Below are 72,089 nucleotides of genomic sequence, written 5' to 3'. Positions count from 1 at the left end.
ATAATTCTATAAATACATGTGGACCCCAACAATTAAAGGTACGCAATTCATTAATACTGAAAATACATGCTGACTTGATCGTTGGAGTCCTTTTTGTAGGTAATCTCCCAAATGTCCCATCCAACAGCTGGATATGAAGACATACCCTGCAAGACCGTAGAGTATCCGTTTGGAAGATTCGATGATTGGGTAAGGCAATATTTATATCTCATGATAATCTGTTATTGTTCTCCAAGAACAATTGGCACCAACCGTGGGGCACGAATAACACCTTACCAACCAAAGAATCTCTGAATATGGTTTCCACCTGCAACAAAGCTGGCGTCTCCAAACAGCTTGAAGTAAGACCCAAGGATATCACTATAAACCAGGTCGACTTAGCTGCCATCCTCGAAGGGCAGGCTAAAATGCAACAAAAGTTTATGGACTTCGAGATACGAAGTGTTGATGAGATGGAGGTGCTAAAACAGGAAAATTATAACCTCCGAAGGAAAATAGAGATGGATGCCACCCAAAAGGGCAAAGAGAAAGAGGTCCAAGTGGAGTTCAAAACTCTTGTGTGCCAACCAACTGAAGAGGAAAGTGAGTACAACCCTACTCCCCATACCTTCAGCACGACCTACCATACTCGTACCCTCCCGATCCACCATACACCTACCCTCCCAACTCGCCATACACATATCCCTCTGCACTGTCATACCACCACAATCCCAACCGTTATCCGACATTCCAAACTGGCACATCCATGCAAATGTCGTCATCCTTTCATCGACGGCGTTACTGAAACCTCTCTTTCCAGCAGTTAGTGGGAGGCCTTAACACTGGAACACTATTGTGGAAAGGCCTTAACCCGAACGAACATGTCAAAATATATGTCACCCATGTCGGCTTGTACGCAAGTGAAAATGCCGTCATGTGAAAGGCCTTCCCCACCACCCTCAAAGGACTAACCTTAGAATGGTTCACATCCCTACCCCCATATTCATCGATTGCTTCAATGTTTTATCCAACCTCTTCACAACCCAATTTGTCGAAAGTCATCCAAACTAAGCCACCCTTTTATCCCTTCTTAGCGTCAGACAAGAAAGAGACGAGATTCTAAGAACCTTCATCGACTGGTTCAGCAAGGTAACCCTCAGGGTGAAGAACCTAACACAAGATGTGATTCTTCAATGTATGGCCCTAGCACTGAAGCTCAACCCATTCGCAGCAAGGTTTGCCTCCGACCACCTGCCACTATACATGAACTTAAGACGCATGCAACAGACTACATATGAATGGAGAAAATGAAAACCTTGCGAACTAGATTTCGCACCGACCACCATCCTATGGATAGAAAAACTTTAAAAGTACCCTCAAAAGTGGATCCAAGGTCTAGGGAGCCTAGGCCACCTCGATATTCGTGATATGCCCCCCAAAGTGCTCCATGTTCATGTATCCTTGATGAAACCTTACAAACGGACCTCATTCCCCCCTCCCCCCCGCAAAAAACTCAACCCACCGAATGCCGACATGACTAAATATTGCAAGTATCATCGCAATAATGGGCACACAACGAATGAATGTAAAGCCTTACTAGACAAGATCAAGGAGTTAATACGGGTTAGCCACCTTAAGAGGTTCGTCAAAAGAGAAGCAGAAAGCAACTCTAATTTAGTAGGTAATCGCGACTCAGACTTGGACCTCCAACACGATCAACGTAACCGGGGACATGAATGGGGAAACCATCCCTTGACACAAACTGACATCAATATTTCTGATCGACCCCCATTGCATGACACCATAAACACTATATTCGGTAGCTTTGCAGAAGGAGGATGAACCTCATCTGCTTGAAAATGGCACCTCAGAAGTATTCAATATGTTAACACTATAACCCGCACACACAGGCGACGGAGAATACCACCTACAAACACCAATTTCCAAGGCGTAGACATAGAGCAGGATGACCCAATGGTTATAACCATAGATCCGAGGATAGGATGCGGATCATGAACTAAACTAGTTGAAGAAACCAAAGCGCTAGAGCTGTCATCAGGGAAAGCTTTCAAACTTGGCACAAACTTAAGCAACAACGATCAAGTCATGGTTGAAGCAACGCTGAAGGATAACGCAGACCTTTTCGCATGGTCCATGGTGGACCTACCAGGCTTTGACCCCCAAGTAGCCATCCACAAGTTATCAGTTTTCATGGAGGCAAGGTACATCTCCCAAAAAAGAGGAAATTAGGAGAGGAAAGAAGGTTGGCAACCAAAGTAGAAGCAGCAAAACTCTTTGAGGTCAGATTCATTGTTGAGGCTGAATACACAACTCGGTTGGCTAACGTCCTTGTGACGAAATCCAGCGGCAAATGGCAAATGTGCGTCAACTACACCAATCTCAATAAAGCCTGCCCCAAAGACTCCTACCCTTTGCCTAACATTAATGGTTTAGCAAACGGAGCAGCCAGAAACCAGGTACTAAGTTTCCTAGATTCCTACTCATAGTATAACCAGATACTCATGGCCCCATCAAACATGATCAAAACCGCTTTCATAACTGAATATGCAAATTACTTTTACAAAGTAATGCCCTTTGGGCTAAAAAATGTTGGTGCCACCTATCAGAGGTTAATGGATAAAGTCTTCATCCACCTAATGGGTAAATGTGTCAAAGTATATGTAGATGACACGGTCGTAAAATCACCCAACCATTTGCACACTCCAACGATTTAGCCGACATGTTTGTGACACTACGAAAGCACAACCTTAGGCTCTAGAGAAGTGCGTCTTTGAGGTAGATGGCGGAAAGTTCCTAGGCTTCATGCTCACACAACGAGGGATCGAAGCGAACCTTGAAAAATGTAGGGCCATAATAGAAATGCAAAGCCCAACAAATGCGAAAAAGGTACAACGACTGATAAGTCTCCTTATAGCCATATCCAAATTCCCGTGCAAATTAGCAAACAAAACACGACTCATCATCCATCTTCTAAAAAAGTCTGCCAAGTGCTTTTACAAGGAAGAATGTGAAGAAATATTCAAGACCTAAACAGAATCGTGGCGACCCCTCCAATTCTACAAAAACCAAATGCCGAACCCCATTGTTGGTATATATCATGGGCATAGATTGCACAATCAGTGCCGCTTTAGTATAAGAATCAACCGCCACTCAATATCTAGTATACTTTGTCAGTAGAGCGTTGCAAGATCCTAAAACCAGGTATCAGATGGTAGAAAAATTGGTCCTATCCCTGGTAAACTCAACAACGAGGCTTTGACCCTATTTTCAAAACCATCAAGTCATTGTAAAAACTGACTACGCTATCCAGAGAATCCTCCAAAAGCCTGACTTAGCAGGACAAATGTTGTCTCAGGCCATCAAACTATCTAAGTTCAACATCTGCTATGAACCACATAGACCAATTAAAGCCCAATTCCTATTCGACTTTGTCAACGACCTCCAACAAATGCTAGAAAAGGACCAATGGACCTTGTATATTGTTGGTTCCTCTAACCAGAAAGGTGCAAGAGCCGACATCGTCCTAGAGGGTCCAAACCAAATCCTCATCGAGAAATCCTTGCACTTCACATTCAAGACATCTAATAACCAAGCCGAATACGAAGCCATCTTAGTCGACCTTTCATTAGCAAGAGAAGTAGGGGTACGCAGGCTAACATGTAAAATCGACTCCAGATTAACAATACGACATATCAACGATGAGTATCAAATCAAGGACCCAATGCTCCTTTAGTACTATCACTTGGTCCGTAATATTATAAACTCCTGCTTCGATGATTAAAGATACAACACATACCAAGAGGAGAAAATAAGAGAGCATATGCTCTATTGAAATTCGCAAGCACCACCAAAAATGGGAGATACAAGTCCCTACTGCCACAAACACTAACAACACCCTCGACAGAAAAAACCTACAAGAGCATACATGACCAAAACGATAATTGGATGACGCCTTATAAACACTACCTTAAAATCGACAACCTCCCCAGTCCCATGGACAAAGGATGGCTGTCCAAAGCAGCGCGATAAATGCTAATTGGAGAAGAGTTATATAAGCACAAACATAGTCAACCTTAACTCAAATGCGTCACAAGAGATTAACGAAATACGTTATAAAAGAAATTCATGAAGGGATATGTGGGTATCACTCTGGATCACAAACAATGACAACAAGGATCTTAAGGGCATGATACTTTTGGCCAACCATGGAGACAATTAAAACTTTTTTTAAGAAATGCATACCATGTCAAAAACACGAAAATATTACCCATAAAAGACAGAAAGAATTACATGACATACTCTCTCCATTACCCTTTGCAAAATGGGGGATAGACATCTTGGGATTGTTTAGTCCAGGAAAAGGGTTGGTCAAGTTCCTTACAGTAGGAATCAATTACTTCACAAAATAGATTGAAGTTCCTCGCCAAATGTTTCACTCCTTTTTCTTCTTCTTTCCAACTCAAGCTTTGAGGTCCTAAGAGGTCTCCAATGTCTTCAAGGGCTTCCTCTAGTCTTGGCCAATTCTCAAAAGTTCCTACACCACATTACAATTCCAAAAATGAGAGTAGAATGTCAAGGATAAAGCAAATAAAGGCCAAAAATGAACAAAGCTCTTCAAAAGGGATTTTAGGATGACAAAACCGTGAGTTAGGAATGAGACAAGCAATAAAATAAAGGCTAAGAACAAAGGTTAGGCACACAAAAGAAATACCTAAAGAAAAGCTCTAAAATAGATCACAAAAACCAAATAATACAAGAGTAGAAATGATGTTTTTTGTCTTTACAAGCCTTAAGCCAAAGTTGTACTATTGACACTCTTTTGTTTGCATCAAATGCATGAAGCTTGGCTACTGTACAAAGCACATATATCAAGCAAATCAGCCCACCAAATCAATATTATAGTGTTTACACGACTTTTGGTGGTAGTGATCCCGTTTTCTACTTTTACTTTTCACTTTTCACTTTTTGCTTTTGCTTTTCTATTTTTTCTTGCTTTTGATGTACCCAATGTTGTGATTCTTTTTTCTCTTTCTTTTCACATTTTCCAGCACCAACACACAGCCCACTACCACACCAAATCTGATTTTGAAAACACTTTTGGTAGCTCAAAGATTAAAGAAGCCAAAATAGAAGAAAAACCTACTAGAATCAAAATAGGGCATGAAAATCAAACAAACATAAGAGAAAACTTAACTCTAGGAATTTGCCAATGGTCTAATGACAAATATGAACTCAAATATGTAAATAAAAAGCACTCAAAAGGTGTTATTTGGTGAAGTTTTGTAAACAAAGAAGAACATATATTTTTGTGATTTTCGAAAGCTCAAAACTAGGAGAAAATGACATTAAAAGAACTAAACATGAATCTAGACAACATGGATATATTTGAAAATAAAAATGACCCAAAAAACATGAGATGACCAAATGGAAACATGAAACAAGACTCAAAAAACATAAAAGCACCCAAACAACAAAAAATATGGAAGCTTAAGCATAAAAACGCATGTGAAACACTAATTCTTGCAACGTTGACCTTTGCTGACTATTTTGCTCAAACCTTTCTTCACATAACTACAAATGTGTTCATTATTTTTTTGTTTAAAATTAGACTCAAAGGGCTTTCTTTTGATATAAAGAAAGCAATTTTTGGACAATTTAGATAGCTGGAATATTTTTTTTTAAAATAGCCCACGTTGCTGCCAGCACAGTTTTTTGTGTGGAAAAGAAATTGATTTGAAAACAAGACAAGAAAGAAAAGAAGTATAGGTCAAAAATAGGTTTTCACCTTAGGATGCTAGAGGGACCTTTTAGGCAAACTCTAGAGAAAGGGGTGCTAAAGGGACCTCTTAGGATGCTCTAGCAAGTGACTAAGAGAAGAAGTATAGCTCAAAAATAATTTTGGCAGCATAACATTATCAATCTCAAAGTGAGAAATACATAGGGGAGACACCTCTATTTATAGAGTAAGGTGTTTCCAAAATGGTTAAAAATCCTAGAATGCTAAAATGCACCAAAATTCTAAAAATGCTATCTTGGTGAAGGATCGTTTGACATGTGGCAATCCTAACTCTTACAAAACAAACCACTCATGTGTTGCCATGTGAAAAGCTACTTTATGAAAAGCCTCTCCAATAGGATAATGACACATGACCATTACCTATGTAAGAGAACTCTTCATTAAAGAGCTTGCAATGTAGCACATGTGGGATGCTCTTCCTAAGTTAGCTTGATTAACATAATTAAGCACCAAAGAGTTGCTGAAGTAGACGCATATCATGCTCCCTACTTAAGCAAGATTATTTTTAAAACCCTACACTACTTGTCCCTTAATACAAGACCTAAATATTCATAATCTACTAAAGATACTCGATTGTGGCCTAAAAGAAAAGAGCTTTGCTTCACCTTGCAAAGATGACTATATCTCTTCATGAAAGTGCTTGGCCATGCTAGGGGTATGCCATCAGACCCGCTACCGACACGTGGAATGTATCACACCTTAAATTTTATTTCAATTAAAAGTTGAAATGTAAAGACTTGGTAAGGGAGTTTTTAACGAGGCACCCAAACAGTTAACGAAATCAGGGTTTCTTTTACAAAAATTCCATCATTTTAAGTTCCATATCGCATACTAATATAAGCGGTCCTGGTCGAACACTTCATTTAATATTCTTAGTTCCATGCTGCCTACTTCAATAAGTTGTCCTGGTCGAACATTCTCTTTAAATATTTTAGTTCCATGTCGCCTATTTCAATAAGTGGTCATAGTCGAACATAGTTAATTATTAATTCCTTATCGCCTATTTTGATAGTAGTTCAAGATGATCAACACCAACAACTTTTGGCTCCTCCGTAGATTGTTCCACACTAATCTCTTTCTCATCCACCAAGCGCCTATCAACGACATCTTTATTAACATCATATTTGGGATCAGACACATCCACTTCCTTAAAAAAGAAGGCTGCCTACCTCAAGCCTTTGTTAAACCATTATATGCTCTTGAATTATATATTTCTTCAAATCATCCAACTCGCTCTCAATGCTAACATATTTTTCCTTCAACTCCTCATTGTCATCCTCTAGATCCTTAATTTTTTTCTTTCATTTTCTTTTCCGAATCCAGACACATGACTTTCCACGAACCTAGTCATTTCCTTTCAATCGCCCACTCCTCCCTCTCCTTATCCTAATCCACCCTTTTCTCCTCATACTTAACATCCAAAGTCTTCAACTCTTTTCGCACTTTCTCTACCTTTGCTTTTCCCCCTTCCTTTATCTCCCTCTAAAGAAGGTTGCCCACTCTCTGGCCTACTCGCCAGCCTAAAATCAAGGCCTTACTGTTAAACTCCAACATTAGGCTCCATGTTATCTATGGAGGATATCACAGACTCCCCCAGATTGATATCAATATCAGAATGGACTAATGTCTCTAGTAACTCTATTAAGCAAGCTTTAGGATTTTTTATCCCCGATGTCTCTGGTAACTCTATTAAGCAAGCTTCAGGCTTACAAGGATCATGCGTGGGAGAGTGCACTAAAGGTAATTTATAGAAAAGATGTGGACTGACTTTTGTATTATTTGAGACTTGATTTTGTTTTAGGTAAATGAAGAATTGGCAAAAAGAGATGTTATGTTTAGAATTGGAAAATTGTGAAGGGAGAATAGATTCAAACTTTGGAATGAGTTTTATGTCTATTGGAAGTCCCATATCGATAAGAGATAAGGCTTATTCACAATATATAAGTGGGTGCAATCCTCACCTTACAAGCCATTTTTGTGGGGTTGAGTTAGGCTTAAAAAACTCACTTCTAACATGGTATCAGAGCTAAAGTTAGAGCCTATCCTAGCAAACTTTCTAAGACATTCGGTTCCACCCGATATCGGGCCACTAACGGACCACCCACTAATTTCTTGTCCCACACACGAGATGAATATACCTCGGCGTGAGGGGGTGTGTTGGAAGTCCTACATCAACTAGAGATAAGGCCTATTCATAATATATAAGTTGGTGCAATCCTCACCTTACAAGTCGAATTTGTGGGGTTGAGTTGGGCTTAAAACTCACTTTTAACAATGACCAATTGATAACGTTGTCATTGACGCGATCAAATTAATACTACTAAATTATAGCAACATCAGTATTAATAAGATAATAGTCAACAAAATAAAAAGGGTAAAGTAACCCTAAGTCATTTCCTAACGAACACAAAATGTATTTCTAACAAATTAGTTCTTATAAAAACTATACAAAAGAGTTAGTCAAATAAAATAATAAAAAAATGAAAGATAAAGATAAAAAGATAAAAATAATAATAAAGAAAAAATAGGCTTATTCCACCGCTTTTCCAAAATAGGATTCATCATTGGTTTCCTAAAGATTATTATTATTTATTTCTTGTTGAAGACTTCAAATTAATCAATGTAACTTCTCAATTAATTTCTTGACGTCCTTACTTTTAACCAAAGTAACTTCTTAGTCAAAAGAAAGAATTTTGTAGATTAATCATAGTAAATTTAACCGAAGTAACTTCTCAATTAAATATTACTAATCCTAATCATGTCCATTCTTTTACCTTTTGTATATAGTAAAAAGCTAATTAACCAAAATAACTTCTTGATTAATTCTAATAGAAGTTTTCACCTTTAATCAAAGTAACTTCTCAATTATTAGCAAAAACTCATGCAATCATATGAAAGTTTCTAAAATTAATCAAAGTAACTTCTCAATTAAAATTTAAAAACCCTTGGACTCATAGGATTGCTATGTTATGTAGATTTAACATTGTGCTAACTTGCTACAATGTAAAAATCATTACTTTTACTAGATTAAGAACCAAAAGACATAGATGAAAATAAATCACAACAAGAATCAAAAGAACAAACAAATTTATTCAAACCTCAGAATCCAATTAAGAAATTACAGTTGAACTAACCCTTAAAGCTTAGACCTCTATGCAATGCAAAATAAAATAAAATAAAAAATAGAAGAAGAATAGAGAGAGAAAGGAAATGAAATTAGGCCCCCTAAGGGTTCCTAAACTCTAAAGTCTCGAGCTTGTCTTTCTACTTCCCCCTTTATCTCTTTATATAGGGCTTGGACTGGGTTTTTCTATTGCTAAAATCTCTCAAATATATTTTAAGATAGAGATAAAGATAAATATTATTTATCTTTATAGTTATTTTGAATATTTAAAAATATTTGGAGAGTTAGTCAATTTTAAAAATATTTGGCAAATATAGTTGGTTAATAATTGATGATATAATTAAATTAATTAATTATTTAAAGATATTTGATAAATCATTACCAAACAATGTTTGCATTAATTTTCTAAATAAGTCATTTTCAATCCTATAGTCCAAATTTGTTGGGAAATCCAAAAAGATGAATATTTGCACTTAAACCACTCTTGTTTGACTATTATGACCAGACTTGACAAACTTTGACCAGCTTTGACCCGTTGACTGTGCAATGGCAGACTGACACATGGCATCCCCTTCTCTCTCACAAAATTAGGGTTTCTACTGCGTGGAGGATTCGTGTGGCTACATCTAGTGATGCAAAGGCTGCCATGGTGGGTTGAGGTGACTCCAAACTACACTTCCGACGAGACTAACGGCGGTTCAAGCACGCTATTGCATTTGCATCGCGATGTGTCTATTGACGTTGCTCACATGAAGGTATAGTGGAGGTTTCATTCTTCTCCTTCGTGGAAAGGGGCAAAAGGAGAAAGCCCTAAGGTTTCTAAGTTAGGAGAAGGTTAAAGTTGATGACGTGGCAACATTTAATTAGTCTGATTTTGTGAGTTATGATGTTGCCACGTGTCACCATGTGGGTGGATAGATGTGAAAGTGGTGGATTGCCACATTGCATGATTTGGTTATAAGCTGATTTAGTGAGTGTAGAAGGGGTGAAAATAGACATATTAGTAGGTGCAAAATAGGTTTTTGAGTGGCCCATAGTTGAAAAAGGGGAGTGTATAAGTAATGTAAGGGGTTGAGAAGTGATTTTTCTAGAACTTGCTGATTTATTCTTATTTGAAGGTGTTTTGTAACTTTAATCAATTTAATTTCATACCTTAAATGACCTTAATCTTAACTTCAACTGCATCAACAAACGTTAAAATATCCAAAAATAATTTATGCAACTAAAAATCACTTTTTAAGACATTTTTATCATAAGCTCAAATAGCCTAATTATCAAAATTGTTAATTAAATCACCCTTTAGGCACACAAATTCAATTAAATATCCAGAATTAAACATTAAATTAGCGTAGATATATGAACTCATCATCAAGCCTTCCACAATGGTACAAACTTTTTAATTAGTGTATCGTCCCATTTAATTAATAACCATAATTAAAGGAAGCATCACACACAGATAGTATAGCAGCGCAGTCCTAGACTTTAAAACATAACTTCTCACAAATAACCAAGGCACACCATGATGCCCAAAACTAAACTAGTTGCAACATTCAACGATAATCAAAGGGAATTTAAAAGACAGCTAGTACATGGGCCATCGCCCAAAAAGAAAGCCCAAAGAGGTTTAGATCCAGTCCAAGCAGACTATGCAGCGGAACCTCCATCACCCTGATTATTACAAGGAGTTCTCACCTTTGCTCCCATCAACAAGTTGATGATCATTGCAAAAGGAAAATCCACACCACAGAACATACAACAACAAACATTAGGGTAAGCTAGAGCCCAAAAATGGTTTCATCATACAATCAGATACACCCAAGCATGTTATGACTTTCAATTAAATACACTAAGACTCGACTCGACTCAACCGAATATGTATAAATTTGTCGAATTCAGCGGATACTTGCACTTGTGTTGGATATCTCTGCTCACCCACGAGCTATGTGTTACAAGTGTTACAATGAATCAAATCCCCCCCACACAAGGTTAGCCCTTAATGAGTTTCAGGCCTCCTGCTACTCTCACCACAAGAGTCAGTCCGCTCTAAGTGAGACTAACTGACTCCTTAGAGTGTCAGGATGCAATCCTTACCTTGAATCCTTACCAAATTATATAGATGGGGCACCTAATAGGGGTCATGGAATTATGTCCCGACCACTAAAGCACGACCCTGAAATCTCACCTAGAGATTTCAAGAAATTACGCACTGACACAAACTAATCATACCCAAACAATCAAAGAAGATTTATCATGCATATACATATAATACATCAACCTTTATTACCAATCCCTTTCATGTGTTAGATCAAATACATACCAACTCATCATACTCCATCCATGGATACCGAAATCTCAACTTATCTCATTGCCATGCCACTTTCATAACCAACCATTCAATGATTTTTACATGCCAAGATTTATTCAAATCCATCATTCACAACTTATACACCCTCCCACTCATGCATATTAATTTCCCCTCATGCCAATGTATAATAATTCATTAAAATGAAAGCAAAACACCCAAGCACAGGGAAAACACCAACCCAAGACGCACTCTCGCCCAGCTCTTCGCTCCGGCTGAAGGGTCTCGCCCAAGCGAGAGGGTCTTTCGCTCAAGCGAGCTTCCTTCGCCTAGGTGAGAGCTCGACACATAGAACAACAGCCTCTACGCATTGTCGCTTAGGCGAGGCTCCCCTCGCCTAAGCGAGATGCTCGCTCGCTCAAAACTGAGTTGGTTGTCTGAGTGACCCCTCGTGTGAAAAGGGTTTGGGCGAGACTCTGCCCATCTCGCCTAAGCGAGACAGGCTCGCTTCGGCGAGGTTATCAGATCTCGCCATTATTTCCCTGCACCAGCCATACATACCAATCCAAACCAACATGCTAAACGACCCAAGCATTCATAACATCACACCAATCATAGAATCTTAAAAAAACGGTTGAACAACCAGGAAAAACGAAATACACGAGTAAGCCATAACTTCCCTTACTTGGGAGGGTTTAGCAGAGGACCTCGACTCCACAACAGTGAGCACAACCGCTCCAAGTATGGTTTAAAGAGCTGGAAAACAACGAAACAGATCTCAAAGTGAGCTCCCTACAGAACCCTAGATGGAAAACACGAAAATATGCTAAGGAAGGGATGGTACGAGATGTAGGATGACTTGCGTGGAGTAGGAAAGAGCTCGAGCGAACTTGACAACAGTGAGGAAACAAACCTTAGTATAGGGGTTGACGGCTGCAACTCAAGGTTCTGTGAAAGTGAATAGAAAGTGAATAGACTTAGGAGTGAGTTTTATCCTTTGGGTCAACCCTTAGGCCCAACAGTTTTAAGGCAGCTTTTAAAAGATTAAGGCAGAAAACTAGGCCTTACATTCTCCCCAACAAACCAGGTAAAAAGATGTGGATGTGATTTCCTCATATTCTCCTCCAACTCCCAAGTAGAGTCACCAATCCTCGGATCCCAGATGACTTTGACGAGACTGACTGGTTTTCCCCTACGTTCCTCAACTCGACTCTCCTCCAAGGCAATGGTTGGCACTTCCACAGTAAGATCCTCTTTGATCTATATATCCTCAGCTTCCAACACATGAGCTGGATCAAACACGTACTTCCTCAACTGTGACACATGAAACACCGGATGAAGGTTCGCCAACTGAGGAGGTAAGACTATCTCGTAAGCTACAGGTCCAATCCTCCTCAAGATCTAATAAGGGCCAAGAAACTTAGGAGAGAGCTTCCTTGAGCGGGAGCCCTTCCCACACAAGTGGTTCAGGTCACCCTCAAGAACACATGATCTCCGATTGCGGATTTCAAGGGCCTCCTCCTAGGATCCGCATAGGCCTTCTGCCTACTCTGAGAAGCCTGCATTCTGTCTCTCACCATCCTCACTTTCTCAGTGGTCTACTCTAACAACTTTGGTCCAACCAACACGGCTTCACCATCCTGATACAAACATAGGGGAGTCCTACACTTCCTGCCGTATAGAGCCTCGTAGGCGCCATGCCAATGCTCGCATGAAAGTTGTTATTGTAGGTAAACTCAATCAATGGTAACACTTCATCCCAAGCTCCCAGGTGATCCAATATACATGTCCCTAATAAGTCTTCAAGTGACTGGATTGTCCTCTCGGACTGACCATCTGTCTAGGGGTGGTAGGCTGAGCTCATAGTCAACTTGGTTCCCAAAGCATCCTATAAGGTTTGCCAAAACCGTGATGTAAACCGTGGATCCCTGTCCAATACAATGCTCGAAGGTACTCCATGCAGCTGTATTATCTCCTCAATGTACAATTGGGCTAACTTTGCCATGGACATCCTCAAGTTTATCGCTAAGAAATGAGCACTCTTGGTCAATCGATCCATTATCACCCAGATGGTGTCATGCCCTTTGAAAAATCGTGGCAAATGGATCACGAAGTCCATCGAGATGTTGTCCCATTTCCACACTGGTATCTCCAAGGGCTGTTGAATCTCACCGAGTCTCTGATGCTCAACCTTCACCTTCTAACATGTCAAATAGGTCTATACAAACTAAGAAACATCCCTCTTCATTCCTTGCCACCAGAAGGTCTCCTTAAGATCCTGGTACATCTTAGTCATGCCAGGAAGCAAACTAAGACGACTCTTGTGCCCTTCCTCCATAATTAGCTTCTTCACCTCAGCATCATCAGGCACGCACACGCTACCCTGGAACCTCAGTATGCCATCATCACCCAAAGCAAAGTCCCTAGCCTCATTTGACCCAAGCTATTCTCTGACTCTGCTCAGACTGGCATCCAACAACTGCCTCTCCCTAACCGAGCTCAAGAAGTCACTAGATATAGTCAGGGTACTATATCTAATGAACTCATATTCCAACTCCACATGTAGCTTCATATTTCGGAATTTCTCTAGTAGCTCCACTTCCTTAATCATGAGGTGTGCAGTATGCACTGTCTTCTTGCTCAAGGCATCTGCTACCACATTTGCCTTCCTGGATGATACAAGAGTTCAAAATCGTAGTCCTTCAGAAATTCCATCCACTTTCTCTGCCTCATGTTCAGCTCCTTCTGATCAAACAGACACTTAAGGCTTTTGTGATCGCTGAATACACAAAACTGGGCACCGTAGAGGTAGTGCCTCCAAATCTTCAAGGCAAATACAATAGCCGCCAACTCCAAGTCATGAGTGGGATAATTTCTCTCATGCACCTTGAGTTTCCTTCTTCTCCTGCATCAACACGTAGTCCAATCCTAGATGAGAGGCATCACAATAAACCTGAAATGGTTTTCCAACATTAGGGATCACTAGGATTGGAGCACTCGTCAACCTCCGTTTAAGCTCTTGAAAACTCTCCTCACACTTGTCTGTCCAAGTGAAGGGTTAATCTTTTCGAGTAATTTATGTCAGGGGCGCCACTATCTTGGAGAATCCCTCTATGAATCTCCTATAGTAGCCAGTTAACCCCACAAAGCTCCTGATCTCGGTTGCTGACTTGGGACTTTCTCACTTAACCATTGCATCCACCTTTGCTGGATTCACCGCTATCCCCTAAGCGGATATCACATGCCCCAAAAGTTGAACCTCTTCCATCCAGAATTCACACTTGGGCAACTTGGCATACAATTGCTTCTACATCAGAACACCAAGCACCATTCGCAGGTGTTCTGCATGCTCCTCCTGAATCCGGGAATAGATAAGTATATCGTCTATAAAGACTACGACGAACTTATCTAAGAATGGCCAGAAAATTCTGTTCATGTAGTCCATAAACACCACTGGAGCATTGGTCACACCAAAAGGCATAACCACATACTCATAGTGGCCATATCTGGACCTGAAGGTTGTCTTCTGTACATCATCAGCCTTTACCAATATCTGATGGTACCCTGATCGCAAACCAATCTTCGAGAAGACGGATGACCCATGCAACTAATCCATTAATTCATCAATTCTTGGAAGCGGATATTTGTTCTTGATGGTCATCTTGTTTAACTGTCTATAGTCCACACACAGACGTGAACCATCATCCTTCTTCTTCATTAGCAACACTGGTGCTCCCCAAGGTGAAATGCTGGGTCGGATAAACTGCTTCTCCATCAGCTCCTCTATCTGTTTCTTGAGTTCTACTAACTCCGCTAGAGCCATGCGGTATGGGGCCATCGATATCGGACCTGTTCTTGATACTAGATCAATAGAGAACTTCACCTCTCTATTGGGAGGCAGCCTTGATACTTCATCTGGGAATACGTCTTCAAACTCATGCACAACAGGTATGACCAAGGTTCTTTCCTTCTCCTCTACCTCCATATGGGCGAAGATTATGAAACACTGCGCGCCACTTTGAACCTCATTCGCAACTCTTTGAGGAGATATCAATTTTGGCTCCTCTGAGTCGGGGAATAATAGCCTCTTCTCTCGACAGTCTATAAGAATGCGATTGGCAGAGAGTCAATCCATCCCTAAGATTACCTCTAATTCTTGTAGAGGTGGGCAGATCAGATTCACTTTGTACTTGCGTCCCTCTACCTCCACTGGACACCTAGCACACAAGGACGACGTCCTGACCAAACCCAACGCCGGAGTAGACACTACCAGTTCACACTACAACTCACACACCGGCATACCCAACTTTTTCACATAAGCATCTAACACAAAGGAGTGTGTCGCTCCAGAATCATACAATACACAACATCTGATCCCAATAATCACACAATAACCCATAACAAGGTTACCTGAGCCTGCAACCTTTGCTCCTGACATAGCATACACCCTGTCGGTCGCTTGAGGCCTGTTGCCTCTATCCCTCCGCTGATGTTGGTGGGGAGTCTGAACTAGAGGGCGTGTCGCTGCGTAAGCAAGGTTGGGGCAGTCCTTCCCAAGGTTGGTGCTTGAACTTCTCAGCATCCTCTGTTACGGACTTCCCTCCCTGGGTTAGTTGGAGGAATTCCACCTCCTTGGCATATCTCACACTATCAGGGAAGTATTCCGAGAGGAACTTCCCCCTAAAGGCCTCCCAAGTCACAGGCTTTCCTTGCTCCTCCATGATGGACTTCATGCTAATCCAACAGTGTTCAGCTTCTCCGGTGAGCATATAAACTGTAAAAGCCAACATGTTATCTGCTGGACACATCTTCGTGTTGAAGATTCTCTCCAGGTCCTTCAACCACTGGTTAGCTGCATCCGGACTAGTCTTCCCGTTGAATTTCACTAGATGGTGCATCATCGTTGTGCTTCGCTATGTCATAGTAGCTACCATCGCCTCTATTGCCCTGGAGATATCCGGTACGTCACCCTGAGAGGATTGCGAAGTCCTACAAGAAGGTGCCATAGTACACTAGCACACAAGAAATCACTTGGTTAGGCTTCACAAGACAGGAATTTAACCGAAAACACTTTAAAAGACACAGAGAAAGCTAAGCAGACATCCAAGTCCATAAACCTAAGGAGTGACCGCTCTGATACCATAAATGTAATGTCCCATTTAATTAATAACCATAATTAAAGGAAGCATCAGACACAGATAGTATAGCAGTGCAGTCCTAGAGTTTAAAACATAACTCCTCACAAATAACCAAGGCACACCACGATGCCCAAAACTAGACTAGTTGCAACATTCAACGATAATCAAAAGGAATTTAAAAGACAGCTAGTACATGGGCCATCGCCCAGAAAGAAAGCCCAAAGAGGTTTAGATCCAGTCCAAGCAGACTATGCAATGGAACCTCCATCACCCTGATGATTACGAGGAGTTCTCACCTCTGCTCCCATCAACAAGTTGATGATCATTGCAAAATGAAAAGCCACAGCACATAACATACAACAACAAAAAGTAGCGTAAGCTAGAGCCCAAAAATGGTTTCATCAATCAGATACACTTCCACAGTCAAAAATACATACAACACCCAAGCATGTTATGACTTTCAATTCAATACACTAAGATTCATCTCGACTCATCCAGATATGTATAATCTGGTCGAATTTAGCGGATGCTTGCACTTGTGGTGGATATCCCTGCTTACCCCCGAGCTCTGTGTTACAAGTGTTACAATGAATCAAATCCACCACACACAAGGTTAGCCCTTAATGAGTTTCAGGCCTCTTGCTACTCTCACCACAAGAGTCAGTCCGCTCTAAGTGAGACTAACTGACTCCTTAGAGTGTCAGGATGCAATCCTTACCTTGAATCCTTACCAAATTATATAGATGGGGCACCACCATGAACACCCACTAACAGGGCTCATGGAATTATGTCCCGACCACTGAAGCACGACCCTGAAATCTCACCTAGAGATTTCAAGGAATTACACATTAACACGGACCAATCATACCCAAACAATCAAAGAAGATTTATCATGCATATACATATATTATGTCAACCTTTATTACCAATACCTTTCACGTTTCAGATCAAATACATACCAACTCATCATACTTCATCCATCGATACCGAAATCTCAACTCATCTCATTGTCATACCACTTTCTTAACCAACCATTCCATGATTTTTTCATGCCAAGATTTATTCAAATCCATCATTCACAACTCATACACCCTCCCATTCATGCATATTCATTTCCCATCATGCCGTTATATAATAATTCATTCAAATGCAAGCCAAACACCCAAGGATAGGGAAAACACCAACCCAAGACACACTCTCGCTCAGCTCTTCGCTCAGGCTGAAGGGTCTCGCTCAAGCGAGAGGGTCTCTCGCTCAAGCGAGCTCCCTTCGCCTAGGCGAGAGCTCGACACACAAAAAGAAGCCTCCGCGCATTCTCGCTTAGGCGAGTCTCCCCTCGCCTGAGCGAGACGCTCGCTCGCTCAAAACTGAGTTGGTCGCCTGAGCGACCCCTCTCGTGGAAAGGGTCTGGGCGAGTCTCTACCCATCTCGCCTAGGCGAGACAGGATCGCTTGGGCGAGATTATTAGATCTCGCCATTGTTTCCCTGCAGCAGCCATACATACCAATCCAAACCAACATGCTAAACGATCCAAGCATTCATAACATCACACCAACCATAGAATCTAAAAAAAAATAGCTGAACAACCGGGAAAAACGAAATACACGAGTAAGCCATAGCTTCCCTTACATGGGAGGGTTTGGCAGAGGACTTCGACTCCACAACAATGAGCACAGCCACTCCAAGGACGGTTTAAAGAGCTGGAAAACAACGAAAGAGATCTCAAAATGAGCTCCCTACAGAACCCTAGATGGAAAACACGAAAATATGGTAAGGAAGGGATGGTACGAGATGTAAGATGACTTACGTGGAGTAGGAAAGATCTCGAGCGAACTTGACAACGGTGAGGAAATAAACCCTGGAAGAGGGGTTGACGGCTGCAGCTCAAAGTTCTCTGAAAGTGAATAGAAAGTGTGAGTTAGGACAGACTTAGGAGTGTGTTTTATCCTTTGGGCTAACCCTTAGGCCCAACAGTTTTGAGGCATCCCTTAAAATATTAGGGCAGAAAACTGAGCCTTACAATTAGTATATTCACAATAAGCTTGACTCATGAATTTGCAAAACACTAATTTTTTTTTTCATTTTCTAGGATATGTGTAATAAAAATAGATATATAAATTGTTCCTCCCATTAGTTATATCTTTGTCAAGAAGAAGGGATAATTTGGTATTTTTTTTATTGATATTTTGTTCTGAATTATAATATATTCTATTTTTTTATTTACAATATTTTCTTTGAACATATAGAAAACGACATTGGTAAATAAACATGAGAACCAAATGTCTAATTTAACCTAACACTAGTGCAGATTTGACATTTTACTTCGCCTTATAGGCCTCGGTTACAGCTGAACCGAAGCCTATAAGGAGGCGGTGGCATTTTTGCAATTTCGTCAGGCTTTTGGCCTCGGGTCTTTAAGGACCGAGGCAATAAAGGGGGCTTTAGGCCTCGGTTACAAATGAACCGAAGCATATAAGGCAGCCCAGTTTTCAAATTTTCAAAAATGCCACCAGCATCAGGCTTTTGGCCTCGGTTCTTTAAAGACCGAGGCAGTAAAGGGCGCTTTTGGCCTCGGTTATTAATTGAATCGAGGCCATAAAGTCAGCATCAGGCTTTTGGCCTCGGTTCTTTAAGGACCGAGGCAGTAAAGGGGGCTTTTGGCCTCGGTTATTAATTGAACCGAGGCCATAAAGTCTGTTAAAATTCCCAATTCGTGAACCCTAACTACTATTCATCGTCTCCCAAACTCTCTTCTCTCTGCGCGAATTTCTCCGCTCTACCACCACCATCACGCTTCGCCTCCGTCGCTGACCAGCATCTGCCATCAATAGTCGTGCGTCGTCTCTCCCAAATTAGGGTTTCTTCCTCCTTTGGCTGCGCACGAAGGCTTGTGGCTGCGGTCGAACAGTGGTGGCGGAAGTGGCTCACGGTACAGACGCGTGAAGGAGGTGAACGAACTCCTGCTACGATGCTGCCATGGTTCGTGCTCGTGGTTCTGGTGTTGTTTCGCCTTCACAGGTCCAGGTGAGGTTTCCGCTGCTGTTGCGTTTACTGCAGGAATGGCATGGACCATGGTGTGCACGAATCTGGTGAAGATGCAGAAACGGTGTTGTGCGTTTCCGCCGAGAAGATGGAGGTTGAAACCTGCAGCTGCTGCGCGGACAGGTGCGTGATGGCGCGAGAACGAACGATGTTGTTGGTTCGCTCATGACGACGCTGGACTGCGTCTTGCCAGCGAGAATGGTGATGGCTACGCTGGTTTGGTCACGCTGGTGGCTGCTGGAACGTTGACGGCGCAGTTGCGGGTGCTTCCATGGCTGCTTCTGGTAGATATAGATGTTGGATGCAGGTATTGTGTGGAGGCTCTCGGTGGCGCGGTTTCAGCTGCTGCAGCTGTGGTGGTTTCCTTGCGGAGAAGATGACTCGCGATGGTGGTGTTGTAGTGTCCGGCGAAATTTTTTATTTAAAAAAATATTGAACACCTATGGCTTCGGTTCTTCCAGACCCGAGGCAGAAAACAGACGCTATGGCCTCGGGTGATAACTGAGGCCAAAAGGAGGTGCCTTTTGGCCTCGCCCCAATATGCCTCGGTTCTAAAACCGAGGCAGAATCACGAAAGTAACCGGGGCCAAAAGCCCTCACTGCACTAGTGTAAATAAAAACAATCAGCCAAATGGGCATCACTTAAAATTATCACGTCTCAAAGTTAAATAAATAATAAAGTGACATAATTAGCTAAGTGGTCATTACTTAGCCATCGGTTTAATGTATGATTTGACTATTGATCCATATCAATTATGATGTTTTAAGAGATAGTTTGATTTTACTGTGATTGGTCTAGTTCTGGATGTAAAATTCAACCTTCTTTTTTCATTTGGGTAGAAATTTTTCCCCAGTTAATTAATGTTTGGAATATAAAGCTTACCTAACCAATTCGACGCTCTTTATATTTATTGTTTTAAAATGTTATAACTGAGATAAAATTTGCAAAACCACTTCAGTTTGATTTTAAAGAATAATAAAAAATAAATAAAACAATATTTCCAAAGTATGTTCTAATAACCACTCTCAGCTAGAAAGTTATACGTGACATATGTGAATATAATATGTCCAATTTGATTTCCAAAAAATATGGGATTTTTATCATCAAAACTAGTGGTTAAATTTGGTAAGGACTAACCACTTTTTTTTTGGTACAGAAACAAGCTTCCTTGACTCAAGTAGGGAAGACTAGGTATTTCTATTCAAATGTTCGTGGAACTTACCTTTTCTTCTTGCTATCAGATATTCTATTTATACATCTCTTCCAGAAATATGTACTGTAACTAATTTAATGAAAAGGCTACGTAGGTCTCCTTTTCATAAAAATGTTTATTATTATTTCTAACATTAATGTTAGTAATGTATGTAATATAATAATTCATTATTGCAATTACAAATAAAATTAATACAATAAATTAATACAAATAAATTGAATTAATACATTAATGTAATCACTAGTGCAAAAAAAATTCTCGAAATCATCTAATACGCTTTAGTTTCAAGAAAAAACGAATTCTTTCAAAACACTAATATTTTTGAAAATTTTTGCATATCTATACACTTCGGTTACATAATCAAGACTAATAAAGATTGGGCCACTGTAAACATAATCAAGGTCCAAACCCATGGTTTGAACCAAGGTAAAACAACATTAATCCCCTATAAATAAGAGTGAACCCTAGTAATTAAAGGTGTGCATTTTCATTAGTCCATAATTTGATATTTGACTTTGAGAGTTTTTGCTGACTTGATCATCGGAGCCTTCTCTACAAGTAATCCCCACATGTTCCATCAAGTATCCGGTAATAAAAGCATGACGATCAAGACCAAGAAGTTTCCATCCGAGAAGCTCAAAGATTATACTAAGATGAGGTTCAAGTCTCATTATAATCTCATATTGTTCATATAAGAACAAAACCAAAGTAGAATTCCAAAAACAACCGGTGTCAAAGCCGTTACCTACATTACAGAATGATTACTTAAATTTTATTTATCATACAACACTATAAGAAAAATATATATTAGAGTTAGGTAAAGTATATTTTTATATTAATTTAATTTATATCAGTTTGATACTATAATGCTAATGACTATAATTAAAAAAAAGTTTTCGCATAAGACAAACAAACAAATTTGAAATAGATGAAGGAGATGAATGTGGAAAAAGGAGAGTATCAATGAAGGAGATGAAAAAAAAAAGTGTGACTCAAGAAGATGAGTGATGAGATTTAAATGAAAAATGAGACAAAAATTGTGAGTAAGGAGATTTATCTTCTTTAATATGAACCTTGCATGTACCCGACCCAACAAATATACTAAGTAGCATGGCCCGGCAAGGCCCATTCAACATTATTTACCTAAAAGTGGTTAAATAATATTCTAAGAGATATTTGTTGGTACAATTATTGTATATTAACAAAATATATAACTAAATCTCAATAGTTTGATAATTGTACTATACAAGTATGGTTAGTGTAAGACCCGAGAAAATTAAATAATTAAATAAATAATTATTTAATAAATACGGGCAATGGGAACCTTTATGACATTTAATGCTGAAAATTATTACAAGGAGCAATGGTAGCTCAAGTGGTTAAGCATATGAAGTGGTGTTAAAAGGACATGGATTCAAGTTTTATGTATGCCATTTGTGTTTTATTTTAATTATGTTATTATTTTAATAATATGCTTGACCATGGGGCATGGTATTATAATCCAAGAGGTGTAGGAATTATCACGAAACATGTATCGGTTGAATTGGTTGTGCATTCTCTATGAAATTGTTTAGTTGTGTGTTCGAACCTTGTCTTATGTAAAATAGGTTCTTTTGAATCAAGGAGACTATGCTACAAGGATTAGGAGAGGTATCAAAGTGGAGGCAATTCCTTTGGTGCAAGAAAGAAACCTCAAATCATTTTGGAGCAAAGGATCCAGGTTACGGGAGCTACGTTCTCTTGCTTTAATATGTCCAAGTGACCCAACCTGTTTAAGCCAAATTTATGGATTTTTGTATGAACCGTCTGGTGGTGAAGAACACTTTGCCAAGTGACACAAGCCAGATTGACTCGTTTTTAATGTTGTGGTGGTTTTTGGGCTATTTTGATCTGGGGATAAGGGATTGTTAATTGAGAATGGAATGTTGGATGTTAATATTGAGCGAATTACGAGGTAATTGGAATTAATTGGACGAAATTGGTATGAACAACTTAGGGTTTTGGAAAAAATAGGAATTTGATGTTTTGGAATTAATTGTTGGTTGAAGTGTATTGAAAATTTATTGGATATGCTTTAGGTTGAGTAATGATACAACTACAAGTATAATTTCTTGTTCAATCGTGGAAATAGACATAGAGGCGCAGTTGGAGATTTTTGGGAGACTTTACAGGTGCAAGGGAATTCTGAGTTTCTCCTAGAATTGCATTCACTGCCTAGCAGAACATTACTTGCCGCTAGGCGCCAACGTAGAGAAAGTGACCTTGCGCCACTGTGAGGTGCAGTGATGGGTCTGGAATCTTTGTGAGTCAGATGAATGATAAATGTGGAATTTAGGGATTTTTTTGGACAGAGGACTAGGATAATGAGTAAATGGATGAAAATTTGTAAGGATTAATTTGTGGTTTGAATTGTAAATTAGAGGAATTGTGATATTAAAAATAGTATAGGATAGTAACTAAACCAGGATTATGAATGGAGTTGGTTGCAAAACGAGACTTAGGAATTTGTGATATCTTTTGGGTGTCCTAAGTTAGCATATAGTTCAATTCAAGCGTTAAAATTGTAGTACAATGTGGCAGCGGACTAAAAGGATAACTAAGTAAGGTTGCGTCAGTGTGGTTACTATACTTGAAGAGAATAGGCATTGGTTATCAGTTGAGAAACGAAATGTTAAGTGTAAATACATGAGATTATATCAACACATAGCTAATTGATGCACATGAGTTAATATATGATGATTGGGAACAATGTTGACAATATCTAGCTAGGATGGCTCATAATGATGGGTGAACATGTGGCGATCCCAAGTTGTGGCATGGTGAGTTAGTACTAGTGTGAATGTGTGAGTTGTGGCTCGTACAGAGGGTCTCCACTTGATTAGGGAATTGCGGGTGATGGCCAGTATTGTACTAATCTTGTGTTGAGAGTACAAATTGTGGTTCATATTGGGAACTCCATCTTGCGTTATGAATTGTAGTTCGTAACTTGATAGCCCACACGTGTATCTACGAGTTGTGGCTTGTAGATGGTGGAACCATGAGTTGTGACTTGTGGCAGTAAAAGGCACAATAAGGTCATCATCTGAAGATGTAGAACGTGGATAAACATGGTGGTGGCCATGCTTTATGAAATCAGGGGATACTCCTATCAATGTGTATATACTTTTTAATTGTGATTTTATATACATTTGTATTATAGCTCACCCTATCTGTTTGTGATTGGTGATGATCGTGTAATTTGTTACACGAGAGCAAATGATGTTGTAGGTAGTGTTGGTGAGGCAAAGCGTCAGAGCAGGGCAACATGGGGATTTGATTTTATAGTTATTCTATTATTACGTAACTCGATTTTTATTTATCAGTTTTAGAGATGTAAACTTTGAGTTGAACTTATGTATTGAATCTTTGCACGTAATAAACTTTGAAATTTTCCCGCGTTTTGGGAAAGAGGCATTATAATAAATGTAGTTTTGATTTTCTATATTATTTTATTCTAGTTTAAATTAGTAATATCTGGCTAGGATGTTACAATTAGTCCTCGGCCTTTTGCAAGCCCTTAGGTCAGATACATTTCCATCCCGTTAAGTAAGGGCAAATATAAGCCTTCAAACAGAATAAACCTTTGAGAAATCGGATGGTTGATTCACTTTTAAGACAAAGTATTTATCAACCCCCTATAGGAGCCTAGGTCGACTACCAATCAGTCTTGCCAGGACAACATTGAACGTAATCAACAATACCCGGTAAGTGACCAGTAGTTGGATACTTTTCGGTAAAATAGTAAGTATGCGACCATTTATCATCAAAAAGACTTAGCTGAAAAAGTTCAGTTAGGCCTCCCAGGAATTGGGCCTCTAGCATAAATTATCCATATTCCGTGAAGCCAAACCAATGTGTTGTGTAAATATACATATATATATATATATATATATATATATATATATATATATATGAACCTTCCAAAATTGAATAATACCACTCTTGAATTTAACCCCAAGTCAATTCTACTCCACGAACTCCAAAATAATAGTCAATTCTTCTATGATTTTCCCAAACCAAGTCTTATACCAATTAGTTCCTAAGACCTCCAATTCACTATATGGACAACCAAGTTTTCCCCTATGAACCCACCCTTAATATGTGTTTAATCCAAAGTACAATCAAAACAACTAGAACTTATACAAAACATAATCATGCTTCAATTCAGGTCACTTTTAGACTTATCGTTAATCAATAACTACAATCTTTTTGTCCCCCCCCACTCACCATTAACTAAATTCAAGTTTAACCTCAATTACAATCACCTTTACATTTATTAACCCACAACTATCATATAATTTACCTATTATTACATTATCCCTGCCTAAGCTAATGTAATCTCAACAGAATTCCAATCCTACACCCCCTTCGTATCACAAAACACTTACTACCCACAATGTTACACTAGCGCTTGATTGCAAACTAGGTGCCGCCAGGCAGTGCATCCAAATTCTGGGAATTTCCAAGAGTTCTTCAACACATGTTTGAGCCCTAAATCTCAATTACCCTTCCGTTCACCCATTCTCATTCAATAACCTTCAATCAAGTATTTTACTTGCACATATAATCATCATAATTCAACCTTACAGGGTTTCATTACATTTTAAATCACAATTATTTCCTAGACTCAAAATCCTTAATCATTCAACCCCAATATGCATACATGCCCTTATTCGTGCAATTACTCCAAACTTACACCCATTTTAATAATCACAAGCATCCAATATTCAACCAACAAATAAGGCTCATATAAAACCCAAAACGACCCAAATTTGCTCACATCACCTGGTGGGTATTCATCGCCGCGAGGCGGTTCATGTAAAAACCTAGAAATTGGGTTAGGTATATGGCACCGTGTGGCAGCTAATTCATGCCGCTAGGCAATTTTTGGTAGGAACCCATAAATTCATTGCAATTCACATGAGTCATATCACGGACCTTCAAGGCTATCAGGCGGTTTCTGGAAAATTTCTAAAAACACAAAATCAATCTAGATAATTCAAGGATCAAAGGCTCTCATACAATTCATACAACACGTAATCCAATAACGACAGATTAAAGCACGAAAACACAACTACCTTAACCTAGATTCCTTACTCCAATGTACCTTGAGGATTCCTTGCACAAAGCAATTGCCACCTCTTCGAGACCTCTCCTCACCTTTGCATAAAGTCTCTCCATGCCCTCATTTCTCACGTTCTGATGCTCTCAAGACTCGCCTTAGCCGCCCACATGAATTGCTATTTTCAAAACCCACTCTCTAATAACAAATGGTTTCTTAACTATGCCTTAACTAAGATTAATGGCAAAAAGGATCCTATTTAGCATCAACCAAGGTTTGAACACACAACCACACAATTACAAAGCAAGCGTACAACCATTTCAACCAATTCATGTTTCATGATAATTCTTACACATCTAGGATAATATTATCATGCTCCATGGTCCCACATATTTTTAAAATAATAAAATAATTAAATTAACACACTAGTGGCATACATGAGACTTAAACCCAATTCCTCCCATAATGTTTGGACATTCAATTAAATTCTCCATTTTCTTGTCAATATTCTTTTCCTTTTCTTTGTTAATGTTTGGACATTCAATTTTGATATGTCCTTGTTTACCATAATTATAATAAGAGAAACTAGGAGTGTTATTTGAGTCATTTTGTTTAGAGTTGTACCTCTTTTGATTACCATTGTTACTTTTTCTCTTGAGATACTTCCCAAACCCTTTAACCAATAAATTCAAGTTCTCATTGTCACTTGATTTAGCCACATCTTCCTCGGGTTCATCACTTTTTTAGTGCTAGTCTTCAAGGCAATATTGTTTACCTTTTTTCACTTAAGTTTTGCTCATTCAACCCATGCATCTCAATTTTTGGCTCCCTTAGCTTGCCAAACAATGCAGTTGTGGTCATAGTGGATAGACCCCTTGATTCTAATATGGCAATTACCTTTGGTTGCCAACTTCTATCAAGACACTTTAGCACTTTGATGTTTAGCTTTTCTTTATCAAACTCTTTACCAAACTAATGAGATGGTTGACAATGTGAGTGAATCTCTTTTTGCATTTCAGCAATTGATTGTCCTTGTTGCATCTTGAATAGCTTGTATTCTTATACCAAAACATGCTTCCTTGCTCTTTTCACATCACTTATTCCCTCATGTGTGACTTCAAAGACATCCCACATGTCTTTTTCACTTTTGCATTGAGAGACTCTAAAGAACTCATGCATATTCAATGAAGATGAGAGAATGTTCTCTATTGTACAATCATATTGAGCATGCCTTCTTTCCTCCTCTGTCCATTCATCTCACGGCTTATCAACCTACTTGTTATCAACATGTTTAGGAGTGTAAGGTCCATTCAAAATTGCATCCCAAATACCTTGGTTAATTGATTCATTGAAAATTTTCATTCAAATTTTCCAAAACTGGTAATTAACACCACTAAACATAGGTGGCCTATGTATAGAGGCACCTTCTGCTAAAGGAAGCTTGTTTTCGGCCATCTCAAAACAGTTTAAATCAGTTTTAGGATCAACTTGAGTAATTTTCAAGAATCTTGCTCTAGATACCAATTATAAGTATTGAAATGGGTAATTAGCCAAGAAAGGGGGTTGAATTGGTTTTTGAAAACTTTGCTTACTTTAAAAAACTTAAAAACCCTTTGTATTGAATCAAATCAACCACAAATTCATACTACAATTGCTCCTGGACATTACACTTTCAATAGGCTATAAACAAGGATAACATATTGATTTCATTAAACAGATAACTATGCAATGTAAATCAACATATCAAAATATCAAAACAATTGATTGAAATACTGGAAATTCTATGGAATTTCAAATTTATAGTTTAACTGAAAAATAGCTTGAGAGACTTATCAAGATTGATTCAAATAAGCAATGCAGATATGAGCCAAGCCTCTGGTTATGCCAAAACATACAAGAACAATTAAAGATTATACAATTCAAATTTCTTGAAACTTTAAAACATAAACCAAGACAGAAGGGATAAAATCAAGAACAAGGACACAAAGTTTTTATACTGATTCACTCAAATCTAAGCAACATCCAGTTTGTCAAGGCAACCTGCGCCCGACTTGCACTATATTAAAAGATTTACACAATCCACTGGATTACACTTTTAAAATATAAAAAAATACAAACCAAGACTCTTGAATCTCATAAGAGTCTCAACAAGTACAACAAGATCACATATGCAGACCTGGAAAACCACCAAGTAACACCTAGAAACTAGAGAAAGATCAAATCTAGATGAAGGCTCTCCTTAGCCAACCAAAGCTCTTTCTCCAAGTTCTTAAACCAAGAAAAATTTCTCCAAGCAGATTAAAGATCAATAACCAACAACTAAACTTTTGTATCTTCCAGAGATAAAGAGATTTTTCAAGAATATTGAATGATTTTGCGCTCAAAATGGTAAGTCTTAACATTGTCTCTGAAAAACCAGCCAATCTGTTAGCATATTCAACAAATTGATTTTCCATTCAATTTGTTGATTTCACTTAACTTGAGTGAAATCAACTGATTAAAAAATAATTCAACTGATTGAATATATAACAAATAAAACTATTGCATATAACCATTTAACTTGTTAAAAAACCATTCAACAGGTTAAAAGACACTAACTAAACCCTAGACATTTATACAATACGAAATGGTCTACACTAAGAGCACCAATCTTCAAGGGTTTTGTTCTTCATGTGAAGTCCAAATTCAACACACATTCCAAGCTTGATTAACATGTGAATCTTCAAGTCTTCATATCTTCAACACTTTTTCATAACTTCATCACGTCTTAATGCAATGGCTTCATATATCTTCATCAAATCTTCAAGCATTAATTCATTTGTGCTAACATGTTGTTCTTGTGCTTATGTGTATTTCCTGGTATGATTTTAGGTCTACAAGTGGGATTCTTGCAATGTAGGGGTCTAGGTTATTGTGGAACTAAAAAATCTTAGTGTTTTGCTTTATTCAAAAGTGTAAATTTTGAGGAATTTTGTAATTATTTTGATATAGTGCATGATTAGGCTTAGGTTGTCTTAATAAACTAGATGTAGCTCAGTTATTGAGTGAACTAGTATAAAAATTAGGGTGTGATCCTCTCTCCTTTATTTTATTCTACATTTAAATCTCAAGAAAACTCGTTAACTCAATTTAGACGTGTTTTTATGTTATATGATAATATAACTAAATTGCATATATCAATTTGAAACAATCGTGTGCTTACATAATTTTCCAGAATATGAGTTGATTGTTTTTATATTTCAGTATGTCGAATCATATTGCATGAACAAATTAATTTGTTCTTTATGTTTTCAATCGACTGAAATGTGTGGTTCTACAACTAAACAACTCTGATTTATTGGTCAACTGAATTCGAATTCAGAGGGTTTTATAAGTTTTAGTTGGGCATGATTTTTAGTACTCAACCAATTTAACCCCTCATTCTTTGCTAAGAAAGACATTTTAAACCTACATACAATGCCTATAAGAAAATCCTATACTATTAGCGCATCATACAAGGCCCAAAATAAACCTAATCTACTAAAAACTCACTAATGATCCATGATAATAAGTGAAGTGATGTAACTTTTGACTTGGTGATCTTAAATACAAACCACAACATCACAAATTTGGACTATAATAAAATGAATCTCTAAACTCCTAATTATCTTTATAAAAAATGACATCATTTTATTTTCTTAAATCGAATACTAACATAAAAATTAAACCAAACCATGTGAAGACAAGAAACAACATTGTTTGGTAACGATAATTAAGGTTGAGGAGTTAACTTCTCTTAATGTCCAAGCTCGAGGTGTTGTGTTTGAAATTGTAAAATCAAACTGACACGCAATCTTTATTGTTAGTAGGGACTCATTTGAAAAATATAAATAATTTTAGAAAAATAGGTGTTTAGTCCTTAACTTTGATATGAAAATGGAATTTGTTCCTTACCAAAACTTTGATACATTTCATGTGTGGGGATCAAAATGTATCAATGTTTCAAACATGAACGAATCTCATTTTTACATCAAAGTTCAGGAACTAAAAATATATTTAACCCATAAATTTAACATTTAACAAAATGAATTTTTTTCTTAAAAAAAACCTGGTTAAAAATACCTAAATTTATGGTTTGCTTAAAACTTAATTATGTCATTCTTTATGTTTCGTACGTAAGATAATAAACATGTGAACTCACTTGACGATAAAACCAAATGATAGATACTCATTTGAAAAAAAAAATAAAAAATAAACACTCTAAAGTAATTTTTTTTAATATGAGTTAAAACTTAATTAAGAAGTTAAGATTATTATAATAATAATCATCAAATAATTAAAAGTACAATAATTTATTGTTTATTAATAAAAATGAAAGAAAAAAATGTCATCATTTTGACGGAAAAATATTTATATGGCGATGTATATATGCGTGCATAAACATTATAATATATAATAGACACATGAAAGTGATATCTATAAAATATAGTAAGATTTATTTCTGTCAGCTGTCGTTGTTCAAAATACGTCCCCCCAAGTCAGAAATCCTCCTATGAATTAATTGCGGGAATTAAACTCTCACCTAAATAATAAATAGAAACTCCATAGTCCATTTTAGCCCAAGTGGACAATTCATGAACAAATAAGATACATCAAATAGTCAACCTTTTGTTTGGCGCGCGCATATATATATATATATATATATATATATATGAAAATTATGTTTTGACAAATTGTTTTTTAGAAAATTGATAAAATTATTATAAATGGAATTAAAAATAGATTATAATTTTATTTTTTAACCAAAATAAAATAAAATCATAAAATAATATTCTTTTACTTAAATTAATTGTCAAAAATTTATCTGAAAAAACTTTGGTAACCTATCACTTCATATATATTATATATATATATATATATATATATATATATATATATATATATATATAATCACTTCCTATATATGATATATATGTATGTATGGCTTGACAAATTAATAGTAATCTCTCATAGACTTTGTTTGTTTTGAAAAGTGAATTTAAGGGGTTAAGGAAAAAAAATATGAGGGAAAGTGATGGAAAAAGAAGGATCACTAAAAAAGAATAATTTACCTTCTTAATATTAGCTACGGTCAAATGTGGGTGATACTAAATATTGATTTCCTCATAGTAAATTGTAGTTGATTGATATAGTAATGAAATTTCTTTTTATATTAATATATTTAAAAAATAATTTGTAAATTAATATTTTAAAAATTATTTTATGTAAAAAAATATTTAAAAAAATACAAAATAGAATGAAAATAAATGTAAATATAATATTTTAATAATTAAAAAGGTTATATTTTAAAATAAAAGTATATATTAAAAATTATATTTTGTTCTTTCCCTGTCATGACATGCGTTTTTCTTCTTAAATCTCATGCTTCAGTAGACGAAAGTGTAGCTCGTTTCCATCCTCACATTTCCCTTTAAATAATGGAAACAAACCAATGGATATGAGTAGAAGAAAAAGATGATAATGGAGTTTTGTACCCTTACCAAGCTATTTCACAACCCTCTTGTGTCTGCACTTGCACTTTTGTGCATTGCTACAACTTCACTCAACCCTGCAACGGCCTCAAAACGCTGTGATTTCCCTGCCATCTTTAACTTTGGAGCCTCAAACGCTGATACTGGTGGGTTGGCTGCTTCCTTCCCTTTTGCTCAACCAAAATCACCCAATGGGGACACCTTTTTTCACAGACCTGCTGGAAGGTTCTGTGATGGCCGACTCATCATTGATTTCATGGGTAAAATTCATTATTTTCTCTGCCATATAATTTACGTGTGTAATGGTGTTTACGATCAGGTACTACACATAGCACGTGTATATATTACGTTTATGAACATTTTGATCATTGTCACTTAATTTTGTAATTTCAGCACAGAGTTTTGGACTCCCTTTTCTCAGTCCATACCTTGATTCAATGGGGTCCAACTTCTCACGTGGAGCAAATTTTGCGTCAGCAGGATCAACAATCAGACTCCAACAAGCGGCAGGGCAGTTTAGAACCAGTCCTTTCAGCCTTGGCTTGCAGTACCAGCAATTCGAACGTTTTAAACCTAATGCAAAGTTCATTAGGGGCCAAGGTATATTAATAATTTCAAATGGAAAATTTTGCAGCTAATATACATGACTCTTCAACAATGTTATGGAATGTTTGTTTTTATCTTTTCTTGGCAGGTGGGGTGTTTGCAGCACTGATGCCGAAAAAAGAATACTTTGATGAAGCTTTGTACACATTTGATATAGGTCAAAATGATCTTACAGTTGGTTTTTTAGGTAACATGACTCTTCAACAAGTTAATGCGTCTGTACCTGATATAGTATCGAACTTCACATCAAATATAAAGGTAGTTGCATAATAAATACCCTTTCTACCTATATTTCTACGTAGTAGATTTCAGAATTTATCATGCTAAGTTCTCGAACTTTTGTGGTGAAGAACATATACAATTTGGGGGCTAGATCATTTTGGATTCACAACACTGGACCTATTGGTTGTCTTCCTTTGATTTTGACCAATTTTGAATCTGCTGAAAGGGATATGTATGGTTGTGCAAAGGCATACAATGAAGTGGCTAATTCTTTTAACCAAAATTTGAAGAAAGCCTTGGCTCATCTTCGTAAGGACCTTCCTACGGCTGCAATTACATATGTAGATATCTACTCTGTTAAGTACTCTCTTTTCAGAGACCCAAAGAAATATGGTGAGAGCCAAATTAAAATAACATTATCTCATTATCCTCAAACTTATCAAAAATGTGTTTCACTAATTGAAACTTTTATTAATTTCCAGGATTTGAGCTTCCACATGTTGCTTGTTGTGGCTATGGAGGGAAGTACAACTTCAGTAATAGTGTTAGCTGTGGAGGAACCACTAAGGTCAATGACAATGATATTTTTGTGGGTTCTTGTGAAAGACCATCAGTTAGAGTGATATGGGATGGGATCCACTACACTGAAGCAGCTAACAAAGTTGTCTACGATCAAATCTCTTCCGGGGCTTTCACAGATCCACCCATTCCATTGAATATGGCATGTCGCAGAAAATAGACAATACACCAATGACCTCTTCATATGTTTATCATTGCGGTCCTCTGTCCTTTATAATAAAAATATAATGTACTTTCTCTCAAATTTAATTCTACTAAATTATAGACATGTTTAATTTTGTTTTAATATGTCTTCGTAACTTTTACCAATTTGATTTCATAATGAAAATTATAGAATAGTGTCCGATGTACATCCTTCTATACAAAAAATAAATTATTCCTGCAATATTATATAAATTATATGCAAGCAATGAAAAAAAAACAATATATATATATATATATATATATATATATATATATATATATATATTCTACAGACATATCTTTTGTATTTGCAATATGAAGAGTTAGAAGAAAAATTAACTTTTTATACAAAGTTTAACACAATAAATGCAAATTAATAATATATATGTGCAAAGATTAAAAAGTTGCATTATTAAAAGGTCGTACTCCTTAAAGATTATAGTAATAACGATCATTTCTAGAAAGTCTTGTATAAAAGTTAAGTTGTTAAAATGTTCAAGAATATAACTACAACAAAAACACTTTAAATATAACTTATTAATCAACAGTTTTGTGTGTAATTATTATTGGGAATCCAAGTGAGTCTAAGTCTCACATTGTGTAAAAAATGAAAACGTTGAGCATCATATAAGGATGAAGATTCATAAACTCATTGTCTTAAGGTTTTGGGTTAAGAGTGGTGTCAATCTCTTATATGTGGGTTGGGCTCATATCACATTAGTGTTATATCTCCTTGGTGATCCTCTCTCCAAAGATCCAACAATGGTATCAAAGCCTGGTTCGTGTAGTGACCGGACGAATGCTTGTATCGAAAGTCTTCTTGACAGTGGGTTAGGTAAGCGTGTCTCGTTAAGAAGAACGACGGTACGAAAAAAGGGGTACTCGGTACTTAGCTCAAGGGAAGTACCAATGTGAAGGGACTCACACTTGAGAGGGAGATTGTTGGGAATCCAAGTGAGTCTAAGTCCCATATTTAGTAAAAGTGAAAAAGTTGAGAATCATATAAGGATGAAGAGCGATAAACTCATTGCCTTAAGGTTTTAGGTTAAGAGTGGTGTCAATCCCTTATGTATGGATTGGACTCATGTCTCATTGGTATCATATCTCCCTGGTGATATTCTCTCGAAAGACCCAACAATTATAATCATGAATGGGAGTGTGCAAAACCTTTGTATTATTCATGTTGTGAAGTTATGCACTTACAAGCAATCTATATATTATTCCCTCATTGAGAGTTAACTTTCTTTAAACATACACTAGTGCAGATTATGCTTTTTACCTCGCCTTATATGCCTCGGTTGGCCAGGAACCGAAGCATATAAGGGCACGGTGGCATTTTTACAATTCCAAGCAACTTTTATGCCTTGGTTCAGTTAAAACCCGAAGCAAAATACGGTTATAAGCTTCGGTTTGCCCAAAACTAGTGCCAAAAGCTGTTATATGCTTCGGTTCCAAAGACTCGGAGCCAAAAATGGGGCTGCATTTTTCAAAAATGCCACTAGCCGTTAGGTGTTTGGCCTCGGGTGGCAGTTAACCGGTGCCAAATACTCTTATATGATTCGGTTGTTAGAGGAACCGGGTCATAGGGTTTATTAAGGGCACAATTTCACGAACCCCTTTTCTCTTCTTCTTCCCCGCGCCTCTCTGCAACAACTATATTCTCTCTCCGCTGCAACCATTGCCACCACACCTTTCGGCCACTGCAACCACGTGAACCCTTGTGCTGCACCTCCATTTCCTGCGTCGTCTCTCTCTCATGTCTCTCTCGTATCTCTCTCTTCACTCTCTCGTCTCTCTCTCTCTTCACTCTCTCGTCTCTCTCCCTGCCACCGTCGATGCCACCACGTTCCTCCGGCCACTGTCGCGGCGTCGTCTCCGCTGGTGCTGCACCTCTATTTCGTGCACAACCATTTCGTGCTCGGCCATTTCGTGCACCTCCTTCTCGGTTTTTCCGACAACTATCGTATCGTCGTTCCTCCAAGGTAAGTTTCCAACTCGTTTTTGTTTCGTTTTCCATTTTGTATATATTAATTTTCAATTTCGATTATTGCAAGTATTGATTTTCATTGGAATTGAAATTCTTTTGATTGTTTGTATATACTATGAGTTAGCCTTAGTTTCCCGTTTGAGATTCAATACAAAAATTATGTATTGTCCCCGAGTTTTCATTTTGAAGAAACTACATTTTTTTTAAATTAGATATAAAGGGATACAATACTAATAATTTAAATGTATTGAATCTTGAATTGTCTGATTGGATAGTTTAAGAAGATTAATCAATTTCTAGTAATTTATTAGTGCGTATATATTTTAAAATACATATCTTAAAATTCATGAATATTTGTCAATTGTGTTTTGTATTGATCTTTGGGTGCATATTTGATTGTGCTTTATAATCACTTTCATTTCGTGTATCCTGAAGGGCAATGCGAAATGCTAGCAAAATTTCATGAAATTTAAGATATGTACCAATAAAATAAAGAAAGTGAATCTTCTTAAATGGGATAGGGTCACACTTTGATTACGACGTGAGCATTGATTCAAAGCTTACGACGAGATTGGATTAATTTACCACGTATCAACGCTGAGTATGAGAATGGAGTAAAAGAATTTATAAAATTTGCGCAACGTTATGAGGGGAGAAGTGATGATGATGTGAAGTTCAGATTTCCTTGTGTCAACTGTTTGAAGGGGAGAAAATTGAATGCAACTCAAGTTAGGGAATATCTTATTTGTGATGGTTTCCTTAGAAGTTATACAATATGGACATGGCACGGCGAATTAATAGACTTTCCAACTGTTTCTCAAACTGAACATGTTGTCGATTCCACCATGAAAGAGCGACGAGAAGAGCGATGTGAAGAGCGAGTAGAAGAAGACAATATGAGGGACATGATACGGGATGTTGGCGATGCCTGCTGATGTAGAAACTCCATTGTATGTCGATTCAACTAAGTTCATGTGATTATCAACGGTTTTAAGACTTATGAATTTGAAAATGACCAATGGTTGGACAGATAAAAACTTCACAGAATTGCTCGTGCTCTTGAATGAAATGCTTCCTGAGGGAAATACTCTACCCACTCGAAACTATGACGCCAAGAAAATTCTTTATCCGATGGGTATGGAGTATAAAAGGATACAAGCATGTCCTAATGATTGCATATTATACGGAAAAGAATTTGAAGATTTGAAAAAATGTCCAAGTTGTGGTTCATCACGGTACAAGCAGAAAAGAAATAGTGAAGATAGTGGTCAAATAGAGAAGGATCTACTTTGAAAGTAGTTTGGTACCTTCCAATCGTGTCCAGGCTTAACCGTTTGTTTGCAAATCCTAAAGACGCTAAAAACCTTAGATGGCATGCAATTAAGAGAAGATGTGACTCCTTCGTAATCCAACTGATTCAATGCAATGGAAAGATATTGATAAGGAATTTCCCAAGTTCGGTGAAGAATGTAGAAATATTCGTTTTGGTTTAGCTACCGATGGGATGAATCCATTTGGCAATTTAAGTACAAACCACAGTTCTTGGCCCGTTATATTATTCATTTACAACTTATCTCCTACACTCTGCATGAAGAGAAAATACATGATGTTGTCTATGATGATATCTGGTCCAAAGCAGCCTGGGAATGACATAGATGTATATCTCAATCCTTTAGTTGAAGACTTGAAGTTGTTGTGGGTTGATGTTGTTGAAGTATTTGATGTTGTTGCTTCTGAAACTTTCATGATGCATGCAATGTTATTTTGCACCATTAATGACTTTCCAGCTTATGGTAATTTGTCAGAGTATAGTGTCAAGGGTCATAAAGCATGTCCTATATGTGAAGAAAACACTGCATCTCATCAGTTGAAAAACGGAAGGAAGACTGTGTATCTGCGCCATCGAAGGTTTTTACAAGCTAATCATCCTTATCGAAGGTTAAAGAAAGCATTCAATGGACATAAAGAGAATGACAAAGCACCAACTCCATTAACTGGCATTCAAATTCATGACAAAGTTAATAAAGTACATCATGTATTTGGTAAATCGTCCAAGAAGTCATCTGCATCAAGCCCTTGGAAGAAAAAATCAATATTCTTTGATCTTCCATATTGGTCGAAGTTACAAGTTAGGCATTGCATAGATGTCATGCATGTAAAGAAGAATGTGTGTGATAACTTGATTGGTACACTACTTAACATTCAGGGAAAGACAAAAGATAAAGTAAATGCTCGTTTGGATTTGGTTGAAATGAAGATCCGAGAAGACTTGGCACCAAGGGAGCTTGGATCCGAGAAGATAAGTTTTTGCTTATGTTTAAAGAGTGTCAAGGTACCTCAAGTATACTCTTCAAATATTCAGAGTTTAGTGTCCATGCAAGACTTGAAGCTTGTTGGCCTAAAGTCTCATGATTGCCACATCTTAATGCAACAATTGTTACATGTAGCTATTCGTGGAATTTTACCCAAAAATGTTAGACAAACTATAACGCGTTTGTGTGCATTCTTCTCTTCAATTTGTAGCAAAGTCATTAATCCTTTAAAGTTAGATGAACTTCAAGCTGAGATTGTTATCATCTTGTGTCAGCTAGAGATGTTTTTCCCTCCATCATTTTTTGACATCATGGTAGATTTTCTTATTCATCTCGTGAGAGAAATCAAGTTTTGTGGACCAGTATACTTAAGATGGATGTATCCCATTGTTTACAATTCCACTGTTCAAATGTAAGTGGGTTGACAATAAGAGTGGTGTCAAAATTGATGAATCAGGAATGACTCTAGTTGATTTTCGAAAAATGGGTTATCGAGACGAGCCATTTATCAGGGCACAACAAGCATCTTAGGTTTTCTATGTTAAAGATCATGCGTCTGAATATTGGTTTGTCGCTCTTCATGAAAAAAAAATAGATTGATCCTAATGAAGAGAATCTGAGTGATCTTAATATTGTTGTCACCCACCCATTTAGAAGAACAATCAATGTTGATGAAATCCCTCTAGTTGATGATGTACATGCAATTCAAGAAGATCACAATGAAGGAATATACATATGACCAATCAATAACTTTATGTGTGAATTTCTTATTCTTGTTAAAATTTAGTTGTTTTGTTAAATAATGTTTTATATATGATTTTATATGTTGCTTATTAATGTTTTGTTATGTTTTCATTTCACATATATATGGCTAAACATCATAGTTCATTAGAGGATCAAGCACTCGCTAAGAGACCCACCAAAGGAGCCACTAGGTTGAGACAACTCTTGATTAGAAAAGCTAATGGTCAGAAAACACCTGTTGATATTAACGTCGACACTAGAATGCCTAGTGGTCGTTATGCGGACGTCTTCAAAAGCTATTCAGGAATGTTGGCACAAGAGAGAACATCAATCCTTATTCCATCTTTTGATCATGTCACTAAAGTTGATCGGGAAATGATATGGCATGATTTATTGGTAACGAATATTAATGTTATTAACATTATACTTTGATTTTGTTGATAATATGTTAAATATTATTGATGACATTTTCTATATTGCAGCTAACATTTGATATTCCAAATGTGGCAACGCTAAACAAAATTGTTTGTCATCGGTGGCTGAGAAATTTCATGGTTTTAAGACCAAGTTGACGTCTAGGTATGTCTTTAGATCTAAAAAGGATAAAAATCCATTGTTGAAATACACTTGGATTGATGAAGACACATGGCGTCAATTTCTTGAGCTTCGCACATCTGAGGGATGACAAGTATGTTTATTTGAAATCATCAATTGCATAATCGATAATTATGCAAAATTTTAACTAATTCATAAAGTGGGTTTTATATGTTACAGGAAAAGAGAAAAAAGGCTCAAAGCATAAGTGTTCAAAATAGAAACCCGCACATATTATCTCGTGGTGGGTATAGAAAACTTGAAGAGAAGATAATGTTAGAAAAGAAAAAATCTAAACCCCCACCTTTTGAGGGTGAAGATACTGAGCCTTCTTCACCACCATCACGTCATCAAAAGTGGAAGTTAGCCCGTCTACGCACATCAGGAACCTACACTTCTGAATCTGCATGATAAATCTCCGAGAAAATTGTAAGATACAATTCTTATCTAAATAGCTCGTTCATGTTTTATATTGTATTTTTTTTATAAATTTTTGTCATGACATACTTGATGCTGCAATTGGACGACTTGAGCACCCTGGACGTGTGTGTGGTGCTGGATCAGGAGTCAGCATACGCCAATTTTTTGGTTCCTCTCTCATCAGTCTTCATCCAGTCATGATGCTGATTATGAAGAAAGAATGAAGGAAATGATCACTACGAGGGTGAGAGAAGAACTTATTCGCCAATTTGAGCATTATGGCATTCGTTCGCCAGTGGATCGTCTGCCAGAACTAGACCCATTTGTGCCTCCCACGGGTAAATTTTTTTTCTATAAGTTATGAATTGAATAAATGATATTTAATAAAATAATTGAATAACATTAATAAATCGTTGACTCTAACAGGTAGAAGCGGAAAGGGGAGTTGTTCAGCTCCACCCAGGGATGACATGGATGACACTCATCCATGTCAGCTGTATATTTGGGATGGTACAGAGAAAACGTTAGTGGCTCGTGGAAAAGTATTTGAGGCAACAACAGCTCTTCATGGCATGAAGTTATCAGAGGATGAGGTTAAGGTCACAGTAGAGGAGGTTCTCATGTTGTTTGCTTTAGTTCCTGTGCCAATAGATGAGGTATATACTGTGGCACATGTATTCCAATGTTTCCTCGTCTGGCCTAGAGATTTGGTTTTTTCTACCGCCCAGTACAGACTCTTAAACCCACCAATATACTAAATTTTAAGTTTACATGTTTATTATATTTAAACTTAAATTATATTCCATTTTAACTGAAATTGCATCAATATAGGAAAAACCTCAACCAAAGAAGATTATTCTCTCTTTGGACAATCCTCTTTGTGCATTGCTCCAACTTGCAGAAATCATAACTAATAAGCCGATGCAGGTTGCTTGGGATGCTAACATTTTTGGGAGAGACCTTGAGATCTCACTTTACTTGCATTCCCAAGATGTCTTGGAGCTTGCACGGGGACAAGAGGAATTGAATATTACCATTATTCAGTTATGGATGATGTAAGTCTTTCAGTCATTATATATAGTTATTTGATATATTTACCTATTTACTTATATCAAATCAATTTTATGTTTAGGTATTTGTCTGGTGTCACTGAAACTATGGGGCTGAATGATGTATATGGGTTTGTAGACCCCTAACTCACTCATGAAGGCAACAAGTTTGATGACATCCAATCATATGTGACCAAATGCTTTCAACGTGTAAAAGAAATTTGTTTTGTCCCTTATGTTGCTTGGTAAGTCATTTTTGTTAACTTATGAATATAATCTGTCATTCTATATAAAAGTATCCTAACTTATTCCCTTTATCATAGTTCAATTATTAGATATAACATGTTGTTAGGGAGATCAACGCTAAGTCAAAATGTCTTGCATCGTGTTCCCTCCAGGTTTGATATTTCTATCCATATATTTATAATTGTTTGATTTCACAAACAAACTGGCTCATATGAGTGCAGTTCCTATATAATGCAATGGATGACAACAATTGTGCGTGCTCGTATTACAACTAATTGAGACACGGTAATATATATTTGAATTAAAAAATTACTTTGCAATATACTGAAGTTTGATATACTAAATTTGTCCTTTTATATACTAACTTAACTTAATGTCTTACTTTGCAGACATTCAAGAGTCCTTTGCCAATTCCCTCGAAGTCCATAAAGTTTGGTAGGATAGCATGTGCAAAATTCATAATTCAAATGTACAATAGTATTGATTAGGATATATGTATTTGGATTGTGGATATTCCAATTATCTTTTAAATGTTTTTGGATTGTGGTTGTTTGAGAAAATATTTTTTTCTGGTTTGTGCTGGTCTGTGGAAAAATATGCAGGTTTAAATGTGGGATTTATAATAAAATAGAAATTTGATTTTAAAAATAATAGTAGAATAGGCCTTGGTTGCAACCAAGACCGAAGCAAAAAGGGCATATATGGCCTCAATTATTACCATAACCGAGGCCAAAGACTCTGCGAAATTTTTAATTAAAAAAATAATTTTGAACCTATGGCTTCGGTTCTCGCTGACCCGAGGCAGAAAACATACTCTATGGCTCTGGTTCATTTAGAATCGAGGCTTAAAAGCGCCTCTATAGCCTCAGGTGATAACCGAGGCCAAAAGGCACCCCCTTTTGGCCTCATCCCAATATGCCTCGATTCTAGACCCGAGGCAAAATGAGAAAAATAACCAGGGCAAAAAGCCCTTACTGCACTGGTGATATATATTTTGTCTTCGTAGTCATGAGTGAAAGTTAGAATACTTAGGTTCTTAATCTTATAGAGAGATTAAGAAGAGTTAAACCAAGAATTGTTAGAGGAAAAAGTTCAACACCCTTTTATTTTAATTAAGTGTTTAACACAACAAAGTTAAAGCATGAAGAAATTGTGTCTGATAGACACTAAAAAAAAACTATGAGAGTATATGCTTTGTTTAACAAATGATAAAGTATCATGCAAATACTTTTATTATGCTTGATAAGTGATTGATGATGATTAGACAATAAGTAAAATCAACATGCCTAAAAAAAGAAAATAAAGATTAAAAGAAATGTCAAATTCTTTCAAATCACCATTTAACTAGGATTTTCACCCCTCAACCCTATGATAGACTATAAGAAACAACCTAAACTTAAAAATGTATTAGCTCACATGAGAAATGGTAAAAAAAAAGGCTTAAGCAAGTTTAAAATGGTAAAAAGAATATAAGAAACATCTCAAATATCATAATCCATTTAAAGCTTAAAATATCACCATTTAAGACCTAAAATACAAGTTAGACTAATCTAAAATGTAAAACCTAAAATTGGATATGCAACTAACTAGACACATTCAAAATGATATAAGAAAGATAAAAATTGGGCCAACGATCAAAAACAACAAAAGACATAAAATCTAATATATGCAAACCTAAAATTTCACTACTTTGACACAAAAAAACCTAGCAACAGGCTAAAACAAAAACAATATTGATCTATCTAAACTACTTCTTACCTCAACAAAGTAAAGCATGAAGAAATTATGTCGTATAGACACTAAAAAAACTATGAATGTATATGCTTCATTTAACAAATGATAGAGTATCATGCAAATCCTTTCATTATGCTTGCTAAGTGATTGATTATGATTAGACAATAAGTACAATCAATAGGCCTAAAAAAGCAAAGAAAGCTTAACCTTGTGTTTGCATGAAGCATTTCAACAATGTTGAGAAATTGAAATGCACTGTATTTGAATTGCTTACAATTAAATTCCCTTCATTTTATAAATAACTTGTTTGGATAAAGAAATTGAAATACCTTACATCTCAATTTTTTGTTTGGATAAAATAATTGAATTTCTTGTGAAATAAAATTTCATTTTAAAACTATTTATTTTAGGCTTAATTATGTTTTGAGTTCATGATAAATTTGGAAACGGGATCAACGACAAAGATGGGTTAGGACAACCCAGATGGGTCGAGCTGACCTGATGACTCAGTCGGGCCGGGAAACCCAGATGGACTAGGTTGGGTCGGCTCAACGATCCGGATAAGATTGATTAGCCTAACGGCCCATACAGGCCAGTCATGCCTGCTAAGTTCGTCAACCCAGCTCGACCTAACTTGTATAGGTTGTTGGCCCGACTTGGACCCACTAGATCATCGGGCCCGCCCGACCCATCTAGGTTGTTGGGGTCGACGACCCATCTAGGTTGTCAAGCCTGTTTATGTCATTGGGCACATTCAACAAGTTTGTGTCATTGGGCCGGTCCGACCTGACAAGGTTGTCGAGCCGGTCGGTATTGCCTAGGTCGCTGGACCGGTCGGGCCCGTCTAGGTTGTCGGGTCGGTCAAACCCGACTAGGTCATCGGGTTGGTAAGGCTTGTCAGGTCAACGGGTCGGTCGAGTCGTTGGGCCTGCCCAACACGTCTGGGTCATCAAACCCATGTGGGTCGCCGGGCTCACCCACCTGTTCGACCTATATGTGTCATCAGGTCACCTCGGTCCGTCTTGGTCATCGGGCCTGATCGACCTGTTTGTGTTGTCAGGTCGGTCTGATCCGTTTAGAGTGTCTGGCCAACTTAGCCTGTCATAGTTGTTGGTTTTGCCGGGTCCGTTTGGGGTTGAGTTTAGAGTGTGAGGTTGAGTGAGAAGTATTTCAAATTCCACCTTTTTTAAGGGTATTTGAATTCCTTTGAATTTAGCTAGTTGAAATACTTCAAAAAAAATACATGCATTTTAAATGCTTTTTTATTTCTCTATCCAAACAAAACATTTCATTACAAAGAATTTCAAATTCTCCACATAAACACTGTAGAATTCAAAATAACCTAGTTGAAACTAATTATCAAAGCCACTATCACTACTCAACTCATTATAACGCACCAGACTAGCTAAAAATGTAAAACTGTATTAAAATCATCTACAAAAGTTTTAAATGGTTAAAGAAAGCTAAAGACTCTAAAACTCACTAGTAAAACGTAAGAAAATCATGTGAAGACTAGGCTAAAAACTAAAAATTTTAGTATAACAATAAAAGAATATGTAATGGAACTACCTAAGCAAGATTTAAGGGACAAAAGAACACCTAAAAGCAACTCAACAAACTCTACAAAAATTCACTATTGAGAACTTAAAATGTGTGCTAAAATAAGGCTAAACATGACAACTACACCAACCTAAAAAAGGAAAATGTAAAGTGTTTATCTAGACATGTTTTAAATGCTCAAAGACTATTAAAAATTATGCTTGAAAACAGCAAAGAAACCAAAATTTTCCATTGAAAATCAGAAAATGTACTACAACTAATAACAATGAACTAGAAAAAATGTTACTAAATTTAATGTCTAATGTTAACACTACCAAACTAGCAAAATAACTATGTGAACAAATTCTATTTCACCAAACTAGCCTAAAGTTGCACTTATATATTCAAAAGAACTAAGGATGCAAAATATGACTATGTGGACCTAGAAAAAGACTTATAATAGCAAAACAGAAATAGGACACTAAGAAAGTAGAAATGAATCCATATTCTAATCTAAAATAGTAAATGAAATCATATCTACTTAATCTATAAAACAAAAAATTGGCAACTAAAACTATGACAAGAATCAAAATCAAGCATGTAAACTAACTTCAACCTAGCTAAAATAGAATTTAAAAGGAAATTTGCTATCAAAAACGAAATCTACCTAACCTATACAATTATGCAAACTTGAAACAACAATTAAAGTTGTTAATAAAACTAAAATTACAATGAATGCTAAAATAGAACCACAATGCAACTTTAAGGATATGGTCTTCAAACATTTGACTGCACTGTTGTTAGTCATGCTACCCAACCTGTAGCACCTGCAAGATTAAAGTTACAACCAAAAAAAATGAAAGTGAATTTCTAGTTTAGTTAGAAAATTTGCAGAAATTCAGCAAAAAGTTAAAAGAAGACTTGTTAGTAAACATGTTGAAAACCTAAAACAATAAACTAAATCTAAATTTGAAATGAGAACATGATAAATGTCAACAAATAAAAATTAAAACTACAAAGTTTAATTGTCTAATGAAACTATACAATAAAACCAAAACTCACAATTTAAAGCAGCGAAATCTTAAATTAAAACATGTGGCAAGAGTAAAATATTAGTTAAGGTGAAGAAACAAATATCAAATGAAGAAAAGTGAACTACACCAAAAAAACACAACAACCTAAAAAATAACATACATGTTTAATTCTCTACCTTTACTCAATTCCACTGTTTGCTAATCGAAGTAACTTCTTTTACATCTATAGGTCAAAACAACTTGGCACAAAAGTGAATCAATGAACATTTGGACTTCTCTCAACTAAAACATCATTTGAAGTTAAAATGGCAAAAGTCAACTCTAGTCAAAGCTATCAAAATCAACCTCTCACTACTCCTAGAATTATGCAAATTTGAAATATCAAGCTAAGCTAGAAATATTAGCAATGCAATACTAAAAGAAAATATAAACAAAACTACTGACACAACTTCTAATTGGTACAAGAAAGTATAGGTGTAGTCTTAAACCCGATTTCCATACACCTTTATGCAAAACTTAGATTTCACTGAAACTTATGCAAATCAACTAACACATAAACATCCAAACATTGTCATCACCCCGACAACGGTGCCTCTTGATAAACCCTTTAGTTGCATAAGGATTCAGTCAATAATCGTAGTTTCCCCCTAATGAAATATAGGGAACTACCTAAATGTCAATCCAAAGAGATTGCAAATGTGTTGAGGGCATGAGTTTGTACTCATATAATTTCTATGGGGGAAAACTAACTAAAGTAGACTTATACACCTATTAAATTTAGATTACCTACATTAGCTAACCAAGATTATACTCATAATCTTATAAATGCAATATTAAACTACTAAAACAAATGATAACCTAGATACTCCCAACTCTAATATAGGCTAACTAACTAAAAGAATTCCTAAACACGATCCTATTAACTAGTAAAAACCTCAAAAAATATGAACTTAACACATCCCCACTCTTACCTTTTTCTGAATCGTGGCCAAAATAGAAATGAAAGCACATCCTAACAAACTCACAACTCACTACCTAAACACAATTCTGCATAATTCAACTGCATCAATCCTAGCTCAAAACTACAAATGGGCATCAAACATCCAATATCATGTTTCAAAAATTTTAGCAAGTTAAAATATCTTCAATCAATCAAAACCAAGTAGGAAACAATCAAGATCAGCAGCAAAAATCATATTTGACCTACCAAGACCAGTGTTTGCACAAAACAACTCAACGTCATTTAGGCTTGTGTTTATCTCTTAACAAAAACATGCAAAATCACAATTTCATAAATTTGAAAAGATTCTAATCAGTATTAGTCAATCCAGAACACACTCTAAATCAAATCACTAGGACTTCATCTCGGTTTGTAATTGTGGTCTGGTTTTTGGGTAGAATTAAGAAAACAGACAATTTAGGATCAAATACTCATGTACAATGGCAATTTATCAGGGTGAGTCAAATTTGGCTAAGTGGCTGGAACAAACAAGGCCTAGATCATATTTAGAATGTCATCCAAGATCAAGCAACACCAAAAAGAATCAATGCAAATTCTAAAATGCAACTCTATATGAATGCAACCGCACAATCAATAATTAAGGCTTTAAAGCTCTCAATGGTTAATCTTTGTCAAAACTCAAATTCTACTTCTCTTTCATGCAAAAACTACTTATGTCAATTGAACTAAAATGCAAAAAACTACTAAAAATCATCCATTCAAATTCAAAATCTAATGACACTCTAGCAGCCAAAAGCTAAAATTAACATACCAATCATCATGAAAATCTGTGAAGAGTTAGTAAGAAGTAAAACAAAACTGCCTAGACAAGTTTTAAAAGACACAAATACCCTAAAAATCAACTTACATAATCAAACTAAACCTTAAAACAAAATTTCACTATATAGACCTACTTTATGCCACTAAAACTAAGTAAAAACAATTACTCTAATTAAACCAATAATCGAACTCCTATGAATTATCCTAACAACTTTTATCTAGCAAAATGAAACCACCAAAACCAAGAATAAGAAAAAATAACAAACAAAACAAAATATCACTACCTAAACCTACTCAATGAAAACTACTGCAAAATGTTGAAGAAATCAACATTACTCTAATGTTGAAATAATAAAATGAATCTAAACAAATTATCTAAGAAACTGAAAATATCAAAGAACAATTCTAATTACAGGAAACAGGGAAGAAAAATAGAAATGTATACTCTAGAAAAATTAACTAAATGCAACAAGAATCCATACATCTATAATCGTGGAAGCTAGCTCTACACTATATTCTATCTACTTCTACGGCATGTAAAATGCAAGGTATCTATTTGAAAAAGACAAATTCTCTCAAATCACCATTTAACAAGGATTTTCACCACTCAACCCTATGATAGCCTACGAGAAATATCGTAAACTTAAAATTGTATTACCTCACATGAGAAACGGTAAAACAAATGCCTAAGGAAGTTTAAAATGGTATAGCGAATAAAAGAAACATCTCAAATATCATAATTCACTTAATCATATGTACTTAATCTCTATAACTTTAAAATAATAACATATGAGTAAAATAAAAAATTGGCTACTAAATCTATGACAAGAATCAAAATCAAGCATGTAAACTAACTTCCTCTAGCTAAAACAAAACTTAAAAGGAAATTTCCTGCCAAAATGAAATCTACCTAACCTATACTATTAGGCAAACTTGAAACAGCAAGTAAAGTTGTTAATAAAACTAAAATTGCAATGAAAGCTAAAATAGAACCACAATGAAATTTTAAAGAGATGGTCTTAAAAAATTTGATAGCATTGTTGTTAGTCAAGCTACCCAACCTGTAGTACTAGCAAGATCAAAGTTAAAACCAAAACAAAAGAAAGTGAATTGCTAGTTTAGTTAGAAAATTGCAGAAAGTCAGTAAAAATTAAAAACAAAAGTCTTGTTAGTGAACATGTTAGTAAACCTAAAACAACAAACTAAATCTAAATATGAAATAAGAACATGATAAATGTCAATAGATCAAGATTAAAACTACAAAGTTTAACTATCTAATGAAACTTTGCACTTAGATATCTTAGAGACTTAAGATAGAAATATCAGCATACACACCAAAACAAGTAAAAGACAAAAGAGTAAGTGGCACTTTGAACCCCTTCACTCTTCCATACTACATGATAAAACTATTACAAATAGGCTGAGGAAGGGATTGCTTAATGCATTTTCTCATCAAAGCAAAATGAATTAAAAACAACATTTTCTCTTAAGTTTTTGCACCCCTTTTGTAACGTCCTAGCCGAAAATTACTTATTTAAAATTAAAATAACCAAGAATATTAGTAAACTGCATTTATTATTGAAGTACTTTCCCTTGCCGCGAAAAAAATTAAAACTTTAGTTTATACGCGCCAAAAGTTAAAAAAATTCATAAAGGCGTTCAACGCTTACAAATATAAAACTATTCATAGTAGCCGATTACAAAAATAATCCATGACAATAATCCCATGTAAAAAAATTCCCATGCTGGCCCCACTCTGGCCCTAAGTATCCACATGTCCACCTACATCAACATTTACATGATTATCGCCAAACACACATAGAAAGGGTGAGCTCAAAATAAAATATACATCACAAGGTACATTATAATAACAATTAAAAACCCTAACACTTCTGATACGCTCCAATCTCAGGCCTACACCCTTTGGTGATTACTTGATCGATCCTTGCTGCCACGAGTGTCTACTCGCCCCTCTAACTACAGGCCACCACCTAATAGTCCATATGCGGGAATAAATTTGTCATAGCCACAATCCACAACACCAAGTGGAGTTCCCCAATACGAACCGTAGTTCGTATTTGTCCCAAGACTACCAAACTCTTCAGATAACACCAAGGAGGGCAATCTTCCGGAACCCATCCGTACGAGCCACGATCTCGCACACTCCACTAGACTTCCAAAACCACCAAGCTACAACCTCGAGTGGCCACGTGTTACCCCAATACAAGTTGCACTCGTAACTAGGCCCCCAACAAAGCATCGCATCAAGACCTCCATCCAAAGCCATGTAGAATCCTCCTCGCAGTCCAACTCTGCACCTGAAACCGCTTGGCGCATCACTCGCGTTACTAGGCAGAAATTGGTTCCAGACCACCTAGCGAACACCTCATGCCGCCATGCGCCATGCGCTTTATAGAGCCTGTGCCAGATCTTTTTCGCTTGGTGGAACCAGCCCCATCGCCAAGCGCCACGTAATTCTAGTTGCCACTACCACTATTTTGGCCCATATTGCCTAGCGGCTCATCCCGCGTCGCCAAGCGCCATACCAGTAGCGCCAATGCTACTAGTTTTTGACATTTTTAGCGGGTTCTAAAGAACCTCAAGCACTCAACACACAAGCCATAACATCAAGTATGATTTCCAGTCACATTCACATGACTGAATCATAGTCCCACACAATCATATATATATATATATATATATATATATATATATATATATATATATATATATATATATATATATATATATATATATATATATATATATATATATATATATATATATATATATATATATATATATATATATATATATATATATCATGGATTCCTTACCACGCAATCCACAACCAACAAGCCATGCTTCACAATTTTCACATTTCAAAGTTAATACTTTTATCTATAGAAACTAGATATAACCATTGCACATATCATAATCTCCTTTACGTAAAAAAAATTAAAATTCAAGTAATCGCAACTAATAATTAATATATGAAATAGTCAATATACACGATTATATCACAACACTTTCCACATTTATATAATATACTACTCTGTTCAGTACATACACTCCATCCATTTATTTTTACATATTGTGCAGCTATTTAATATTTTCAAGTCCTTCAAAGACCCTCTCCTTGAACTTTTATATGCAATACACAGTACCATAACTCCACTGTTCCAAATGTCTCATAATAAAAAATTTAATGTTATCACAATTACTTCATATTTTAAAAAAACCATATATACTCCTTAACATTTCTAAAATCTTATTCCAGATACTTTAACTTTTATAACTGCATATTTTATTAATTCAATCAAACAAACTTTTATCCTAATAAAAATAAATAAAAATATTTATAAAGCATCTAACCACTGCTTAGAGAAATGATTCCCATTTATATATTTATATAAGAAGCAATGTATACCATATATATTAATTATAATATATTGTAAAGATATATAAAAGTTAATATCATCCTAAAATTACATTTCCTGTGCGCACCAATTCACGTATTCTACCAAACAATATAAACTTATGTTTTTGTTTTGGAACCACAAGTTAATACCAATAAAACATCATATAAAATATCTCTCATATAACACCAAAATAGGAAGAATCCTATTACTCCAAAACGGAAAAAAATTCCAAGACATTCATAAAATCAAGTCAAACTAAAAGTTGCACTCCTACGATTATTACCCGCAAGATAAAAAATATATCAACATATTTTATAACACGAAGAATCCTTTATATATATGATGCTGCATTGTTCCAAATATATAAGTAAATATAATATACTCTTTAGCTTTCGGTTAACATATTATATCAATAAAAAAATTACTTTGATACCTATGTCTAAACAAAACTTGGTGTACGAAAACTCTATGTTATTGTACATAATCTAGATTCGAACACTGACACCACACCACCCACAAACCCACTGCGTCACATACAATCAACTTTCTTTTTCGATTTCACACCAGTACTGTTTTAACCAAATTTAATTAAAACTATAATGCAGGTATGAAAAAAAAAAAACCCTTAGGTCCAAATGCACTTAAAAAATAATAATTCTAAATTTAAAACAAAAAAAACAATTACAAAACCACAATCAAACTTCTGTCCAGATTCGTGGAACCCATCTCCCGCTCTTGATCTCCTCAATTCGTTCCCAAGGCATCAAAAAATAATATTATGATTTTACTTTAACCAAGATTTGAACCCATAACCTCTCAACAACCAAGTACATGCACAACCATCAAGCCAAATCATGTTTCTTGATAACTCATACTTATTTATGATTTTATCTTACTACTCTAGTCTGAAGCATACAAGCAAAACAATAAAACACAATCAAGTACTTCCAACCACTTAAGCTAATACTTTTTCAAGTGACAAGTCCAAGCATTAAATGCTATAAAGATTCTCACTACCCACGTTTATTAAATAATTATTTATTTAATTATCTAAATTTCTCGGGTCTTACACTTTCCACCCCATTTCTTGCTCTCAGAGTCCAGCTCTATTTGTGTTTCACCGAAGATGTTTCTCCTAACAGCAGCTCCAAAGTTCCTTCAATATGAAAATTGACACCTAGTAATGCCTCAAATGTGAGTTTTCCAAGTAATCAAATAGGAACAAGGGAAGCCAAAATTATTCTTCCACAAGAGAGAATAGAATAACAGAAAAGCAAGAAAAGGCTCAAATTAGAAATAAGGACAACAACAAATGATAGAGTTAATGGATATACTCTATAGAAAAATCAAGAATGACAGCAAGAAAATAACGCAAAGCAACAAGGAGGCAATCAAAATGAACCAAATGAAATGGTCTAGTTTATGATTAAGAAAACCAAAATCAAACTAAGAGACGGAAAGAAGTTGAATTTTGAGCATATGCAATTGTAACTGAAATGTTAAGATGTTGTGAACTGCACTACACATTTTCTTTTCACTCTATAATGGTTCAAACAATGCTTTCAACTTCTCTTTTCAGATTTTCTCATCATGTCTTTTCACTTTTTTTTTTCATTTCTTTTCCAACTCTCAAAAGTCCTCTAAACAGCAACAACTCACAACAACTTTAAAATGCCACTTCAAATTCAACTAGCAAATGCATATGACGGATTTAAAATAATTTAACTAAAATATTTTTGAAAGAACACACAAGGTTAGATAAGGCTCTCGGCCGGTGAAAAAAAACTCAACAATATGCAGTAGAATGTGAGTAAACCAAAATCCACTCAGTATGAATCAGTTTCAAACAAGGTTCTGTTAACACAAAAACTACAAAGCAAAACAGAACTAGGTCATACTACTGCATTTAAGATATGCATCACAATTTTCAACCAGCTTTTCGGCCAAGCCTTAAAAAGATCACTTAATCAAAATGGACAACACACTGGAAGAAGATAGAAACACAGTACAACAACCAAATCTGTTAAACAAAGACTAAGCAAGATTCATTTTTAGGCATAAAATTCAGCCAAGGTATTCAACTTAGCAAGCTGAAATGCTTTCAAAAAATAGCTCGGTGATTTGAAACAGTTGCAATCGTGAAACTATTATCAAAATCGAACTGTTAAACCAGAGTTGTTTCTATCACAAGACCTCACACCAATACTGGAATGAAAACACGGTATTGGTTTTAATTCAAATCACATGGCCAAAGCACAAAAATCAACACTGTAAAAAAGTTTTTCAAAGACTGCAAATGACTCATCAAAGGCATACAAAACAAGTATAGGAATTTGTTTTCAAAATAGCATAACAAAGTCAGCACTGGAAAACTGAAATAAAAGTGTTGGCGCAACCTATGCATTCAACTAAACCAAATAATGTTTTCACATGAGTAATCTGAACATAGCCAGATATATCAATTCAATGAAACAAACATGGTTTGGTTAACACAACCAATGGTCAGAGAATTGATTTCCATATCAACAATGGTTCAAACAGCCACAAAGACTCAAATTTAGCTTCAAAAGATTTTAACACCAGTAGAAAAATACTAAAGAATGAAGTATTCAGAATACTTACTACGGTATATTAGCAAATATAGAACTCCAAAGACATTGAAACTACATAATCATATATGAAGAACACGGAATAACACACAAACTAAACATATTCAGAATACTCACAAATCCAGACAGAACACGAAACTACGTATACATCGGAAACAACATCTATTGATTGATGAACATATAAAACAGGGTTACATAAAAATTTAAGACAAAACACGAGATTATAAAAATTAAAGCTAAGTAAGAAAATCATAATCAAAGATGTTCCTGCACAGAACAAACAAGATAAGTTAGGCACAAGTGTCACCTTACCCGTGTATGTGCCACCTTACCCGTGTAGTCCGCTATACAATTCATGCATGTTACACACGCAAAAGAGACAGCTCCCCTAACCTGGAGTTTTTAGTCAAAAATTGAGAAGTTCGAACGCTCATCCTCAAGCCTTCTCCCAATTCTATAGGGCTACCCCATTCTGCTAGGTTCTCTCTACCTTTCCACATTCATTCCAAGCTAAATTTAGCAAAAATAAAGGTTAATTTTTGTCTACCAAGGTTTGAACTTGTGACCCTCCACTCATAATGTCAAAGCACAACCACTATGCCAATTCACATTTAATGATACATTCCAACCAATATAAGTTTACATTACCAATTCCATGCTCATACATAATATTAAAATTAATAATAAAACAATAACACGTAATCAAACCCAAGTCCTCTCACACAATCAAAGTACTCTCAACCACTTAAGCTAGTACTTTTCCACGTTACATCAAACAATAATTAATGTCATAAAGGCTCTTTCTACTCGCATTTATAAATTAATTAATTAATTTCATGGGTCTTACAACTGTTCTCTCATGCAACAGTCCAATAACACATCCCAAACAACACAATACAACATTTTAAAAGCTCAAAGCAATAAACAATCCATGAATCACGTAATATCATCAAAGAAATCATGAAAAAAATCAAAGCTTTAACGGAACCCTAACTTTCCTTACATGGAAAGGGCTAGTAAAGGACTTCGACACCACAATAGTGAGCACAACAACTCCAAGAACGGTTTAGGGAGCTGGAAAAACAACGGAGAGACCTTAAAATGAGCTCCCTACAGAACCCTAGTTGGGAAAACACGAAAATATCCTAAGGAAGGGATGGTACGAGATGAAGGATAACTTACGTTGAGCAAGAAAGAGCTTGAGCGAACTTGACAATGGTGAGGAATCAAACCCTAGCAGTGCTCAAGGAGACAAGAAGAGACTGTTTTTTTGAAAGTGGGGGAAAATGGAAACGTTAGAACATATTAGGGTCTAGTTTTTCTCTTTGGGCCCGCCTTTAGGCCCATTAGACTAAACGCGGCCCTTAAAATATTAGGGCAGGAAATTGGGCCTTAAGCTTATTTAAATGGGCCATAAAATCAAAGTTTATCCTTTTTATTTTTATGTAAAGCTATTTATTATGCTACTTAAAACTACACTAACTACTAATAACAACCTATTACTGTCATTAAAAAGAAAAGGCAGGAAAAAGCTTATCAGCTTTTGTCCCTTGTGTTGGTGTCGATCATATCTGGCCAGAATGCCGATATGTGCACAAAATTGCTCCTGGCCAAGCCCTCCGCTGCAACATCAACAGCTCTCCATCAAGTGAAGGTTGTTGCTTGGTGGATGAAAATGGAATAGGTACCTTTCAGGCCTAATAGCATCAAGAACTGTCAACTTCATCACTGGTAAGTTAGTAACTACCCTAGTAACATTAAAACCAGAGCAATCAGCAAGCTTAAAAACTGAAAAACCAACAACTCCTAATTCAGTGTCAGCAAAAACTACACCGGGACATCATTGACATCACACATTTTTGTTACCTTATCAACATTGAATCAAGCAAAAGTGTGAAAATTGGAACCTCCAACAGCCTCTCAACCACTTGATAAATAAAAACAAAAATAGATTTATTGGTTATAATAAAAACAAAATAACAAGCAATAAATCAATTTTATGAAATTTTTGAGTTTTACATTTTTTTTTTCATGTGTCCAAAAGGATAGGTCTATATATTTTTTCGTTTTCTCTTTTATTTCTACACTCCATTTCTATCTAAAACTTAGTTAATATAGTTGTTATCGATTTAATTTACTATAAACAATTTACTAAAAGTAGATGTTAAAAACCAAAAAGCTATTGAAACAAGTAGTTTTAATCGATAATAAAGAAAATGTTTGAAAATGAGGAAAAAATTTATAATTCTTCTATTACATTACCTCTCATCAAATTTATTAGATTTTACTTTTGTTTAACATAAAATGTAATCTGTGTATCTAATTGTGAATTTAATTTTAATCAGTAAAAAATTTAGTAAATCTTGCATATGTAAATGTTATCCCGTTCTCTTATATAAAGATCGAAATTTTAAACGAAGTTAGTTTAAAAAGAAAATTGACTGCCATTCTCTTTTACATCTATTCATTAATTCTTTTACAAAAGTAATATAGCATATTTATTGTAAGGCCAGTTTTCTAGCCTAATATTTTAAAGGCTGCCTTAAAAACTGTTGGGCCTAAAGGCTAACCCAAAGAATAAAATCTACTCCTAAGTCTGCCCTAACTCACACTTTCTACACATTTTCAGAGAACCTTGAGCTGCAGCCGTCAACCCCTCTGCTAGGATTTGTTTCCTCACCATTGTCAAGTTCGCTCGAGCTCTTTCCTACTCAACGTAAGTTACCCTTCGTCTCGTACCATCCCTCCCTAGTTATGTTTTCATATTTTCCCAGTTAGGGTTCTGTAGGGAACTCATCTTATGTTTTGTTCCACTATTTTTCCAGTTCCCTAAACTGTTTCGGAGCTGCTGTGCTCACTCTTATGGTGTCGAGGTCCCTTGCTAAACCCTTTCCAGGTAAGGGAAGTTAGAACCTTCCTGTTTGTTGGTGTGATTACGGTTGTTTTGCATTTGTTTCATGATTGGTTTAGTTGTATGTTGTTGTGGATGTATGAGTTGGTTAGCATTTTTGTTTGGGTATGAAATATGAATGTGGTAGGGAGAAACAGTGGCGAGGTTTGACACACTCGTCCAAGTGAGCCTGTCTCGCCTAGGCGACACTTGCAGGAACAGATCAGAGCTACACTTGAGCTCTCGCTCAGGCAGAAGCCCTTGTTTTGAGCGAGACATTATCTCGCTCAAGCGAGAGACGCTCGCCTACGCGAGGACACGTGAGAGCTTTGGGCTTGTTGCTCCTGTTTTAGCCCAGGCGAGGAACCTCACCTTTGGGCGAGGGGTTGTCGTGCTCAGGTGAGGAGGGCTCGCCTAAGCGAGCCATGCGAAAGCCTCCCCATGCCCCTATCACGATCTCGCCTAAGCAAGGGTCCACCGCCTAAGCGAGGGCACTCCTCTCGCCTAAGCGAGGACTCCTGACTTGAGCAAGATCTATTGCGAGTTGTGTTGTTTCCTTCACTTGGCTAAATGAAATGTTGGATTTATGATGTACCCTATATAATGTATGAGACCTGCGAAATGAAATGCATGAGATAAGTTGTGGTTATAAATTGGATTGATATGATTTCATGATCTCGGCATGTGAAACAAATGAGATGGTTGGTGTTAAAGTGGCAATGTATTGTCATGAGATGAAATTCCACAACTATGGTTTGAGAGTAATGAAAGGGTATGGAACCACTGGGAAAGAAATGAAAGAGGTGAATTATAAAGAGCTGGTATGTGATGTATATGTATATGGGTGATAAACCTTTCTGGATTGGTCTCGTATGCTTGGTCCGTGTCAGTGCGTCATTCCTTGGAAATCTCTAGGTGGGATTTCAGGGTCGTGCTTCAGTGGTCGGGACGTAATTCCATGACCCCTATTAGTGGGTGTCCATGGTGGTGCCCCATCTATATAACTTGGTAAGGATTCAAGGTAAGGATTGCATCCTGACACTCTAAGGAGTCAGTTAGTCTCACTTAGAGCGGACTGATTCTTGTGGTGAGAGTAGTAGGAGGCCTGAAACTCATTAAGGGCTAACCTTGTGTGTGAGGGAATTGATTCATTGTAACACTTGTAACACATAGCTCGGGGGTGAGTAGCTCGGGGGTGAGCAGAGGTATCCACCACAAGTGCGAGCATCCGCTGAATCCGACCAGGTTATATGTATCTGGATGAGTCGAGTCGAGTCTTAGTGTATTGATTGGAAGGTCATAACATGCTTGGATGATATATGTATATTGGACTGTGAAGGCATATCTGATTGCATGATAAAATCTTTTTGGCTCTAGCTTACCCTTTGCTTGTTTGATTGTCTTGTATGTGATTCTTCTCTTTTGCGATGATCATCAATTTATTGATGTGAGCAGAGGCGAGAGGTTCTCGCGGTCAACAGGGAAATGATGACTCCGCTGCGTAGCCCGCTTGGGCTGGATCCGGTTTTGTAGATTTTCTTTTAGGGCCACGGCCCATGTAGTATCTCTGCCCTTTAAATTCCCAAATTGATTACTATAGAATATTTGTACCTAGCTCAGTTTGACTCTGTTACTCGTTTTCGATATTTGTATGGAGTTACTTTTAATCTCCGTGACTGGGCTACGATATTATCCTAGTGTGACGCTTCATTTAATTACGTTATTAATTAAATGGGGTGTTACATTTTATATTAAATAAATTTATTTATAAATATGAATTAATTATCAATATTCACGTACTAGTAAATGGCATGTGATAAAAAAATACATTTATATTTATATTTTAGTTATTAAATTCAAAGACCATGTTTCAAATAATTGTATTCTTGTAATAATTATTTAATAGATTAAATATGTTTTTATCTTTAAACTATTTTTAAATATATGTTGTAAATTATACTTTATAATTTAATTTATTATTGTTTAAAATTTAATTTATTATTTAAAATTTAAATTATAAGTGATTTTTTTATTTTTTTATTTTAATATATATTTTATTATTTGTAGTTTTATTTTATTTCTTATTATTTATTTTAATATTAAAATTACATTTAATTACTATAATATCTTTAATATTTATTGGATTATATATAATTTTATATAGTTTAATTTATAAAAAGTCGAATTTCAATAATTAACAAATATTTTACACTATATTTAATAATTTTTATTATTGTTTTACATTTTAATATATCTTTTTATTACTTTTAGTTTTATATTTCGTAGGCCTTGTGCCTTGTGTGCCTGGCCCGATATGTCTTGACCCCGTTGGGACTAGGGCGCTTCTCCCTACACCTCCAAGGGTTCTTTAGTACTCCCAAAATTTACTATTATACCCTTAATTAATTTATAGGTGAAAGCGGGTGAAAACGGTGGAAGAGTGTGTTGGTGAGTGAGTGTAGTGGTGTGTGTGAGTTTGTGAGTGAGTGTATATTGTGTGCTTGAGTGAGGTGAATTTTTGAATGTGAATCATGCAATCAGTTTTGAATATCACCACCATGCAATCAGTTTTCAATGTGAGTTTTTGAATGTGAATTGACTGGAACAGTTTTGAAATTGATTAAACTTTGGCAAAATTTTTGTCTCACTTCGTGTTTGTCTGAGAACTTTGGATATATACGAGAACTTTACTTTGCATATGTAATGTGTGTTGTGTAATAGGTGAGACACTCGATTGAGGTGCCGTGTTGCATTCTTTTCTCTGATACGTGTTGCATTGTTTTTTAATTGCATTGTTTTTAAATATTCTTATCTGTTATTATGTAGTTGCCCTTGATGGGGTTGTTTGACGTATTAAAATATTTTATTTTTTTATTATAGCTCATTATGGAAGATCATCATTTTAGTTATTTGAGTTTCTTGGATTCTCAAGTGGATTCTCAACTAAATTGTAGTCTCATGTTAGACTTTTCTGATTTTGTTCATGATATCTGCAAACAAGATTATACATTTAATTTTACAACTGATGATATCTTTCCAACACGTGAAGATTTAATTAAGTGGGTTAGAGGGGTTGCTTATAATCTTGGATTTGTTGTTATTATTCTAAGATCAGATAAATATAATGGACAACCAGGAAGAAAGACCCATGTATTATTAGGTTGTGAAAGAGGTGGAAAATATAGAAATACAAATGTGATGCAGAACCGACTTTATCTAGGACAAGAAAATGTGATTGTCCCTTTAGATTGAGAGGGAGACCCATCTCTGAAGGGGAGGGATGGGTGTTGAACGTAAAATGTGGTTACCATAATCACGATGTCTCATCTACTCTAGTTGGTCACCCCTGTGCGGGTAGGTTGAAGTCTACTGAACAGTCATTGTTTGTTGATATGACTAAAAGTCAAGTAAAACCTGCAAATATACTTCTCACTCTCAAAGAAAAAGATGAGTGTAATGTTACAACTCTGAAGCAAGTGTATAATGCAAGATATAGGTACAAACGTTCAATAAGAGGTTCAAGGACTGAGTTACAACAATTAATGTTGATGTTGGAACGTGATCACTACATCCATTTTAGTAGATGTCTTGATGAATCTGATGTGGTTAGCGATCTGTTCTAGACCCATCCTGATGTTGTGAAGTTGTTAAATTCATTCAATATTGTGTTCTTAATGGATATTACTTACAAAACCAACAAATATCGGTTGCCATTGCTTGAGATTGTTGGTGTGACCTCAACAGGATTAATTTTCTCAGCCGCGTTTGCATTTTTATCTAGTGAAAAGCAAAATAATTTCATTTGGGCTCTTGAAAGGCTAAGAGGTCTATTTATGACGTCTGAGGGTAGTCCACAAGTCATTGTAACTGACAGGGATCTGGCTCTAATGAATGCTATTGGCATTGTGTTCCCTGAATGTTATCATCTTCTATGTCGTTTCCATATTCAAAATAATGTGCAGGCAAAGTGCAAAATGTTAGTGAATTCTGTTGATACATGGGATGTTGTACTGCAAGCCTGGGAGAATGTCATGGACTATAAAGATGAATTAAAGTTTAACGATTGTGTTAATCGTCTTGAGCTTGTTTGCCAGTCATGGCCTGTATTCTTTGAATATGTTAATGACTCGTGGATCATTCCTTACAAGAAATTCTTTGTGAAGGCATGGACGAACAAAGTTATGCATTTAGGGAATACAACATCAAACAGGTATGTTTGCATTTTGCTATTGATTAAATTTTTTTATTAATGGTTTATATGATTTCCTTGTATAAATTGTACTAAGGTTGAGTCTGCTCACTGGAGTCTGAAGAAAGTTCTTGGAAGTAGTATGGGAGACCTTTGTTCGTGTTGGGATGGAATTCACAACATTATTATCTTGCAACATAACGAAATTAAGGCGTCTTTTGAAAGAAGTATAAATTTGATCAGTGACTCTTACAAGGCATTGAGTTATAGAAGATTAGTGGGAAATATTTCTAGATGTGCCTTAGAACTCCTTGCTCTAGAGTTGGAAAGAGTAAAGAAGATATGCACGTGCAGCAAACTCCCATAGCTCGTTATCACAACAGCTATCATACAACTCTCTTAACCAGCTAAGTCTGACCTGTGCACCTCGACTTTGATTCAGCTCCTCACAAGCCATGGCCCGATCAACACCAAGAAGTGTCATCAAAATCTCAACTGAATCTTCATATTCAAGATTTTTAGTGGAGCAAAAATTTCCAGTGATGGGAAGATGGAGGAGCGACCAAACGTCATCTAAAGTGATAGTCATCTCCCCAATGGGTAGATGAAAAGTATTAGTCTCGGGATGCCATCTCTCCACGAAACCCAATACTAACCCAAGATCGGTATATTCATATAAAATATCGCAAAGAGGCGATAATCCAGAAGCTACCACAAATGGGAGAACAGAAGGGTGAGGACGTCCTAATTTCTTCACTTTTTTAATATGGGAGACTATTTTCACAACTCGATCCTAACATAAAAGAAACAAAAAAGAACAAAAATACATAACAACAATAAAATTAAACATTTATAAAAACTTCTTACTTACCTGACCATCCCATATCATGCGGGCAACATGATCCTAGTACCGAGTCAATAAAGATGTATCAGATGGACCACCTGGAAATCCTGCACCATCGTTATCAATCCCCTACTCCTCGTCCTGAGGAACATCAAAAACCTCATGCTCAACAACATCATCCTGAACAACATTAGCCTCGTGCTGACCCCTTCTACGAGCTGAAGCTGTGGGTCTCTTCCGTGCAGCACCCTGTGTGAAACTCTCGAGTGCATCATGTGAATCACGTCTAGATAAATTTCCTCGTGTCGTAGCCATATCTATAATTCAAAGTTTGAAACATTACAATCCAATATAAATTTCCTTGTGTCCTAGCCATTTCGTTTTTGTTTTTTATCTAATTTAAAGTTTAATTATCATTTAGTTTAATTTATTTTTATAATTAAATTTATTTTTCAAAAATTTATTTAAAAATATTCTAATTAACGTTTTGTCGAATAATAACATACTTAGGTTTACACTCCAACCGTTGAACGAACGACATTGCATCAATTGTCAACGTAAAATATACTCTTTTTACTTGGTATTTGCGGTTCATGCCAAGTTGTACTTCGAAAAGGGTAATGTGCCAAGACTTAGGTTAAATACATAAGAAAAAAACACTGCATATATGAGGATAGTTTTATATTATAAATTGACAAGTCTTAGCATTGAATGTGCGTATTAAAAATGTTATAATATGCTAAGCCTAATTTTGTTCAAACAATGGTATTCAAATATATCTATGTAATATCTTTTATTGAGTTCAAATTTGATTTATATATATTATTAGTGTTGATATTTGTCAAATCCTATATAATTATTACAAAATAAGAAAATACTCATAAAACATATAAAAAATCTTTATAATATAAATGCTAATTAAATATATTTATAATAAAAAATAAGTGCAAATGTCTATAAAGTCAGTGGAGATTTGGGGAGAAACCTCATTGGTTACTTACGGAGGGAAGATGGTGGCGTCGACGTCAACTACGCTTCAGCTAGTAAGGGTTCTGGATATGCGGTGTCATTGTCGTTTAAGACAGAGAAAGAATAGCGGTGATTGGGTTGAAGGGAACGATGAAGGAGGACAAGAAAAAAAAATATATAAAATAAAAAGAAATAACAATAGAAATTTACAAAAAGAAATTCCGTTTCTGAAAGTGTAGAAACGGATTATGTAATTCGTTTCATATAAAAAATACACTAAATACAAAACGGCTTTCAGAATCCGTTTAGAAAAAAACATGAAACAGATTCTGTAATCCGTTTCACATAAACAATACACGAAACGGCATCTGTAATCCGTTTCGGAAAAACATGAAACGGCTTCTGTATTCCATTTCACATAAAATGCCAGAAACGACTTTTGTAATCCGTTTCTGAAAAAGATGAAACGGCTTTGGTATTCCGTTTCATAACACAATATATATACATGGATATAGGTTCATAAATCACTGTAAACACGAAAAAAACATTACAAATTTGAGAAAACTTAACTGGAAGAAGACGTGTGTGGATTAACTGCAGGAAGGATGGCTCTCAGTGTCGTCACGAACTCAGGTTGGTGCTTGCTGATGCTGCTGCTCGATGATCTTCTCCACAAATGAAGAAATGAAGGCAAAGAAGGAGGGAGAGGAAGCGGATAAAAGAGAACCTCTTTTAAATGTGTTTTTTAGGTCAAAGAATCAAAGAATCTTTTGGGGTGCAGAGATTCGCTGGTTGTGCAGGGGTGCAGGGGGTGCAGTGCAGGTAAGAATTTTTGTACCGTTTTCTCTCTTTCTTGATTTAACTTTTAACTTGGGCAAAATTGGAAATAAAAAAACTTTTGGGGTACAGGAGAAATGCTTTGGGATGCAGGGAGAAGCCCCCTTGGGACTATGCCTCAGCCCCTTGGTCACCCTAGTCACACTACTATAAAAGATGTGATTATTTATCAAGGTTAAAATTATAAGATTGAGCCGTTAAAAATGGTTTGAAAAAATTTTTTCTTTACAGTTCACCGTCATAATTACACATATCAAAAATAGTTTGTGATAAAAATATTCTAACTACTAATATTATTGTAAAAAAACAATAATGATTAAAAAATTACAACAAAATGTAGTCTAATTTGATTATATTTTATCATATTTTGACAATTAAAAATTACTACAAAATATATCATATTTTGACGGTTAAAAATTACCATAAAATATATTATCACAAAATATATCATATTTTTTACGGTTAAAAATCACCACAAAATATATCATATTTTAACAATTAAAAATTGTCAAAAAATATTTGAAATATTTTTTAAATTTTTTAAAATTCCAAAATATATTTTTTAATTATTATTATACTAACTCTATAACTCTAACCACCAGCATGAAATCAAGTTCTATTAGTTCTCTATTTTGCCCCTAATAATAATTATAATAATAGTCTAGAAAATGCTAAAATACTAAAAAATTATTATTATTATTATAATAATAGTCTAGAAGATGCTAAAATATTGAAAAAGGTGAAAATTATATCAGTTTCCTATTTGCAAAAACCAAACAAGCATTAAAGTCATATAATATGCACTCAAATCTAAAAAGACATTCTCCAAGGTTATCAATCCTAGTTTAACTACTTAGGTCAAAGAAGAATAGTGGATTAACATAAATAAGCAATATCTATAAAGGGGATATCAATGTTGATATTCAGATAAAAAAGACTTAAACACCAATATCACAACCAGAGCAGTGAAAGAATACACATTCTCATGATTGCTCGACATTTTACTATTTTCAAATGAACACCTGAACTTTTAGATCTTAATCGGCCACAGTTATTTATATTATTTGTTGTCTTTGCAGATGTCTCTATGAAAAACATACCATTCTATGAAAAACATACCATTATTCTCAGCATATTCAGTGTCATCCTTCATGAAAATTTGGAAGAACTTAGCATCTCTTGATGTTCAGGAACAACATAGTCTTTGTTTTTGTCTTAAAAGTGCTCAGATTGATAGTAAACCTGAAAATAAATGGATAAATAACAATTTTAGCAGAAAACCTAGATTGATAGTAAACCTGAAAAGAAGTGGCTAAACCTAATTTTTGTAACTGTAAAAATAGTATCAATAGTACCTGAGACAAATAGCCTTTGAATGTGGAGCCAATAACTAAACCTAATTAATTTTTTGTAACTGTAAAAATAATCAGTAGTTCAATCACAAAAGGGTGAAAGAGGTTCTCTAGAATTAGAGTGAAAAGGGTGAGTAGCACAGAGGTATGTTAAAAATGTGTCAAGTTTTGTTTTACAATTTACCATCACCTTCAGTTAAACTATGGACATAATAGGAGCAACTCACATAATAGGCACATGCAGATAAACTATAGACATAATAGGAGAAACCCACATAATAGGCATGCCAGTAGTATAGCTCCCTCTTTAAGCTGGCATCAATTCTTTTTAGGAGATGTTATACAACTTTCTGTATGTTTTAACAGAATGTCCTTTATGCACTATTTTGATGAGTTGAATAAATTATTTATAGACTCTTAATCGTTACCAGAAGAATCAATTTATGTACTTTACACTTACGTATAAATAACCTTTTGTATTCTTTTGTATTCTTGCAGTGGCTTTAATGCCAAGATTTCAATGATAAACAGAGCCCTCCTAAACGATGAGATCACATCTTGAGGAGAACCTGTAAGCTTCCACAACTCTGGAAGCAGTTCCACAACATTTGTCACTGTCTCTTGCAGTTTACATTCCGAAACTAAATTTTCAGGCCAACTTTCTGGTAAAGTTGATTCAACAGTGTCTAAAATTGTCTTGCATGACCGAGCAACATCTGCAAATAAGAAAAACCATAGACTTTAAACTAACTGATATTGATATATTTATTGTTGAAAGGATTCGAATGTTCCGAAACCAGAGACAGTGCAAGATCATTAGGTTAGTATGCATGGATATGGTTAAATGAGAACTAAAAGGATGAAAGAAACACCTTGAAACCTTCCTAGAGCCTACAACGATTTGGCCTTGAGAAAGATAGCTTCAAGAATTAAAGTAACAACATGCATTGACATAGGAGGCTGAGCATCACTTTGAGAACTGCGTTTATTAGGCTCAAATCTTCTAGATATAGAAACTTTAATCTTGGGAACAACGGTAGCAATATCTATTCCTTCAAACACATGAAGTGCAACTTCCTCATTGCCTTTCTGATACTCAAGTCTTCCAAGCAAAGTCTAGCTTCCTATTGTGAAACAAGTCACTTAGTCTCAAAACATCTTATAAGACTCTAACATAATCTCTTTACCACACCCTCGCTCTAATATTAGTTGATACAAACTTTCTTTCAGACATGAGTAATTATCATCTGATATTCCACACCGAAAAAGCTTCCTCAATACGATGTATAAAATTTTAATCAAAAGTTCTTCGGCTTATGTATTGCAACCTATAAATGACCTTTTTCTCAATAAATGCAGAATACCATTTACGTATCACTTAAAATATCATATGCATCACAACTCTGTTCAGAAAAGCCATTTATTATTTCTGTGTTTATGTACTTTGCACTTGGACTTATTCCAAGCTTCCCTTTTCCAAAGACTTATCATTTATAATTATGCTTCTAGCTTCCAGAAGTTAATGAAAATTGAGATTTTGGCATATCAGTTTCTTCCACATTTAATTACAACAAGTAATGCCCCACAAAACTGGAATTGAGAATTTTGAAAATTAGAGTTTATTGAAAAATACTCGTCTGAAAGTTAGTGCGAAAATCCATAGCTAAGAAATGCTGCCAAGGGGTGAAGGAAGAAAAAAACAAAAAATCAGAGCCATAAATCACTCACATTTAAGATATCAAATTGTAATTGATTTATATATATGCATAAAATAAACTTGTATACTGAGTTGACAAGGTAAATTTCAAAGGTAAGACTACAGCTTACTAGGAAATAATTACACAGACAAAGTAAATTCCTGCATTACCGCACCAACTTCCCTGACAAGTTGAGTCATAGGAATTGGTTCCTACAAATTTTGATCATATTATCAAATATAGCGCACAATTCATAGATGATCCAGCATAGAATACCAAAAGCAAACAGAGAGAGACAGAAAAGCATATGTATAATAATCATCAAGACCATAAGTATATGCAAAACAAGAACTCGATACTAAGAAAGGAAAATGTGTTGGTATAGAATTTATATACCATACTTTATATAATCGGTGATATTGCTCAGCCTGTTTCTTGCTTTTTCGAACCAAAACTCAAAGATCAGGACCATGGCACTCCAGGTAGCTTTTCCTTGTAAACTAAAAGTAGAGAATATGAAATCAGTGTCTTTGAAAGTGAGAAGAGTAAGAGTCAATATAAGCCATCCCTAGAAAATACACGGAACCATATTAGGAACTAGATTGCTGAGAAAAAGTAGAGATAAGTAGATGGAAGAAGGGTGAAATAGAGATTAGAGACTCTGGGATTTGTTTACTTAGCTAATTATCCTATTTGGTCAAAGTTTACATTTTCTTCCAAAATTCTATCAATAAAGAAGACTAATTCACTGCCAACAGGAATTCACACCCCTAGCCAACTAGAAGTTCAGATATTGAAATGTGGTCTAAATAGTTAACAATAGTATTGAACCCCTTAGGTTTTCTGTTTTAGGGTTAGTTACTAATAACTGATCCAAATCAGTTATTAGGGTTGTTTTCTGTTTCCCCTAAACCTATTTAAAGATAGGTTTTCATTTTCTCCATTGTATCAGAAATTTTACAGAAGAATAAAAGTTTAGTTTTTCTTACTTACGTTGCTATGCTTTCTCTTCCTTGTTTCTCTACCATCTCTGCATCCCACCTTCTCTTCTCTTCTCTGCTCCTTGCTCACGTCCCATGGAGATAATGGGAAACCCTGTCCAGCGAGTTCAATATGGTATCAGAGCAGGTTTTTAACCTGCTCTGCCTCTGTTGCACTCTGATCCACACTAGGCTCGAGGTTTCTTGGCATCTTTCTTGAAGATGGACAATAAAGACGTGGTCAAGACTGAGAGCACCAACCATGGAACGCACAACACTGATCTTGATCAAGCTCTCATACCCACCAGCCCTTATTACCTACACCTTGGAGAAAATTCAGGTTTGGCATTAGTTTCCACTAATTTGAATGATTCTAATTACCTCTCATGGAGCAGGAATATGCAGCGTGCTCTGCTGATCAAAAATAAGTTGAAGTTTGTCAATGGGAGCATCAAGACTCCCCTTCCTAATGATCCCATATACGAAATATGGAAAAGATGTAATGTAATGATTTTGTCATGGATTATGAGGATTCTTTCTCCTGATATTGTTGAGAGTGTCCTATACATTGATTCTACTAAGGAACTCTGGAAAGAACTAAAAGAAAGGTTTTCTTAAGGGGGCTATTTTCAAATTTCTGATCTTTTCCAGGAGATTCACTCCATCAAGCAAGGAGAAAGGACCATAACCCAGTATTTTACAGAATTAAAGGAATTAAAGAAATTGTGGGAGGAGCTGGACTTCTTGCGTCCCTTACCAACTTGCACATGTGGAAATCCTTGTGAGTATGATCTTACTAAGGTTTTCTTGAAACAAAGAGATGTTGAACACTCTATTTGTTTTTTAAAGGGCCTAAATGATTGTTACAATAATGTCAAGACTCAAGTCTTGTTAATGGATCCCTTGCCTGGTATAAACAAAGTATTTTCTTTAATAATACAACAAGAAAGGAAATATAACAGTTCTGGATCTTTAAGTGTTGAAAATAAGGTTCTTCTTAATACTGTTGAGAAAACCAACTACAAAGTTGAAGAACAGGGTTCTTGGAAAGGTCAAGGCAGAGGAAACAACTTTCGTGGTCAAGGAAGGGGAAGAGGAAGAAACCCCAATCAAGGGAAACAATGCACATACTGCCATAAGATGAACCACACTGCTGAAGAATGTTATTCAAAGCATGGTTATCCCCCATGGTATAAACAGAGAGGAGATCAAGAAAGAAGTTACTACAATGATAAAAGTAGCAACACACAATAGACATGCAACCTAACAGTTAATGGTGATGCACAAGACTCCATTAATCAGACTTCCACCAAAGAAGTTGACACAAGTACTTCCTTGAGTACTAAACAAATACAGAAACTGCTAAGGCTTTTGGAAGACAAAGGTGAATCCAATCATGTTGTCAGCCATATTCAAAGGTCTAGCAATAATATCTCCACTCACAAGGATTGGCAAGGTAAACTCTGGATCTTTGATACAGGAGCTACTGATCATGTAACACATGATCTAAATAAGTTTTCAACATTTTATAAAATTAAACCTGTAACTGTAAGACTTCCTAAAAACTCTACAGTCATTGCTAAATATGCTGGAACAAAATATTTTACTTATGATTTCATAATCTACAATGTTCTCTACATTCCAAATTTTTCCTTTAATTTGATTTTTGTACAGTCCCTTATCAAGGACCTAAACTGCAGACTAATATTTTCTAATGAGCATTGTCAGATTCAACACAATACTTCATACAAGACGATTGGGCGTGCTAGCTTGCTAAAGGGTTTATACTACCTTGATAACTGCCCCTCCATCTCTGAGGATTATCTGCCTCTGAATATAGCTTTCAATTGTTCTAAAAACAGTGTAAATGTTTGGCACCACAGATTAGGACATCCATGTGACAGTGTTATGAAACAAATATGTAAAGTTTTTCCTTATGTGAATGATTCTTGTAAGGATAGTTGTGAAATCTGCCATTATTCTAAACAGCATAAACTTCCTTTCCAACATAGCACTACATCCTCTTTAAATTGCTTTGACATGATACATACTAATATATGGGGTCCTATTTTTGTCCCTTCTATACATGGTCATATATATTTTCTTACTGTGGTTGATGATTGCTATTGTTGAGATGTAATATTTTATTTATCATGTATGGGATCCTTTCTTTAGGGTTAGGGTTAGGACTGGGCCTTGACTCTTTGTATTCTGCTTACTATCTTCTTATATAAACAGTAGTAAAACAGTAACAGTGTAGTTTTTTTTCACTGTTTCATTTATCTGAAATCTCTTCAAGATGGTATCAAGAGCCAGAACATGAGTCTGGTTCATCTTCACTGTTTGTCACAGTGACTATCATCGTCCGCCGTCTTCCGCCACTGTCCGCCGCCGTCCGCCGCGCCGTCCGCCGTCGTCGCCGTCGCCGCCGGCGTGTTTACTCCGGCGAAGTCAGGGTTAGGTGCGCCTCGAGGAGCGCAACCCATCCCCGCAAGTCACGTCCCCAGAAACCTCCGCACGCGTCGCCACGCTCCGCTTCTCTCCGGCGACCTTCAAGCGCGTGTACACCACGCGCCGCCTTCCCGGCGCCGGAATCGCGCCGCGCCACCGTCGTTCGTCTCGCCGGAGCCTCCTGGTCTTATATCTGCTCTTGGTTCTCTGTTTTGGTGACCATATCTTGAACCTAAGGTTTCTTCTCAAAAGTTAAGTTTTTTTAATGGCTTCTACGGGTGGAATGTCTCCCTCTCTATCAGCTACTCCTATTATTACCTCTACGAAACTGAACTGGAAAAATTACTCCTCTTGGTCAGCTTCGGTGGAGTTGTGGTTTCTTGGTCAAGGTTATCATGATCATCTTGAAAAAGAGGTCTCTAATATTTCAGAGGAAGAGAAACCTAAGTGGCAGAAATTGGATTTTCAGTTGTGTGCTGTTTTATGGCAATCAGTTGAGCAAGGGGTCTTAGACATTTTGAGACCTTACAAGACATGCTTCTCTTTTTGGAAAAGGGCACAAGATATTTTTGCTAACGACATTCAACGCCTCTTTGATGCAACTCAAAGAGTAGCCTCACTAAAACAAATCAATCATGATATGGTTTCTCATATCGGAAAGGCTAGGGCTGCAGTAGAAGAATTGAAGAGTTTTTTTGTGGCTGATTCATTAGAAGATATCAACAAAAAACTTGATAAGTTTTACATGGTCTTAATTCTGAGGAGCCTACACTCGACTTTTGATCATGTGCGTGATCAAGTTTTAGCCGGTGATCAAATCCCTTCGATGGGCAACTTAGTTACTAGACTTCTTCGTGTACCTACATTGGTCAAAGATGAAAGTTCAACTGATGTTTTTGAAACATCAGCAATGGTAGCACCACGAGGAAGAGGAGGAGGTCGGAGCAACCGTGGAGGACGTGGTGGTCGAAGTGGGCATCCTCAATGCTCATATTGTAATAGAATGGGCCATACCCAAGACAAGTGTTATTCCTTACATGGTTTTCCCGATAAAGCTGCTCATGTGTCCAAGTCTGATCATTCAGAATCTAGAATTTCTGATGAAGAGTACCAAGAATTCTTGAGGTACAAATCTGAGAAATCCAACAATCCTGACCCATCCTCTTCAATGTCAACTGCATGCATCTCTCAATCTGTGGAAGGTCTTAGTCCATGGATTCTTGACTCAGGTGCCTCAGATCATGTCTCTGGTAACATTTCCTCATTTTCCTCCATTTCCTCTCCCAAAAGTCCTCATTTTATTACTGTTGCAAGTGGATCCAAAGTGGCATCTCAAGGAATTGGCAAAGTTTCTTTATCACCTTCACTAAATTTAAACTTTGTTTTGTACATTCCTCATTGTCCTTATAATTTAATCTCTTTGAGTCAATTGACTCGTTCCTTAAATTGTTTTGTAACCTTTACTGCTAATTCCTTTGCTATACAGGAACATGGTACGGGTCGTCTGATTGGAGAAGGACATGAGTCACGGGGACTTTATTTCCTAAAACCAAGCTCCTCAGTATCTTGTTTTGCAACTTCATCCCCAAAACTTTTGCATGATCGTTTAGGTCACCCAAATTTGTCTAAGTTGAAGATGATGGTTCCGAGTCTCAAACACATTCAAGCCTTAGATTGTGAATCGTGTCAGTTAGGAAAGCATGTTAGATCTTCCTTCCCTAAAAAGTCTGAGACACGATGTAATTTTGCTTTTTCTACTGTTCATTCTGATGTTTGGGGACCAAGTCGTGTCACTTCTTTTGGTTTTAACTATTTTGTAACGTTCATTGATGAATTCTCTCGATGTACTTGGGTTTATCTAATGAAAGAAAGATCGGAACTTTTATCCATATTTGTGTCCTTCTTTAATGAAATTAAGAACCAATTTGGGAAGACAATTAAAATTCTCAGAAGTGATAATGCTAAGGAATATTTTTCTGCTGCGTTTTCCTCATTTTTATCTTCCCAAGGAATTTTACATCAGTCAACATGTCCTCATACTCCACAACAAAATGGCATAGTCGAAAGAAAGAATAGACACCTTATCGAAACTGCACGCTCTCTCATGTTGAATACCAATGTTCCTATTCATCATTGGGGAGATGCAGTCCTCACTGCTTGTTTTCTAATCAATAGGATGCCTTCTTCTTCTATTGAAAATAAAATTCCTCACTCGATAATTTTTCCAAATGATCCTTTGTATCGTGTTTCTCCACGTGTGTTTGGATGTACTTGTTTTGTTCATAATGTCTCTCCAGGTCTTGATAAACTTTCTGCAAAGGCTATTAAGTGTGTCTTTTTGGGATATTCTCGCCTTCAGAAAGGGTATAAATGTTATTCTCCCTCAACCAAAAGGTATTATATGTCTGCTGATGTTACATTCTTTGAGGACACACCTTTTTTCTTGTCCTCCATGGAGGAGAGTTCATCTATTCAACAAGTCCTTCCTTTACCATCCTGTGATCCCTTGGTTCTTCCTGAAACTCAACCTCAAAATGCCAATGACATTGTTCAACCACCTCTTCTCACATATCAGCGTCGCACTCCAGTGACTCCTTCCTTGCCTGAAGACCCCTGTGACTCAAATCCTTCTCCACCAGATTCTCGAATCATGGATCCTTCATCCTCTTCATCTTCTCTTGACTCCGATCACACTTGGCCTATTGCCCTTCGGAAAGGTACTCGCTCTACTCGTAATCCACATCCTATTTATAACTTTTTGAGTTATCATCGTTTGTCTCCTCCATATTTCTCTTTTGTTTCCTCCTTGTCTACCATTAAGGTTCCTAAGAATGTTGATGAGGCACTTGGTCATCCTGGATGGAGACAAGCCATGATTGATGAAATGCAAGCACTTGAACACAGTGGGACTTGGGAACTTGTCTCTCTTCCTCCTGGTAAGAAGTCTGTGGGCTGTAGATGGGTCTATGCTATTAAGGTTGGTCCGACTGGCGCTGTAGACCGACTCAAAGCCCGTCTCGTCGCTAAGGGGTATACTCAGGTTTACGGTCTTGACTATTGTGATACTTTTTCTCCTGTGGCTAAAATAAGTTCTGTTCATCTTTTCCTTGCTATGGCTGCCATTCGCCAATGGCCTCTGTATCAGTTGGACATTAAAAATGCCTTTCTTCATGGTGATCTGGAAGAGGAGATATACATGGAGCAACCTCCTGGGTTTGTTGCTCAGGGGGAGTCTGGGTTAGTTTGTAAGTTGCATCGTTCTCTCTATGGCTTGAAGCAATCTCCTCGAGCTTGGTTTGGTAAATTTAGTCGTGTTGTGCAGAATTTTGGATTGAAACGTTGTGAAGCGGATCATTCAGTATTTTATGGTTATACTTCTCCTGATAAATGTGTTTATCTTATGGTTTATGTTGATGATATTGTTATCACAGGAAATGATATCACTAGAATTGCTCAATTGAAGAACCATTTGTTTAGCCACTTTCAGACCAAAGATTTGGGTCGTCTTAAATATTTTCTTGGTATTGAAGTGGCGCAATCAAAAGAAGGTGTCATCATTGCACAGAGAAAATATGCTCTTGATATTTTGGAA

General features: G+C 36.2%; 2 protein-coding genes and 1 long non-coding RNA gene across 4 annotated transcripts; 2 read left to right on the top strand and 1 right to left on the bottom strand.

The window, feature by feature from the left end:
- Positions 1–31,159: 31,159 nt before the first annotated feature.
- Positions 31,160–32,921, top strand: LOC114195439 (esterase-like). The gene is made up of 5 exons (XM_028085912.1): positions 31,160–31,488; positions 31,622–31,828; positions 31,923–32,092; positions 32,185–32,449; positions 32,539–32,921. Exons 1-5 carry the CDS (start codon positions 31,212–31,214, stop codon positions 32,793–32,795), a joined length of 1,176 nt encoding a protein of 391 aa, XP_027941713.1. The 5' UTR covers positions 31,160–31,211; the 3' UTR covers positions 32,796–32,921.
- A 17,615-nt stretch (positions 32,922–50,536) lies between these two features.
- Positions 50,537–61,331, bottom strand: LOC114194718. 2 transcript variants are annotated; one of them, XR_003606422.1, is made up of 3 exons: positions 61,213–61,331; positions 60,239–60,528; positions 50,537–52,798 (listed from the first exon to the last, which is right to left on the bottom strand). It is a non-coding gene; the product is annotated as an uncharacterized LOC114194718 (long non-coding RNA). The 2 variants fall into 2 exon arrangements; XR_003606423.1 differs by lacking the exons at positions 60,239–60,528; positions 61,213–61,331 and adding an exon at positions 53,471–56,129.
- LOC114194717 (protein FAR1-RELATED SEQUENCE 5-like) lies at positions 57,629–60,232 on the top strand. The gene is made up of 2 exons (XM_028085091.1): positions 57,629–59,388; positions 59,464–60,232. The coding sequence occupies exons 1-2, from the start codon at positions 58,853–58,855 to the stop codon at positions 59,732–59,734; spliced, it is 807 nt and encodes a 268-aa protein (XP_027940892.1). The 5' UTR covers positions 57,629–58,852; the 3' UTR covers positions 59,735–60,232.
- Positions 61,332–72,089: the final 10,758 nt, after the last annotated feature.

This window comes from Vigna unguiculata, chromosome 8 (genome assembly GCF_004118075.2).
Source record: "Vigna unguiculata cultivar IT97K-499-35 chromosome 8, ASM411807v1, whole genome shotgun sequence".
NCBI lineage: Eukaryota > Viridiplantae > Streptophyta > Magnoliopsida > Fabales > Fabaceae > Vigna > Vigna unguiculata.
The sequence above is the reverse complement of the archived record's forward strand: the minus strand, read 5'-3'. Positions and strand labels throughout refer to the sequence as shown.

Coding starts and splice junctions, on each gene's coding strand:
- LOC114194717 (XM_028085091.1), top strand. CDS start 58,853: ATGGATATTACTTACAAAACCAACAAATATCGGTTGCCATTGCTTGAG. Junction 59,389..59,463: donor GGGAATACAACATCAAACAG/GTATGTTTGCAT, acceptor AAATTGTACTAA/GGTTGAGTCTGCTCACTGGA.
- LOC114195439 (XM_028085912.1), top strand. CDS start 31,212: ATGATAATGGAGTTTTGTACCCTTACCAAGCTATTTCACAACCCTCTT. Junction 31,489..31,621: donor ACTCATCATTGATTTCATGG/GTAAAATTCATT, acceptor TTGTAATTTCAG/CACAGAGTTTTGGACTCCCT. Junction 31,829..31,922: donor AAAGTTCATTAGGGGCCAAG/GTATATTAATAA, acceptor TTTTCTTGGCAG/GTGGGGTGTTTGCAGCACTG.